The sequence below is a fragment of the Pleurodeles waltl genome, chromosome 3_1 (assembly GCF_031143425.1).
Source record: "Pleurodeles waltl isolate 20211129_DDA chromosome 3_1, aPleWal1.hap1.20221129, whole genome shotgun sequence".
Classification (NCBI taxonomy): Eukaryota; Metazoa; Chordata; class Amphibia; order Caudata; family Salamandridae; genus Pleurodeles; species Pleurodeles waltl.
The window spans coordinates 913,297,047-913,369,135 of record NC_090440.1 but is presented as its reverse complement, the minus strand read 5'-3'; positions in this window follow the sequence as shown (position 1 = coordinate 913,369,135).

Genomic DNA, 72,089 nt, shown 5'->3' with positions numbered 1-72,089 from the left:
CTCTTGTTTGCAAGATCCTGCCTTGCCCAGCCCAGGCCCCAGACACACACCAAGGAGTTGGAGACTGCATTGTGTGAGGGCAGGTACAGCCCTTTCAGATGTGAGCGACCATTCCTCCCTCCTCTCCTAGCACAAATGGTTCATCAGGATATGCAGGCTACACCCCAGTTCCCTTCGCGTCACTGTCTAGAGGAGAGGTGCAAACAGCCCAACTGTCAAACTGACCCAGACAGGAAATCCACAAACAGGCAGAGTCACAGAATGGTTTAAGCAAGAAAATGCCTACTTTCTAGAACTGGCATTTTCAAACTAACAATCTAAAAGCCAACTTCACTAAAATATGTATTTTTAAATTGTGAGTTTGGAGACCCTAAACTCCACATTTATATCTGTTCTCAAAGGAAATCTGAACTTTAAAGTTATTTAAAGGCAGTCCCATGTTAATCTATGAGAGAGATAGGCCTTGCAACGTGAAGACTGAATTTAGCAGTATTTCACTGTTAGGACATGTAAAACACATCAGCACATGTCCCACTTTAACATACACTGCACCATGCCCACGGGGCTACCTAGGGCCGACCTTAGGGATGCCTTACATGTATATAAATGGAAGGCTTAGGCCTGACAAGTGGGTAAACTTGCCAAGTAGAATTGGCAGTTTAAAACTACACACACAGACACTGCAGTGGCAGGTCTGATCCATGTTTACGGGGCTACTAATGTGCATGGCACAACCAGTGCTGCAGGCCCATTAGTAGCATTTGGTTTACAAGCCCTGCTCACCTCTAGTGCACTTTACTAGGGACTTAGTAGTAAATCAACTCTGCCAATCATGGATAGCCAATTGTACATACATTTTACACAGGAGCACCTGCACTGTAGCACTAATTAACAGTGGTAAAGTGCCCAGAGTATCAAGAACAGTAAAAACAGAGTCCAGCACACATCAACAACCTGGGAAACAGAGTCAAAAAGTTAGGGGAGACCACGCCAAGGATGCAAAGTCTAACATTGGGCCTTTTTTAGCCCCTACCCTGTAACTGCCTGCTCCAGTGTAATTTAATGCTTTGCTGAGGGATTTTCCTGAGAACTTTTCCCACAGACGTAGTTTTTTTTCTTGCTTGACTTCCCTTAGCCCTATACCCCTCTTTCCCAGTATCAGACTGATCTGGAAGGCTACTCATTGGAAGTCCTTGTGGGGAATTTGGCAGATTATCATCTGAGTCCAGCACCTCACTCCCTATTGCGAAAACAGGAATATTCCTGATAATCAGCCATTGTGAATTCTTCTTGGAATTTTTACTGTGCAGCAAAGATGAAGTGTTAGAAAAGAAGGTGGACATATGTTGAGAAGGTAGTCTGATGGTGGCAATAAATCACCAGTCACTGCTTGGCTAGAGCACATCATAAGGCTGGTACCTCACTACCACCTCCTCAGAATATTCATTGGCCTGGGAGGACAGCATCTAAAGAAATACCACCCTGCTGGATAAAAGACGTCTCAAGGACTCCTGTCTTCTGCTGGCACTACGGGACTGGAAGTGCTCTCCAAGAGTCAGGTGGCTGACCTCCTGTTTGCCTGCTTTAGGGATGCAAAAAGCAGAAGGACACCTGACTCCAAAGGGCTGAACTGACCACAGAGGACTGGATACTGCAGTAGGCCAGAATAGAGAGAGTCCTAGTGCCCTTAAGCCTACTTTGAGGTCCTGGGACAGTAGGAGTGATCAGAAAGAGATTTTGCTGCCATGGTAGTAAAGTGGAACATAATACTTGTTTCTACTGCTGGAGGACTGGAACAAGATACTGAGGCTTGCCCAGACAGCACAAAATAAAACGGGCCTGAATAACCAGGTTTGTGCCATTTGGGACTTTTTTGCCAGTCTGAAAAATGGGTCAGCTGGACTCTGTGAACCTCTGGATCCTTTTCCAGCTACAGCTTTCAGACTTGCCCTGCTAGATGATTTTGAGAACCAAAAAGTGACAATTAGCCGGACTTACACTATGGTTGGCAAGGTACTCCATCAGAAACTTGACAGAGTACCCTGTTGGCCAAACTCTTGGTGCTCCTATCCTATTTAGAATCAAGAAGGCCATCAGCTTTCTGTTAATGGTGCCCTACACGGTTGGCTCTATCAACAGGAAGCTTGCTTTGATTGCCTGATGAAGTGTTGGCCTCACAGTAACAGCATCACATTGCCCATACTATTTATGGCTGATGGCAGATGTCGTTTGGTTCTGTCTGTTCTCATCACTAGAGAAAACCTGGTAGTGATGGCAAAATACAAAAATTGATCTACAACCACACACACACACAGAGTAAAAGACTCCTATTTGGCCTATTTGATCACTAGTTATTTGTTTTTCAAAACAAATTCACATTTTAGAAGAAAAAAAACTTAGTGGATGGACATCAAACTCAACAGCAGTTGTTCACCAGACTTTTGAAGATCTGCTTTTATGGCAGTTTCTCTGAAGGTGCAGGTATCACTGGGTCGGCAGTGATCTCTGAATGTGGCAGTCCTCTGACAGTCAGACTGGCAGATGTAATTTCCTCTCCCATCATCATGGACACAGTCAAGGCCACCATTGAATAAATCATGCCTTAAGTCTGAAGGTAAAATCTTGGACTGGGATGAAGCCACAAATCAAACCCATCAACAACATGACCTCAGCAGTTACAAACCCCAGCTTTGTCATGCTCCAATCATTTGGCAACACAATCAATGGCTTCAGCAGGAGCTCAACAATAGAGTTTCAAACCCCCTCCAGTCTTAGCCTTGAACCATGACCGCTTAAGAATTTTGGCTTCCATTTCAAATAAAAAGGGCTCGATTTAGAGTTTGGTAGACAGGATACTCTGCCTCAATCTTGGTGGAACACCTTGTCAGTCAATCCCTTGGCCCAGCTACCGTATTATTGGTAGGGGGAGTAGATAATCAGGTTTCTAATGTTGTTATTCCCACTGACCCCACTGTTGTTAACTTTCACTAATAGCCTTTTGAAGCGGGGGCCGTCAATGTAATAGCATTAGGCCACGGGCTGGTAAAAACCTGATGTGCCATAACATAAAATAATTACTAATTGTTTGAAATGGGGTCTCCTCTTGGCAGAGGTATTCACCTTCGTCCAAATAGGGACCACAATACTAGTCAGGGTAAGTCACACACAATCCAAATTATCCTGTGCTTGGCACTGAGCAGTCAGGCTTAACTTAGAAGGAAACGTGTTAAGTATTTGTGCAATAAATCATACATTAACACAGTGAAAACACCACAAAAATACACAACACAGGTTTAGAAAAATGCATGATATTTATCTGGTTAAATTAAGGTCAAAACGATAAAGATATCACTTTTGCAATATTAAAAAGAGTCTTAAATCTTAGAAATCAACAGTTGTCTCGTGGTAGCACAAAGTACCTGATTTGCGTAAAAAATGACATGCACTGAGACCGCAGAGGAGGAAATGCGTGGAAAAATAAGGTGTGCATTGGGATTTCCAGTGTGGACCCCAAATGCATTGTTTTTTTCAAAGCTGCAAGAGGCTTTGCGTGGATGTGCAGTGTGAATACTTGGCTGCTCAGGTTTCTCTTAGACGCCCAGGGACAAACCGTAGAAATCCTGGGCATGCAGGACGAAGTCACAGGCGATATGTCAAATATTCTGTCTCACGGCAGGTGTTGATCTGGTAGGGCTGTGCTCTGAATTTCTGCTCAAAATGTAGGCTGCATTGTTCCGGTTTGGCTGTGCGGCTATTTTCCACGCACAAGGAGTTCCTTGAAGAGATGAAGTCTTTTTGGCCCTGAGACTTTAAAAAACAGGATAAGCTCAATCCAAGCCCTTGGAGAGCACTTCTCAGCAAAGTCAGAGGGTAGCAGGGCAGAAGGGCAGCAGGGCAACAGCAGGGCAGCAGTCATTCACAGCAAAGCAGTCCAGATGAGTCCATTGGGCAGACAGGCAGATCCTCTTGACAGGTTGTAGGTTCAGGTAAAGAAGCGTCTGATTTGGTGGGGTCAGGGACCCAGTTTATATACCCAAAAATTCCTTTGAAGTGGGGGAGACTTTTAAGAGTGGTTTTAAACTGCACAAGGTCCCCTTTCAGTACAGGTCTGTCTGCTAGGGTCCCAGTAGGGGATTTGTCAGTCCTTTGTGTGAGGGCAGGCCACTAACCTTTGAAATGTAAGTGTCAGGCCCTCCACCCTCCCAGCCCAAAAAGACCCATTCAGTATGCAGATAAGTGCAGGTGTGACTGAGTATCCTGTGTTTGTGGCTGTCTGGGTGAAATGAACAAGGGAGCTGTCAACCAGCCCAGCCCAGATGTGGATTGGAGAGATGCTGTGAGGCACAGATGGATTTTAAGTGCAGAGAAATGCTCACTTTCTAAAGTGGCATTTCTAAAATAGTAATATAAAATCCAACCTCACCAATAAGCAGGATTTTATATTACCATTCTGGCCATACCAAATATGATCTGGTTACCCCTTTCTGATCAGAATCTACCACTCAAACAGTATATGACGGTAGCTCTAATGCTATCCTATGAAAGGGACAGGCCTCACATTAGTGGAAACCCAATTAAGGAGTTTTCCCCTACCAGGACATATAAACCACATATATACATGTCCTGCCTTTTAACTACATAGCACCCTGCCCTATGGGTTACCTAGGGCCTACGTTAGGGGTGACGTATATGTAGAAAAAGGGGAGTTTAGGGCTTTGCAGGTACTGTTAAATGCCAAGTCGAAGTGGCAGTGGAACTGCACACACAGGCCTTGCAATGGCAGGCCCGAGACATGCTTAAAGCCCTACTCACATGGGCGGCACAACCAGTGCTGCAGGCCCACTAGTAGCATTAAATTTTCATGCCCTGGGCACTTGTAGTGCATTTTACTAGGGACTTTCAAGTAAATCAAATATGCCTATAGGGAATTAACCGATGTTACCATGTTTAAGGGAGCGAGCATATGCACTTTAGCACTGGTTAGCAGTGTTAAAGTGCGCAGAGACCTAAAACCAGCAAAAACAGTGTCAGAAAAAGAAGAGGAGGAAGGCAAAAAGTTTGGGGGTGACCCTGCAGCAAGGCCATTTCCAACACTAATGCACCCTAGGAAAACCTCCCTGTGTGCCAGGGTCATTATTAATTTGTTCTTTGAAAACCAGTTCCTGGTTTAGGATTCTGATTTTCAAAAGCAAAAAAGTTAAATGAGTAGCTCACCAAATTTCCAGTGACTTCACAGGAGCCATCATGGCAGCGGCTCCTGTGAACACACAGAGATAACTGAACGGCTGGCGGTGATCTCTAACTATGGTGGTGCTCTGTCCGTCAAGGTATCTGGTGCAAAGTCCTTTGTCACCTCGATATATGGAGTGAATAAATACCACTAAACTCGAAGTCAGTCCCTAAGTCCTGTGGTAAAAACGTTCACCACAAGGTATCTCACCTTTGCTCATCATAGCCGGCCTAGTATTGAACGTAAGTCTTGTTCAACTAACGATTTACATTTTTCAGTGGTTTTTCCTTTAGAACATAAACAAATCATAGCTCCAAGTACCCTTATTCAGTAATAATTTTGGCATCTTTTTACTTTTTACATTTTTCTTTCTTATCTAAATTAGTTTCGATTTTTTTATTTCTTCACTCTAGAATTGTTCACACTGGTTGATCTTAACGCACATTTCTCTGAGAAATTGCTTGCTGCTTGTGCTGTAGCACGCAGAATTAAGCAGATTTTCACTGAGACTTGTGCTAAGACCTAAAAAGCTGTATTTATGAAGCTAATAAGGGCCTTCCGTGTTCATATTATTGATACATTTACTGACAGGTTGTGAGAAATTGGGTTGTTGATTGACTGGGGAGAGTGAGCCCTGGCCAAGCAACAGCCAAAATACCTTGCAGGGTGTACTGCAAAAAGTCACTAATACAACCTTTGTTAATCCCTGGGTTGCTTGTCATAAAAAGCAGTCAGCCTAAACTTAGAAATAATATTTTAAGTATTTATGCAATATACAAACAACACAGTGAAAACACAACAATAAAAATCCCAAACCAATTTAGCAAAAATAGAGAAAGTTTAAATAAATTATTTGACATTAAAACTATCAAAATCCAATTAGTAGAGCTGTAGTTATGAATTTGTAAAGTTTTAAGAGTAAATAGTACTTAGAAATGAAAAGCCCCAACTGCAGACATCTGGTCATGCTAGACCGGGGCAAAGTCAAAAGTTAAGGCCAACCACTATAAAGTGCAGTTCGGATACATGAACTGAATTTGGCCTGGTCAGTGGTTACATTTGGGATGGAAAAAGTTTGAGGAAAATGCTTCAGAGAAGGTAGAAGTCCAGTGGGGCAAGGCTGCAGGAGTGGCCGAGGAGGGAAGAACATCATCAGATTGTTGTGGAGCAAAGCATTAGTGAAAATGTTTACCTTTGGACTTAGCGGTTGAGATAGAAGTTGAAAATCTCCAGAGGAACAAAGGAGAAGGCTGTAGCCAAAGACAGTTCCACAGGGTCGGATACCCCTTTTTGCAAGGAGCCGCTGAAAAGGATTTGCTACTGTGAAGAAGAACATAGAGGGAGAAGCCGCAAAGTCAATCCATCCGGCGATGCACCTCTGGGGGATAGGCGAGCAGGCTGATCCTGGTCTCCTTGTGGTTCTCAGAGCACTTTTGAGCCAAATGTTGTCTAAGTCTTCACTTTTGGAAATTGATCATCTGGGCACATTTAACACCACAGCCCGGGGTCCAGGAGTGGATGCAGACCTCTTGGAGTTTCAGGACCTACACAGGCTGGGTCCAGGTGCATGTTAAAAATGGAGGGAGCCTGTTATGTATGTCCTTGTGGCTCAGAACAGGAGACCAGCTAAACTAGCCCTTGGAGTCACTTCTGAAGTCCTGGGTGCAGGTGAAAATGCAGAACTCCACAGCAGTTCTGGCCTCTGAAGGTTCAAGGCACGCTCCAGGCAGCAAACCAGTCCTTCCAGGTACAGCAGCAGTTTGGTGGAATGTATCACAGCAGGCAGTCCTCTGAGAGTCCATCCACAGGTCCAGTAGTGAAATGAGCAGTAGGTCTGACAGCTCTATTTTTCTACCTAGATGCCCTCCCTCCTAGAGGATGGGAGAAGTTTCCAGAAGGGTTCTCTGAAGTCCCAGGAGTTTCTTGCCTCCCATGCCCTGGCTCTTAGATGGCTTCACTTACAATACAGGGTTGTTGAGCCTATTGTGTGTAGTCCTGACTATTCATTTGAAAGTGGGGTTGTGCTTAGCTCCGCCCCCCATCAAGTCAGTAAATGGATCATTCAGGCTGTGCTAATCACATTTTTGTATGACTGTCAGGGGTAAATTCACAAAGTCCCAACTCCCAGCCACATCCAGTCATGTGACCTAAGGCAGGATGTAGGCACAGAGGGCTAAGGGCAGACAAATGGCAACTTTCTAAAAGTGGCATTAGCAAACTTGTAATGATAAATCTAGCTTTATCATTAAAGAGCGTTTATCATTACAAGTTTATAGATACCAAACATGACATATCTGTCACCTCTGGTATAGAAATGACAGCTTATTGAATATAATAAGGAATCCCCAATATTATCCTATGGGAGGGGTAGGCCTCACAGTAGTGAGAAAACACATGTAAAACTAAAAAGTACATGTCCTAACTTTTATTTACAGATCACCCAGTTCTGTGGGCTACCTAAAACCTACCCTAGGGTGACATGTAATAAATGGAAAATTTAAGGCTTGGCAAAGGGTTTTAAATGCCAAGTAGACATGGCAGTAGGACATTGTCTTCAGGCTGCAATAGCATGTTGTAAGGTGCTACTTAAGTGGATGGCACAAGAAGTGCTGTAGGCCCACTGGTGGCATTTAATTTACAGGCATGGGGTATATGGCATACCACTGTACCACTCACATGTAAATGATATAGGCCAATCAGGCATATGCAAATCATACCATGTTTTAGGGAGAGAGCACAGGCACTTTAGCAGTGGTTAGCAGTGGTGAAATACACAGAGACCTAAGGCCAACAAGCAAGAATCCAGCAAAAAGTAGTAGGAGGAAGGCAAAAAGTTTGGGGGTAACCCTTTAGAGAGGGCCATTTGCAGCATAGGTGGAGACTCTTTCAATGGAAATGTTAATTGCTGGTCAACCCTTCATTCATTGCCATAATGTTAGACCAGTATATTACTTTTTCGAAGCTAAATCCCCAAAATTGGATTCTCTTTGGAAAAATGTGTAATCAATATCATGCTGTCCAGGACCGCGTTGCTCTGCGTTACAAACCGGGTCATCAGAAGCCCCCCAAACTTAGATATGTAGAACCTTCTGAATCCATTGAGCTCTTTTTTTGAAGCTGTTGACCAGCAGGGATGTTTCAGCCATTACAAAGATAGCAGCTCCCCCAACTTTAACGATGTGGGGGAGCCAAGAAACTGGTGGGTGGAGCATATACTGATTTTTTGGGAATTTCCTTGTTACTGACCACCTTTAAACAAGGTTGTAGGTCTACCAAAATCCAAATTTCTTTCACAAAGAAAGGGTCCTTTGAAAAAAAGAGCCCAATTGAAATCCAGATATTAGTTATGCACCCTGGCAGAATAACAGGGGATCAAAGTGCAGCTGAAGGATAACTCCTTCATAGAAATTTTTTACCTTTATGTAGCCCTTTGTGTCTTCGTTAGACCATCTAGGGTTGAGACACTTTTTTCCCTTGTTAGTAACAATGTCTTAGCATGAAATGCTTGAAATACAAAGTGAAGAAATCCTCAATGTGAAAGTCTGGTGTGAATCAGGAGACGTGGGTGACCTAGGCCTTAATTTCCCTTGTTTTCCTCGCTCAAAACTGCCACTAGAAGTTTGATAGGCTTTCTAACAATGCCAATCCTTTTGCAGCAATAAAATAGTAGAAGATTTTGGTGGTCATTACAACCCTGGCGGACAGTGTTAAAGCAGCGGTAAGACCGCCAACAGGCCGGCGGTAAAAAAATTGGAATTACGACCGTGGCGGAAACGACCAACAAAGACAGCCACTTTAACACTCCGACCGCCACTGCGGTACAGACAAACAGCTTGGCGGTCACCGCCAACAGACAGGTGGAAGACAAAGTACCGCCCACAGTATCATAACCTACCAATCCGCCACCTTTTCCGGGGTGGATTCACCGCGGACAAAAACACGGCGGAAACAGGATGTCGAAGGGAAAACGCTCACCTCTACACACCCCACAAGGAATCCGGATGCCATGGAACCAGAGCTGCACATCCTGCCAGCCCTTATCTTCTTGCTCCTCTACCAGGAGCACGAACGCTGGTGGCGAAGACAACGGTGAGTACTGCACCTACGACACAGGGGAGGGGGGAGGGAAAAAACAGGGACACACACATGCAACACCCTCACCCCCACCCTCACCCACAACAACACACACACAAATACAGCATGATACATCACAGTTACACTCTCCAACCCCCCCGGAAGAATGCAAAGACAAAAGGAAATGAGTGTAACCATTGTAATATATTAAAATCAAGTACGCAAAAATGTATATATACACCATAAACAAAATATACACCAAGCTTAGTAGTCCAGGTAGTGCTCCAATGAAGTCCGTGGAACACTGGGCCCACACGGTATGGGCGAGGCACAACGCCAAATCCACGAGAGGGCCACATGCCCACTGTTCCATCCTGGGGAGTGCAAAGCCACAGTCTCTCAAGTCTATACAGTGGGTGGGTTGCCCACTGTTTAATCCTGGGGAGTGCAACGCCACAGTCTCTCAAGTCTATACAGTGGGTGGGTTGCCCACTGTTCCATCCTGGGGAGAGCAAAGCCACAGTCTCTCAAGTCTATACAGTGGGTGGGTTGCCCACTGTTCAATCCTGGGGAGTGCAAAGCCACAGTCTCTCAAGTCTATACAGTGGGTGGGCTGCCCACTCTTCCATCCTGGGGAGTGCAAAGCCACAGTCTCTCAAGTCTATACAGTGGGTGGGTTGCCCACTGTTCAATCCTGGGGAGTGCAAAGCCACAGTCTCTCAAGTGGATAACAGTCTCCACTGGTTCTGGAGCGGGCATGGTGCCCAGAGTGCTTCATCCTGCTAAGGACAGAGGTAGTGGATGACAGTCTCCACTGGTTCTGGAGGGGGCATGGTGCCCAGAGTGCTTCATCCTGCTAAGGACAGAGATAGTGGATGACAGTCTCCACTGGTTCTGGAGGGGGCTCTGTGCCCAGAGTGCTTCATCCTGATCGTGACAGACTCAGTAGCGTCAGTGGCCTTGCCGTTCATGGGCCAGCGGTGCTTGTAGCGGTGGTGCGCTGTTCAGCGGTGCTTGAGGCGGCGGTGCCCTGTTCAGCGGTGCTTGAGGCGGCGGTGCCCTGTTCAGCGGTGCTTGAGGCGGCGGTGCTCTGTTCAGCGGTGCTTGTAGCGGCGGTGCCCTGTTCAGTGGTGCTTGTAGCTGTGGTGCCCTGTTCAGTGGTGCTTGAGGTGGCGGTGCCCTGTTCAGCGGTGCTTGTGGCGGCGGTGCCGTGCTTGTGGCGGCGGTGCCCTGTTCAGCAGTGCTTGTAGCGGCGGTGCCCTGTTCAGCGGTGCTTGAGATGGCGGTGCCCTGTTCAGCGGTGCTTGAGGTGGCGGTGCCCTGTTCAGCAGTGCTTGTAGCGGCGGTGCCCTGTTCAGTGGTGCTTGAGGCGGCGGTGCCCTGTTCAGTGGTGCTTGAGGCGGCGGCGCCCTGTTCAGTGGTGCTTGAGGCGGCGGTGCCCTGTTCAGCAGTGCCTGAGGCGGCAGTGTCCTGTTCAGCGGTGCTTGTAGCGGCGGTGCCCTGTTCAGCGGTGCTTGAGGCAGCGGGCTCCTTTGCAGTGACTCAGCTGCTGGTGCTCCTCTCTAGCCCAGCGGGGCTTGTGATGGCAGTCCTCTCTAGCCCCGCGGGGCTTGTGCTGGCTGTCCTCTCTAGCCCAATGGGGCTTGTGCTGGCGGTCCTCTCTAGCCCAGCGGGGCTTGTGCTAGCGGTGGCCTCCTGGGCAGCGGGGATGATGGCGGTGGCCTCCTGGGCAGCAGGGCAGGTGCTGGCGGTGTCCTCTTGGGCAGCAGGGCAGGTGCTGGCGGTGGCCTCCCGGGATGATGGCGGTCTTCTCCGCCGTGCTGCTATTCCCAGACTTGCCGGGTTTCTTGTGGCCCTTCCCCACCTTGGAAGGTGTCCCAGCTGACTCCACACTCCCACCGGACCCCTGGGAGCAGCTTTGGTGGCTGGAGTCTTCTCCCTCTCCTGCCGGGCACTGGGCAACTTTTGATGTTTGACAGGTGGGGGACTGTCTGTGCTGTGGCTCCGTGCCACACTGGCTGCCCTGGTGGCCGGTGCACTCCAGATTCCGGTGACTACAGGCACCACTGGTCCTGGAGATGTTGTGGCTGAGGTGCTAGGTTGGGACCTGGAGAGTCGGGCCCTAAGAGGCAGACGGGGTGGGGAAGGTGTGGGAAAGAGGTCAAGGTTGGACAGGAAAGGTTTTTTGGAGACACTGGGACGTGTACTTGAGGGGGTTTGGGAGTGGAGGAAGAGGTTGTGGTTGAAGGAGGTGTTCGTTTGGTGACTTTGGGTGAAGGTGCATGTGCTGGAGGCTGTTGTGAGGTGGATGGCTGTTGGGTGGGTGTGTGCCTGCGTTTGTGTATCTTGGGAGGTGGCGTCACAGACACACTGGGAGAGGACACAGGGGACGTGTGAATGGTAGTGGGGATGGTGACTGCACTGAGCGGGGTGTGGTGGTGTGTGTGCTGGTGATGGCAGTAGTGGCTGTAGATGTAGTGCATGCAGGTGTGAGTGTAGACGAGACTGGGAGGGAGGAGGGAGACGAGGAGGAGGGGGACACAGTGGAGGCAGTGGATGTTGATGTGTCTGCACGTGTGTGATGTTTGCGTGAGTGCCTGTGGGATGTGTGGTGCTTATGTTTGCCTGAGCTTCCCTTGTGTGTTGACGTGTGTGCATGCTGGTCTGAAGGTGTGCTTGGGATAGGGTTGGGTACAGGGGATTGGGTCTGGGTGGAGGAAGTTGGAGGGGGGAGGCCAGAAACGGGGACAATGGCTGCCATCAGTGCTGAGGTCAGAGTCTGAAAAGCTAGCTGAAGGGCCGCCTGACCAGAATGAATGCCCTCCAGGAATGCATTTGTTTGTTGCAACTGCCTTTCTACACCCTGGATGGCATTCAAAATGGTAGACTGCCCAACAGTGAGGGACCTGAGAAGGTCAATGGCCTCGTCACTGAGGGCAGCACGGGTGCCCTCCTGAGTGAGCTGGCACGGAGGCAAAGGCTGAGGGGCTGCTGGGAGGGCGGTGCTGGTAGGGGGGGTGGCGGCTGTACCTGTAGATGCGGGGGGCACAGATGTTGCCGCCACCGCAATGGAGCTCCCATCAGAGGACGAGTCTGTGTCGCTGGTGTCAGCTCCTGTCCCCGCTGTGGAGCTGCCCTCGCCCTCCGTCCCACTGGTGAACTCCAAGTCCATAGTGTCACCCTCCAGGGCCATGTGGGATGCAGCTCCCTCGTGCTCCGGTGCACCTGCTCCTCCGCCTGATGATGCTAATGCACACAAGAACAGGGAGACCACAAAAAGGGGGGGACGACAGAAGAAAGACATGTTGAGCGCATGCATTACAGCTACCGTTGGCGGACACGACAGACACAGAAGCCCCCTGCACTATGCCGTGCTCTTGGGCTCCACTGTTTAATCCCTGGGAAATGGCCTACAAGGCTATGGACGACATCTGCACACATGGATGACACAGGGGTATGACTAGGTGTACTTGGCACTCTACAGAGGTGGGGTGGGGTGCCACATGGCCTGCCTTACGGCGGGACCTTGCCTACTAAACTCGCCCTGGCCTAGGGAAACCCACAGCCCACCTCCCCCACCCAGACACCTCCACTGTGTGCAAAATCAGCAGGATGAGAGTGTACTGACCCCCTTGTGGCTGCTGTGATGCCCTCAAGCGCCCATCCAACTCCGGGTACGCCACCGCCAGGATCCTGAACATCAGGGAGTCATGGTGCGACGGGCACCCCTCCCACATTGGGAGGCCATGCCCAGCTGAGCCTCTGCCGTCTTCTTGCTCCAGCGGCGAATGTCCTCACATCTTTTCCGGCAGTGGGTGCTCCGTCTGTGGTAGACCCCCAGGGTCCGGACGTCCTTGGCGATGGCACGCCAAATATCTTTTTTCTGGTGGGCGCTGACCTACATGAATTGTACAGGGGGAAGAGAAACTTTATTACCAACTGCACCGCCACAGTCATTGACCCCATCCCTACTCTTGCCATGTGGCACATGCATTCATCGTCATTTCATGCATGCCTCAATCTCCTCCCCCCATCTTTCATCCACCCCACTCCACTCAAGGATAGCCCATATAGCATGCTCCCGGTGTACTTACCTGTTTGTCTGGAGGACCGTAGAGTAGTGTGTACTGGGGGAGGACCCCATCCACGAGTTTCTCCAACTCCTCCGATGTGAAGGCAGGGGCCCTTTCCCCAGACACTCGAGCCATTGTCTCTTCCAGACCGAGGTCACAGCAGCACTTGCAGTGTAGGTCCTCTCCTGTCGAAGATCAGGTATCGAGTGATTGAACAGATAGAAAATGGCGGTCACGTCCGCGGCGGTGCGTACCGTCACCGCCTGCGCACATCGTCATTGGCTCTTGGGACCCATAGGGTCCAATGTTAACCAATGCAGCATTGCGCTGCGGACCTGGACCGCCTACTGCGACGGTGTACAACGCCAGCGCAGTTACCTCACATCCCATTTTCCCACTTTAGAAGTCAGGCAGCCACCATTTCAGGGGCCCACATGGCTTCATTTTTAACTGCGTCACACATACCTAGGCCTAGACTCAACACACATACAGGCCACTTTTCGGATTAGGATCCGTGTTCTGTGTAAGCTGTGGGTACGTACCTCTGAGTTGGTTGACTCTGTGCTCGCTTTTGTCCTTCATAGGCACCGTCCGCTGGGACATGTGAGGAGATGGCGGCATCCTCCGGTGTACAGACCACTGATGGACCTGTACACATTGGAGGAAAGACATGTGATCATCACCTACAGGCTTCACCGTGCCACAATCCATGAACTGTGTACCCAGCTGGAGCCAGACCTGATGTCAGCTATCCGCCATCCCACAGGAATCCCCTCTCAAGTGCAGGTGCTGTCATTGCTCCATTTCCAAGCAAGTGGGTCATTTCAAACAACAGTGGCCATAGCATCAGGGATGTCCCAGCCTATGTTTTCCAAAGTGTTGTCCAGAGTGTTGTCTGCCCTGCTGAAACACATGCGGAGCTACATAGTTTTCCCTCAGGTGGAGGATTTGCCTACAGTGAAAGGAGATTTCTATGACCTGGGACATATCCCCAACATCATAGGTGCCATTGATGGGACACATGTGACTTTGGTCCCCCCCGCAGGAGTGAACAGGCGTACAGAAACCGGAAGAGTTATCATTCCATGAATATGCAAATGGTGTGTTTGGCAGACCAGTACATCTCCCATGTGAAAACTAAGTTCCCTGGCTCAGTGCATGACACCTACATCCTGAGGAATAGCAGCATCCCTCATGTGATGGGGCAACTCCAGAGGCACTGTGTGTGGCTATTAGGTGAGCACCTGGAAGCAAGACAGTGGTAATGGTTGTCTGGGTCTGGGGATATCCCTACAGGTTAGTGTGTGTCTAACAGTTGTCCCTCGCCATTTGCAGGTGACTCTGGTTACCCCAACCTGTTATGGCTACTGACCCCAGTGAGGAATCCCAGGACAAGAGCAGAGGAACGCTACAATGAGTCCCATGGGCGAACTCGGCGGATTATCAAACGGACCTTCGGCCTCCTGAAGGCCAGGTTCAGGTGCCTCCATATGACAGGTGGATCCCTATTCTACTCACCAAAGAAGGTGTGCCAGATCATTGTGGCCTGCTGTATGCTTCACAACTTAGCTTTGCGACGACAGATGCCTTTTCTGCAGGAGGATGGTCCAGATGGCGGTGTTGTTGCAGCTGTGGAGCCTGTGGACAGTGAAGATGAGGAAGCAGAAGAAGGGGACATGGACAACAGGAACTTGGTGATCCTGCAATATTTCCAGTGAGACACAGGTAAGGGTACAGACCTGCCTACTACATGTACTTTAACACTACTACCTCTCTACTTTCTGTCGTTTTCACCCAGTGTATGGTCACTGAGTTGTCACTTTCCCTTACGATTTCACAGATGTGGGTCCCACTGTGTGACATCTGATTTGTTTCCTCATGGACTAGAGCTGTGTGACATAGGTATGTTGACATTAGAATTGTAAGAGCATTTTGTCACTGTAATTGCTAATACACTATTTCGAAATCACAGACTGACTCCAGATTGTTTTGTGCTTAAAGGGTGTTTATTTAAGTGCTAAATCTTGGAGGGGGTTGTAAAATGGTGAGGGGTGATGGTGAAGGAATGTCCATGGCAGAGTCCAGTCTATTAGTCTCACAGGTGCATTGCCCAAATGGGCATAGGAAGTGGCGCTGGGGCAGTTTGAGGATGGACAGGGTGACAAAGTGGGACAGAAAGATGACATTCAGGGTGGTCTCATTTCTTGGCGGGGGTCTTGGCATCGTTATCTGCCTTTGTCCTGGATCTCAGGGACCATTTGCAGGGTGGTTCTCCCTCTGCAGGGGGTGGGGTGCTGGTGTGGTGGTCCTGTGGCGGGGCGTCCTGTCCACTAGCGCCGGCGGAGGTGGTGGGCAGTTCATCATCCACGCTAGTGTCAGGGGCCCCTTGTTGTGCCACAGTGTCCCTCCTGGTGTTGAGTACTTCCTTCAGCACCCCTACGATGGTGCCCAGGGTGGAATTGATGATTCTGAGTTCCTCCCTGAAGCCCAAATACTGTTCCTCCTGCAGGCTCTGGGTCTCCTGAAACTTGGCCAGTACCGTTGCCATCGTCTCCTGGGAGTGGTGGTAGGCTCCCATGATGGAGGAGAGGGCCTCGTGGAGAGTGGGTTCCCGTGGCCTGTCCTCCCCCTGTCGCACAGCAGCCCTCCCAGTTCCCCTGTGTTCCTGGGCCTCCGTCCCCTGGACCGTGTGTCCACTACCACTGCCCCCAGGCCCCTGTTGTTGTTGGGGTGGTGGGTTAGCCTGGGTTCCCTGTAGTGGTGGACACACTGCTGCTTGATGTGTCCTGGGGACAGAGGTATGGGCCCGCTGGGTGGGTGCTGTGCTGGTGTTTCCAGAGGGTGGAGGCTCTGTAGTGGCCTGTGACTGTGTGATGGGAACCGACTGTCCTGAGGTCCCCGATGGGCCGGGCTGGTCATCTAGATCCAGTTGGACAGAGCTGCTGTCATCACTGTGGGCCTCTTCTGTTGGTGGTGTGGACATGTGTGGACCCTCCTGTCCGGTGACATTGGGTAGGGGTCCTGCAGGGGTATAAAAGGATGTTTATTACATCTGTGTGTGCCATGGTGTGCAATGGGTGGGTGACTGTGTACCCCAGTGCTTGCATTCCTGTGTGGGACCTTGTGTGATGATGGTTTAGGGGGGTGTATGGGTATGTGCAGTGGGCATGCTTTGGTGATGGGTGTCCATGCTTTGGTGTTTTGCCTGCAGGGCTTGGTGTTGGGATGGGTGGTTTGTGAAATTGGGACATTTGTGAGGAGTTGGAGTGATGGGGGTGAGGGTGGGGGTATGTGATGGCATGCAGGTAGGGTGGGGGATGTAATAGTTAAGATTTGACTTACCAGAGTCCATTCCTCCATCTACTCCTGGGAGGCCCTCAGGATGCAGAATCGCCAAGACCTGCTCCTCCCATGTTGTTAGTTTTGGGGGAGGAGGTGGGGGTCCACCACCAGTCCGCTGAACCGCAAGGTGGTGTCTTGAAACCACGGAATTCACCTTCCCCCGTAGGTTGTTCCACCTCTTCCTGATGTCATCCCGATTTCTTGGGTGCTGTCCCACTGCGTTGACCCTGTCCACTATTCTTCGCCATAGCTCCATCTTCCTAGCTATGGAGGTGTGCTGCACCTGTGCTCCGAATAGCTGTGGCTCTACCCAGACGATTTCCTCCACCATGACCCTGAGCTCCTCCTCCAAGAACCTGGGGTGTCTTTGCCGTGCCATGGGGTGGTGTGAGTCATGTGTGTGGTGGTGTATGTGGTGCTAAGTGTGCTGATATATAGTGGTGTGTTGCATGAGGTGCGTGGAAGTTATGTGGGTGATGGTCTGGAGTTCCTGTGGATGCTTGGTAGTAGTTTGTAGTGTCTCTCTCTGGCCTTCTTTCAGTATTTTTGTCGTAGGGGTTTGTGGGTGATGTGGGTGTGTGTTTTATATTGTATTGGGTGTGTGGGAGTGGTGTGTGTATGTGTGTCAGGTGTGTGAATTTTGAATTGTCCAATGTGGCTGTGTTTTGTAAGAGTGTGTGTATTTTGAGCGCAGCGGTGTGTACCGCCAATGGAATACCGCGGTTGAAAGACCGCCACGTGGATTCGTGATAGTGTGGGCGTATTTCTGTTGGCGTGACGGTGGAGGATTTGTTTTCAGCAGTTTATCACTGACCTTTGGTGTGGCAAACTTGTGTGGGTGTCTGAATTTTGGCAGATTCCGTGCTGTGGCTCATAATAGCTGTGGCGGATTTCCACGGCGGTGTGTTGGCGGTCTTCTGCACGGCGGTAAGCGGCTTTTACCGCCAATGTTGTAATGAGGGCCTTTGTTTCTTCTGCAGCTCGATTGATTCTGGAACATACACACACTGGCACGTAATCCTCAATAGTTAGGATAAAAGATGTTACACACTGCCAGATTTATCTGAAAAAGATGTGTATGAACCTTAAATAAAAAAAAATTGGCTACAACATTTTAACTTCTAAACGTGATGCACTTTATAAATGTTTCAACATTGTAATTAAACATTAATTCAAATGAGAATGGGAAACACACTGCTATTCAAAAAGCTTTGCATCCTGCTTTTATACATCTCCCTTCATCAGCACATCCTCTGATCTGACAGTATTGAGGCACCATTGCATGCCTTCTTTAACCAGCTTGGAAAAAAACTTTTTGGCATATTTATGAGAGGCTTATGTCACCGTTGCGCCAAAAGTTGTGACACAATGGTTGTGCAAGCACTACTCCATATCTAAGAGATGACACATTTGCCCAAATGCATCATTTATAAGGCTTGCATTGGGCAAAAGATGAGCCTACTCCAGGTGTGCCACTCAAAAATAAAAATACGCAAGTTAGGCATTCCCCTGAGAAAATATCACACAAAACTAATGCAGCGATATTCATGAGTTCGGCAATGTGTGACTCATTGTTTGGATGTGGCATGTAAAGCCTGAAATGTGCAAAAAAATCTGCGCATCGGTAACCCACGTGTAGAAAATACAGTGGCTGTGGTTTAAAAACCTGAAAATCCAAAAACACTTTGGTTAGCTCAACTATGCCATGGAATGGAGTTGTGATCCTGCAGCTTGGAGTCGAAAGGAGACCATCAGTACCACCGTGAAGGCAGCGAAGGAGGAGAGAGTGTGTTTCAGCTCCTCGTCTCCCTCTTCATCCTCATGAAGGATGAGGTTATCAAATTCTTTATGCTCAGGAGGGAGTCTATAATATATTGCTCCACAGGATTGGGCCAAGTCTCCTGCCACCAACTGCCAGGCCCACCAACATTCCTCCACAGGTTAAACTGATCGCTGTGCTCCACATGCTTGCTTCTGGTTCCTTCTAGGTCACAACAGCAAGAGTGTCATGAATATCATAGGCATCTTTTTCTTCCTTCCTACTCATTGTCCTGGATGCCATCTTCTGCCTCACACCCTAGTACCTCTTCTTCCTCAAGACCCACCAACAGTAGCTGCAGATCAAGCAAGGCATCTATGCCATTGCTGGATTTCCTCATGTGTTAGGTGCACTGGATTGCAAACATATGCAATTGGCTCCCCTTGCAGAAATATCTCACCTTTTGTGGAGCTGCAGACATACCTATTTAATCAACATCAAGGCCATTGTGAGGCGGATAGGCGCCTAAGGCATTATGATTATCGCCACTACATGGCCCGCATATATGCACACATGCGGAAGGGGATAGATCAGGAAAATTACTGGCGTGGCTATTCAAAAATGAACGTCGGAACCCCCCTATCGGGGCCATCCGCCTGGATACAGGGATAATCGTAAATACTCAAGTGGAAATAGACAGAGCCTTTAGAGAGTATTACAGTGCATTATACAAGCCCCCCCACCCTCAGTAGAACAGTTAAATGAGTTCTTCAGCGGAATCAAATTAAACCGCCTAACTGCTACTCAGCTGGTGGACATGGAGAAACCGATCGAGTTAGCAGAGATACAACTATCCCTACAACAATGAACTCATGGCAAAGCACCAGGCAGCGACGGCATTCCCATAGAGTATTATAGTACGTTCCCGAAACAAAAGTTAACACCTTATCTAGCAATGCTGCATGAGGCCCTAAAATGCGGTCATCTATCGGACACCTTACGTGAGGTGTTGATAGCAGTGCTGCCTAAAACAGGCCGGGACCCACTGGACGTTCGCTCATATAGGCCGCTTTCGCTATTAAACACAGACTGCAAATTGCTTGGTAAAATTCTAGCAAATTGCCTGCTCCCATGGTTACTGGATCTGGTTCATCATGAGCAATCCGTATTCATACCGGGCCGCAACACCTTCATAAACATACGGAACCTACTACGTCTTATGGCAAACTCCCTGTCGGACGAACACAATCGGGTAGTGGTATCACTAGATATTGAAAAAGCGTTCGACACGCTAGGATGGCCCTTCCTGTTAGAAACTCTCAACCGCATGGGCTTCGGTAGGACATATGTTAACTCGGTGAGAGTATTATATTCTAACCCAACAGTGAGAGTCAAAACAGGGGACGTGATATCTGAGAAGTTCAGCATAGAAAGAGGCACCAGGCAGGGTTGCCCACTTTCCCAGCTGATATTTGCGCTAGCAATAGAACCATTAGCTGCCAGGCTCCGCGCACTGGCCCCGGTTGTGGGCATCCCAGACGGTCACACGCACCGTATAGTGTCACTATACACGAACGATGGACTAATATTTCTACGGAACCATACAGACTCCCTACCCGACTTACTGATACTACTGCACCAATTTGGCTCAGTATCCCGATTAAAAATGAACTGGTCTAAATCATGCCTATTCCCTATGCAACCGGTCCCGGAAATATATAATTTAACTTCCAATCCGGGTGACCTGAAATGGTGTTTCACCACCTTTAAATATTTAGGAATAAATGTGTATCATGACCCCCAGGACCTCAAAGACGGCAACCTGGGAAAAGTGATCAGGTCAATCAGGGGCTTACTGCCTTTCTGGTGTTCGCTTCCGCTCTCGCCCATGGGTAGAGTGGCCATAGCTAAGATGCTAATACTACCACATTTACTGTACTTTTTTATGGCGCTCCCACTAGCATTACCCTCCTCCTCTTTCAGACAATTGAATAGCATATTAATAGACCAAATTTGGGGCAATGGCCGGCGGCGAGTAGCGTTATCCAAAATATATCAACCACTTACATCGGGAGGGCTGGGGGCACCTAGATTTGAATTATATTATGCATCCGCCCAGTTGCAATGGATATCTAAATGGCTTGTAAACCCTACGGGTGTAGGAACTCAGATGATACATTCGGAACTAGGACACAATGATATTTTGCAACACCTGATGAATCGAGATGGTTCTAATCACTCACAGAACATCCTACTGAACATAGCACATTGGGCATGGGGACGCTACGCTCTATCAGGAGACAAAAAAATGCAGTACTCCCCCAAGATTCCACTACTGGCCATCCCGAAAATCGCAATGATTGCAACTAAGGTAGGCCTGAGTACATGGCCCGAGAAGGGCATTCTTACCGTAGGTGATATTTACAGTGAAGGGCAATTTCTAACATATGAGGCACTTGCGAACACATATACCCTGGGACAAGGAAGTTTTATTGCTTTCGCCGCAATACGACACGTGGTACGTTCAATCTGGAATTGTGGAAATGGTGAGCCAAACACGGCTCCTATATTACACGAGTTGATTGATACTATGGCTGTCCCAACAAATGTATCGAGGACTTACAGAATTCTGCCTGCACACACTGAACATGGACAGGAACAGGCTAAAAACAGATGGGATCAGGTACTACCAGAACCACTCTCACAAAACACATGGAATCAGGCTATGAAAATGATCTATGAAGTATCACGTAATCCCCGTTTCCGATATACTCAGTTTAATTTTGTACATCAAACATATTTATCACCCCACCGTTTAGCGCATATGTTCCCCCAGACACCACAGAAGTGCCCCAGATGCGGTACCACCGCAGCCACTTTTTTTCATATGACATGGGATTGTCCTCCAATTCGGCGCGCATGGAACGATATATTAACTATGCTAACCGAATGGACGGACATCCTGCTAAATCTCAAGCCTGAACTGTGCCTACTTGGGATAGGGGCAAGACCTAAAAAGCAAAAACAGACCCACAGATGCATAGCACTAGCACTAGTGATGTATAGATGTCTAACAGCCATGCATTGGAAAGCGCCTAGTGCGCCAAGTATCAAGCAGTGGCAAGCCGAGTTGTTACGATGGGCCAGAGCGGAAGCACAGACACTACAATCCCTCCAAGAGAAAGGGATCCGGGTCAAAGGAGTGGACACATGGAACTCCTTTGTGACAATCATGGAAAGCAAAGATGATAACCAACCCCCCTAAATGAATAAATAACCAATGTTAAAGACCGACAATACCCAGTGGCTGATAGGTTATGTTTGAAACAGGAACACAACAGATTAACCCAGTAAATACATTACAATCGCATCCCAGCAAGAAACAATGGATTTGGTGGGGTATAGAAGTACATGCACCACAAACAGAATGTGCATCAGGAGCTTGCTCGCAACAAATCAAACCACGGGAGTGAACACACATGGGTACAATGTTTATCCTGGATGACCCCAGCGCTGTGGTTCCGTCTCTCCTGCGAGGTTGTCCCTCCTTGCCCCCCTTCCGCGGCTGGGGCGGCGGCTGGGGCCCCCTCGCTTGCCCTGTCCTCCTTTATCATAATAAGAGCACATGCTGCATAGGTCCAGTGGCCCCGGGGGCGTGGCTGGCGGGGGCTCCTGCCGGCACCCTTCTCCCTCCTCCCCCTCCGTCCACAGCGCGCGCTGGCCCCGATCACAACCTTATTCTATTCCTCTTTCACTCATTCCTCTTTTGTTTGTCATCACCTTTTCTGGCATGTTTCTTTCCTTCCTCTGCATTCTTTGTGAACATGGTGTTTTCAAGACCCTTATCCTAATCAAACAGTCATATCCACTTTGCTAAGAATGCATGTATATTGGAAAAATTTGCATTGGATTATGTAAAAAAAAAAATCGTACAAATATGTATCACAACTGTCATTTGATTCCTGTATCTCACTGTTGAAATAACAAAAAAAAAATATACAGGAAAAAAAAAAAAAGGCCATTGTGGACCATCTGGGGATGTTAACCGATGTGCTGGCCAAATATCCTAGAAGAGTGCATGATGCCTACATCCTCCTGCACAGAATTATCAACTAGTACTTCTAGAATGGCCAGTATGGGAATGGCCTACTTGTTGGTAGAAATGTATAACATACTAGCCATCTCTGTGTCTGTTGATGGAGGTACGTGCAAATGTAAGAGTGGTTTGCCTCATACTTGTCTTATGCATTGTGGTATATGTATAATGCAAACTTCAAATTCAGATATTTGAGGACATGCCAAACCACTTTGTGTGGCTTGGAATGGCTTACAAAACCTGGAGTCATGCAACACAGTGTTCAACACAAACACATTAGCTCGTACAACAAATGGCACAAACCAAAACAATCATGTTTCAACATATGTAGCAGCACAGTGAAATATGTGCTGTTAGGCATGTCTGGGCAGGGTTCTGTTGCATATGTCCAAAATTGGGTATGACACAGGTGCAGATTATATGCAATATTGATACACAGACACTGTCAGCAAGCATTAAACAAGTAGGCATCATGGAATCAGAGTCATACACTGTGGGGTTATGCCACATATGTTCCATCAACATGCAGCATATTTTGCTCAGACATGCTGCATTGTTTTGATCTCTTGAGCTACACCATCTCAGTGTGACTGACTGTAAGGGTGGCCAAACATACCTGCTGTGTAACACCTAATTTGTTTGTAGACAACATACCTTTCCCTGTAGCAATATGGCAAATCAAAAGTCAAATTGTGAGAATATGTATGACAGTGTCAGGAGGGTAGCCATCACAATCCAACTAATTTTGAAAATGAGAGATGTAGCATAGGTTTTAGTGACGGACAACATTTTTCATAATTACTGGATTTAACCAATGATAAACAACAAATGACATGGCTTCATGTGTGTCTAAGAGTGTGTTTGTACATCATCATGTGGGCATCTACGTCTTCAATTTCTTAGCCTACCACAAGATGTGGCTGCTGTAATCCAGCCTCAGAGGTACTTGAACCTCACTCAGAGGCATGGTGCAAGGGTCCCTGCATTATTTGCAACAAAGATCTTGGTCAGATAAGTACCCAAGCATGCATACACATACCACTGAGATGCATTTATAATGTGTTCAGCTGAATGCAGCCTTGGAATGATGTCTGTACAGGAACATATCTGACTCACTATCTCTTTGGCTACAAGTGTGAACCAGAAGCTACATGTCACGTTTCAGTACATTTGCCTGAGAGTAAATACTTGTAATTTATCCCATCCATGTTTTGCAGTAGCTGAAAGATAAGCCCCTATCCATGTATTGGTTATCTGACACTGAGTAAGTGAAGCCAGCAGTGTGTGCTGCTTTGTGCTACTCCAGATGTGGTAAGCAATGCAGAGCCACGCTACCTGGCCTGTATCACTTTAAACACACTCACTTACGTTGATGAGCAAGGATCAGTCGACTTGCATGATGAACTCCCAAAACCCAAAGTTTCTATTTCTGGACCATACATCCAATGAAAAATCTGTGTTTCATCTTGAGTGTGAATAATTGTTCTCTATGATATGGTTGCAATCTCATTGTGACTACATTTACATATTGTACACATACACAGATGGCATCTGACTCAGTTTATCTTGCTCAAGTAGTGGGTGTCTATGTAGTCATAGTATATTCTCCATATAACCATCTCTATTTCTGTATTTGATGTGATCAAGCACATATGATTGTGTTACATTGTCAGCCTATTTTCAAGTATCATGTACACCTACAGCTTGTGCTAAATGTTTTTCTGTTACCACCCTAAATAACAGGACAGCTGAAGAGGCCAGGACATTTGGGATACAGTGGGTCAGTTAGGAGCAAAATTGAAATGTTTCTAAGGACTACCACGAGCTGGGCAAACTATATGAGTGTGCAAGGTCATTGGGGTCCTATTATGTCCAGCAAATCACAACATCTTCTGCATCCATATCTGTCACAACCCCATCCACAGGTGGACCAAGCCAGCAGGAGCGACATCAAACCCATGTAAAAGTGCCAACACCTGCAGCCACCCAGCCCGCAACCACATGGCCCAGGCGGCTCTGAAGACACCAGGAGTTAGTTTTCAAGAACTGTGTTTTACAGAAGTTGTGGAAAATTACTCAGAGAATGGATGGGATAAAGAGGGAGCAGGCCAGCTTGCTTCAACATGTGGAGAGAATAGAGGAGGCCCTGGGACATGTGTCCCAACTCTTTTAAACTCTGCTTGGACAATATTGTTTTTGGTTACATTTCTTGTTAGTTTTTTTAATAGTTAGGCATAGAGTAAGTTAGTGATTATGATAGGTTTATTGTAGTTAGGTTTTAGCATTTACATGTTTTTATAGGTAATTGTTTTTATATTGTTTTATTTGTTTTCAAGGTTTGAAGTGGGTGGTGGGTTGTTGTTTAGTATTTGGTAACTAAAAAACAAAAACATAGATAGAATTAAATATCAAACAATATGAAACAAATTTAGGTCTACATGTGTAGTTAGTTTATGATTATTTGTAATTGCTGTTTGTCTTGGGTCAATATATTTTTGTTAAGGGGGTGTTATTTGTGTTTAGTGTTTAAGATAAGTTAGGATAATTTTAGTTAGTGTAAGGTAGTGATTAGGTTAGTTAGTGTGGGATAGGTAGGTTGTTTAGTTAGATTTCATAATATTTCACAACAGCATAATCATTGCATCTTTAAGAGTTTATAACACTGGGTATGTTGAGTTGAGTACATGATGTAGCTATTGCCCTGCAGTCTTTGAAGGTATATGTTATTTTGTCAGAGGCTTGTCGTCACAGTTGAGTCACTTAAATACAATTCACATTTTAGTGCACTGTAAGTGGTCATCTTAGTGTTATTTGACACAGCCCAACACAGATAGCCACCTACTGTAGCACTTGATGTGAAAGAGATACAGCATGTATAGTTTGGATGATCTTAACACTACATATTACAGATTCCCTTCTTTTTCAGGTTCACACACTTGTGCCTGCCATTAATGCTCATGCCCTTGCACCATTGTGCAATTAGGTCATTGTTTTTAGCTAGTTACAAATCATGAATGTGGCTCCCACCTAACTGGAGAACCCCAATCATCCTTGGCATTGAGTACTTGTTAAGTGTGGGACTGCAATCATGTAACTATGTACAACAACTTGCAAAGTTTGACAAACCATAGGTCTCCCATTTCCTCTTACCCTGGGGTGGCGGTGTTTCTATGTTCCTGGGTCTGTGCTATGGCTCCTATGTTGTAACGTGTGTGTAAATTGTACAATTAATGTCATGTGTGGTTACGCTTACACTGAGCACATGTGAGGCCTCTTAGGGGCAGAGAAACACATTTACCCTATGTATTTAAATGTTCTTTTCAACTCCATTTATCAGTTGACAATGGATGCCAAAAACAAATTAGTTACATTTTATGTATACTGACATCCAAGTTGTTGGACTGTTCTTGCACATCCTTGTGTGGCATAGATATGATGTAAATTCGGAAGGAGTCTGGGCAGGAGTACCTGCATAGTATCAGTGCAAGCATCATAATTCATGTACTTTAGGATCTCTTCAATGTAAGTATTGAGAATATCATATGGGCTTGATAACATTGTCATGTTCACTGAGCTAGATATATGTGAATAAGTAAAACTGTGTTATTGGCTCACATGCCTCACGGACCCCATTTATAGTTGAGAGGCATTTGTTTGTTTAGTAAGGCCTTTTCAGTGTGTGAAAGCCAAGTAACAGTACCTTATTGTCACAGCATGGTGATCAATGGGAGACAAGACGTTACGCATAATGTCATCGGAGTGGGTGTCCTTGATGTTGGGTGTATACACAAAGAGAGAAGCTGTCAGTGCCTTTAGCACACTCTCCTTGAGATGCTAAGAAATGTGTTTTGTATATACACATCCACTGTGGTGTAAGTAGTCCTGTCTGCAGCAGACATACAGCAGTCTCATTTATATGAGTGAATTTATTTACAAACGTGGGTTGGTCTGCATGAGCATTTTTGCAGTGTTTGTGGAAATGCCACCAACATTGATTGAGAGCAAAGGACATACGGACAGAGTCCATTTGCAAGACATGTCATGCAACATGTCCAGGTAAGTAGACATTCAGTTCTCCTACGTAAATTGGGGAAGTCCTCATCTTGATGGACGTTGGGGCCCCCCCTGCAGTATGTGGTGTTTGTGTGGGAGGAATCTGAGGCACACACGTGTGCCCGAAGATGTGGCCTCCTGTCCCCATCCTCATTGTCTGTGCCAGCACGGAAGGCAGCACAGCACGGACAAGGGTCTGATAGCTTCTCAACAATACAACAGCAAGTTTATGAAGGGCTACTTATGTTGCTATGTAGGAGTCCAACATGCTCATCATAGATGCCATGATATTAATTATGGTCCCCAGCTTGTTGGTTACCTCACTGGTGTCAGATGTTGAGGCCTGTTGTCCAGAGTCTGCCTCATGACACCAGCAATGTCAGCTATTGTGGGAAGCTGGCATGGATTGTAGTGGGTACCAAGTGTACTTACACCTTATACCAGGTCCAGTTATCCATTTTTAGTGAAATGCAGTCAGTGTTTAGAAGCCGGGCTCTCTAGGGGTAGTGTAGATGAGCAACCAAGGCCGAACTAGGAGACATGCAAAGCTTATGCAATACCACTGTAGCCACACAGTACTCACACACATGAAAGAAAATACTTAGTGTTACAAAAATAAAGGTACTTTATTTTGGTGACACAAATGCCAAAAATACCATAGAGACTATACTCCCTTAGGAGGTAAGTAATATACACAGTTTATACACTAGATTGCAGAATTAGCTGTACAAACAGTTAGAAAATTGTGCAAATAGTGAAAATCACAATATTTAGAAAAGGGCCTAGGGGGAACACAAACCATATACTAAGAAAGTGGAATGTGAAAGTTGGTTTCCAACCTGGGCAAGTGTAGTGTGTAGAGGGGTGCTGGGAGTATTAGAAAGCACCAAAGGTAAGTAATAGAACCCAATCCAGAGCCAAGGAAAGCAGGAGTAAATCAGAGTAACTTTCTTAGAACACACAAGAACACGAGATAGAAGATAATGCAAGAACCAGGAGAGACTGCAAGACACCAACTATGAATTCCTGGACCTGAAGACCTGTGGAAGAAGGGGACCACGTCCAAGAAGCAATGAAGTCCAGGGAGAACAGGAGCCCCTGCTAACCTGAATGAAAGTGCAAAAGAAAAAACACCTGTGAGGAACAACAGTCAGTATTGCACCCAAGAAAACAGATGCAGGTACCTGGTTGGTGGAGAAGATGTCCCACTTCAGATGGATGACTGCAGTCTGGTTTGCGTTGCTGGATTCTGCCAACAAGCCTTGGCACATGCAAAGCACGTGGTTAGTGGAAAATAGCACTGCCCTGGACCAGGAGGGACCTGGTGGCCTCTACCCAGAAGGGGGAGACAGAGAGGGCTCTCGACAGACCAGGCAGCATGCGCAGGAGTCCCACAGCACAGGGACAAAGAAGGTGCAAAAGGAGGCCCAAGCAGCACTTCACAAAGGGATCCCATGCCACCGTAGAACCACTCAGGAAGCTGTGCATCGCAGGATAGAGTGCTGGGGGCTGGAGCTGCACAGTGCATGAAGAACTTTGTGTAAGGATGCCAACAAGTCCTGGCAACTGTAAAACATGCAGTGCACAGGGTACTGTCTTGTGTGGGGAGGCAAGCTCTTACCTCCACCAAAGTTGTACAGTTGTTCATCTGGACCATCGGGACCACTTCAGTCCACCACCCGTGTTGTTGGATCCACGCACTTCTTCGGGAGAGGGGACGCAAGCCACCGGTCGTTGCTGCTTAGGGGTGCCTGCTGAAGCTGGGAAGTGACTCCTTCACTTCAAGGGAGATTCCTTCATTCTTCTGGTGCAGCCTGAAGACAGGCAGTCCTTGGAGGCAGGAGCTGAAGATACAATGTTGCAGAAGTCGCCTTTGTTTCTTTGTTGCAGTTTGTAGAGTTCCTGGAGGGTCCAGATGCAGTTTCTTCAGTAAGAAAGTGAAGTAAAGGATGCAGAGGATTCCTGCTGGAGCCTTGCAATCCGAATCTGAAGAACCACCCAAGAGAGAGACCCTAAATAGCCTTGAAAGGGGGATTGGTCAGCTACACAGGTAAGCACCCATCAGGGGAGGGCTCTGACATCATCTGCTGGCACTGGCCAATCAGATGCTCCCAAAGTCCCCTGCCAACTTGGAATCCAAGATGGCAAAAACGCAGGGATACTCTGGAGGAGCTCTGAGCACCACTCCTGGGGTGGTAATGGACAGGGGAGTAGTCACTCCCCTTTCCTTTGTCCAGTTTCACGCCAGGAGGGCCTGGGGTCTCTGAACTGTTGTAGACTGGATTATGCAAGGATGGCACCTTCTGTGCCCTTCAATGTATTTCCAGGGGCTCTGGGAGGCTACTCCTCCTATGCCTGTCACACCTATTTCCAAAAGGGAGATGGTGTACCACCCCTCTCCCAAAGTATATCCTTTGTTCTGCCTTCCTGGGCTCGAGCTGCTTGAGCAACAGGAGGGCAGAAACCTGTCTGTGAGGAGGCAGCAGCTGGGGCTGCCTGGAAAACCTCAGAAGGCTGTAATGGCAGTACTGGGGGGTCCCCTTAGGAGACCCCAGAGTGCATGGAATCATACAACCACATCTTGCAAAAGCCTTGAGGGATCATTCTAACATGTTTGATACCAAACATGGCCACATTCGGAGTTAGCATTGTGAAGCTGGATATAGGTAGTGACCTATAACCAGAAATGGCTATGTCCAGTGCACACATAAAATGGCGTCCCCATACTCATGAAGTCCAGGAAAATGGTCCTGGACAATGTGGGGGCACCTCTGCTAGTTCAGGGGTGCCCTCACACACAGGTACTCTGCACCTAGCCTTCAGGGTTGGAAGGTCTGACATAATGACCTGGTGCAGTGTAAATGGCAGTGAAAGGGTGAATGCACCATTTCACACAGACTGCAATGGCAGTCCTGTAGAAGCCTTTGCATGTGCTCCCTCTTGGTGGCAAAATAAATGCTGCAGCCCATAGGGTTTCCCTGGAACCCCAATACCCTGGGTAACTAAGTACCATATTCTAGGGACTTATAAGGGGTGACCAGTATTACAGTTTTGGGTGAAAAACTGGGTTACCAGTATGCAGTGACAAAATTTAGAGGAGAGAGAACAGAAGCACTGGGTTCTTGGATAGCAGGATCCCATTAACACAGTCAAACACACTGACATCAGGCAGAAATTGGGGGTAACATGCCAAAAAGAGGGTACTTTTCTACAGCTATTCACAAATCAAATGGAGCCAAATGTAGGTGCCTGTAATAGCCATAGCCATACATTTATTAGGGCTCAGACACTTAGGGACTCCTTCTAGGGTGCCCGGTATGGCCTCCATTCCTACATTCACCTCATCAACCATCAGCTGCTGGACTTCTACCACTTGGTGTTGAAAGACAACTTGGGGGTCCTCAAGATCTGCATCGGGGCTTGGACTAGCACATGGGCATGTCCTGTGGGTTGCGGTTCATCTGGAGACCCTGCAACACTGTCATCCCTTGCCATGTCAGGGAAGGAGATTCTATGGAGTCCAGGAGTTGCTGGAAGGTGTCATTGTCCATGGGGGGCAGGATTTCATCACCAACATATTGGTCATTCAGGACAGGCTGCTGGTGCCGGATAGGAGGTGTTGTTTGTCCCTCTGCAATTAAATGGTAATATGTTAATTATGACCTATGATAGATGTTGTAATTTTGGTGACAAACAGACTTTATTATCATTCACTTAATATTGCACATAGATGTGTTACTAACAGTAGATGTAATCAAGGTGCTCTGTTTTTACCTTGTACATGGCAATAGCTGTACATTTTTCACAGAACTACTGAGACAAGGATGCCATTTTTGTCTCATATCACACATTGCAAAGCAGTTAAGCAGCTTGCTGGCATGCCCTTGCTAAAAGGGTAAGTGCATGTAAATGCCCCATTTACCATGTTGTTTGGCTTATTTTCATATAATGGCTATATTGATGTAAAGTTAACCTATTGACAATACTACTGAGAACATTGCACCATGTTACTAGGGTGCCTGTATTCCCTCTAGCCATTATGTAACCCACAGCTCCTGACAAAGTGATGTTAGTTTGGTCATATTTTAGTTTTGGTCTTTCACTCTGCCTTTCACACAGTACTCCACACCAATCTGCCTTGAGGTAATATATGGCCCCCAATGTGTGCATTCTTGTGGCCAAGGGCTTATATTTGACACACACCCACGCAGCTCTACACAACATGCAGCCTTGCTACACTGCAGAAATGAGTAAGGGCATGTACTTACCATCTTTTACTTATTTGTGCATACTCCAGTGATTTTCTATCATAGACAGTCATCTCCAGAATCCAGAGCAATAGGCAATGTGAATCATTTGTGAAGGGGATAGGCACTGTCACAAAAGGAAATATGCAACCACTGAAGCTCATCCCATTTTTTCATTACCCATGTTGGTCCTCTGCAGAGCGCCAAAAATGTATTCACTCAGGTCCGCTCACTTGTACCTGTTCATGACTCCTCTGTCAATAATTATTTGGGCCAAGGGCCAGGACTTACTCTCACACACTGATGACACTCAGATCAGACCTTGACACCCAGGAGACACCTACACAATCCAACATTTTCTAAAATATGCAATTGACCAACATGCCTACTTGTATGTAAAAGTTATGGCTCATGGTGAACCTCACAAGAGAATAGTGATGATATTCTGTAACATCTACCTTCCCTGTTTGCCCACATGAGTGGGCCAGAGACCTCACCCGCCAAACATCCCCAAAAACCTACCCATAATCCTGGACTCCTGGCTCATCCTTTCAGTTCACAATTCCCTATTTCACATTCTCCTGCTTTGACATATGTAGCATATTTTGACTTTTCTTCTTACACCTCACTCCTGACACCTGCTACACCTTCTGTCAGGCCCACATCACATGTCAAGTGTAATACACTGATGCCCTCTTCTACACCATCCCTTCACAGCCACTACACAAGTGTGACACTATCAAACACAGCGGTGCATGACTATTACTCAGGCTAATTGTGGTACTAACATCACACATGAACTCCCTCTGATCCAATGACTCCCCATTAAGACAAACTGCCAGTTCAATGTGCTCAGCCACACCTATATGGTACTGCACTACACAGGACTAACCAAGCCCATGCATCATCTATGGTGCAGACAAAAGATAATGGACCCCTGGTGTGCATCACTTACATTCACTCCAACCCCCAATATTCAATTAGACACAACAGGAGGTAGTGTGTTCTCCAACATGGCAGGCAACGCCTGTGAGATCTGACCCATAACATTAGGACACCTTCATGCAAAGCAGTTTCATGCTAATGACTGTACACATGGCTCTTCACATAATCCTACTTGGAGAACCTCCACAGACTCAGCACCTGAATGCCTTCTCAGTTGCGAAGTTAAGCCTTTGGCAAGCCCATTCCATTCCATTGCTTTACACTCCACTTTTAGCTGAGTAGCCCCAAGACATTTGCCTCGTGGTGCATGGGGGCCTATATTGTCTCAGTGAGGTTAGGCAGGTTTCTGAGATCCATGCATAATGTGCTGCTCCAGTCTAGGTTTTTGGCTTTGTGTTGTGGGACTTGTAGTACTGGTCAGCCATGTTAAACATTAGACCACAAGCCACAGTATTCAAAGGTCAACCTGATCTTGGGCAGCTCATCACACATGGCCATGAGAAACTTGGCAGGGGTGGACTGGGCTGGACAAATTGTCACTGGGAACGAAACGTACATTTATGTGATCTATGACTTAATATGTTAGTCTTTCCCTTGCACACAGCGCAGTGTAGCACAACAAAGTGTGTTGCTGCACTGCACTGCATGACATTTTTAACCATATTGTCCCTTGCTGACACTTAACATGTAGCTCTTCTTCATACACAACCACAGCACTGTCCTGTTCTGCATCTCCTGCCATCAACTCTGTTGGGATGAGTGACACCACCTGCACCTGCAATCGGTCCAACTCCTCCTGGTCCTCAGGTCCTCTTCCAGTCCACATGGCTGCCCTCAGGTTCTTGACTAGTTTCTCTTTGGTCCTGCACTTGTTGTTGTGCCACCACTTCTTCAACTTCAGCACTTTATTTTATGTTTGACCTACACTGTTAATCTTAAGCACGATGGACTGCTGTTAGAAATGGGGTCTCCAGTTGGCAATCGGTTTGCACCCTGTTCAAGTAGAGACCCTCATTCTAGTCAGGATAATGGAGATTCCCACTCAGATAACCCCTGCTCACCCCTTTGGTAACTTGGCACAAGCAGTCAGACTTATCTCAGAAGCAATGTGTAAAGCATTTGCACATAACACACAGTAATACAGGAAACACACTCCAAAAGAAAACCACACCAGTTTTAGAAAAATAGCCAATAATTATCTATGGAAAACAAGACCAAAATGAGAAAAATCCAACATACAGTAATAAAAATAGGAATTTTTCAAGAATTAACTTAGAAATACAGTTCCTGGAAGTCAGTAGTTCAGTCTGGGGCTATTACCGCATTATGAACAACAAATCCAGCAGTTAAGGCCGGCGGTGGTGTCATGAGCCAGCTACGGTGCCAGGAAGACCCGGAAACAGTACCTTGGAAATGTAGGGCATCGTGATCCTTGCGATGAGATCTGGAGTGAGGCGCCACTGGCGTTGCAGGCGTCGGTTCCGGAGGTCAGTGCTGAGGTCATCGGGCCCTTGAAGTCACACGCGGTGTGGATCTCACTCCGAGTTGATGAAGTCAGGAGCTCTGCCGTGGATGACGTCGGGGCTGAGGTGTGAAGCGGGATGATGCGACATGCGGTACCCACAGGTCACAGTGCAGGCAATGGCACAGTGATGGCATCCAGCAGCATTGGAGAGACCAGGGCTTGGGTGTGAAGTCGGGCGGTGAGACATACAGTGTCACCAGGTCATGGTGCATGGAGCGGCGTTGTCGTTGCTGAAGCGCTGTCGTCTGTAGGCCCAAGTCGGTGGTGCAGCGTGGGACGAGCTCCATGCGGCATCCAGAGGTTGAGGTGCAGACAGGGATGCCTGGTGACAACACTGGAGTCGATGGTGCTGGCCGGTGGACCGGGGCTGCGGTGCGGGATGGGACGGTGCTTTGTGTACCTCACAAGTGGTGTCACAGGCCACAGAACAGGCAGCGGTGCCGGTGTCAGCAGGAGCAGGGGCATCGGGGATGCCCAGGATGTGGTGTGAGCAAGGCGATGCCGCAGTGCGGGGCCCACAGGTGGTGGTGGCATGAGATGGCGGTGGCAGTGAGACCACGGTTGCGGTGTAAAACGGGGCGGTGCGGCTCTGTGCGGCATTGGCAGGTCACTATGCAGGTCAGTGGTGTCGTTGGCGGCATCATGGTGGTTTTCATTCCTGAACAGCACAAAACACACAGCTCCCAGTGGTGTAGGCAGATGAAAATAAAGTTTTTGGTGTACCTGAGACTTCCAACATGAGGCAAACTCTACTCCAAGCCCTTTCCTCCCTTTTAAGGCAGAAGCAGCAACTGTAGGCCAACCCAGGAAAGTGACACAGCAAAGGAGAAGTACTCCTCCTCGAGCTCTTCAGCTCTTCTCCTTGGCAGAGGTTCCTCTTGATCCAGAAAGATTCTAAAAGTCTGGGGTTTTGGGTCCACTACTTACACCTCTTTCTGCCTTTGAAGTAGGCAAACTTCAACGGAAAGTCTCTGTTGTTGAGAAGATCGTGCCTTGCCCAGGCCTGGCCCCAGATACACACCAGGGGGTTGGAGACTGCATTGTGTGAGGGCAGGCACAGCCCTTTCAGGTGTAAGTGACCACTCCTCCCTCCACTCAAGCCCAGATGGCCCATCAGATGGCCCATCAGGATATGCAGGCTACACCCCAGCTCCCCTTGTGTCACTGTCTGACCCAGATGTGGAATACAAAAGCAGGCAGGGGTATGGAATGGTTTAAGTAAGAAAATGCCCACTTTTTAAAAGTGCCATTTTCAAACTGTCAATTCAAAAACCAAGTTTACCAAAAACTGTATTTTTAAATTGTGAGTTCAGAGACCCCGAACTCCAGATCTCAATCTGCTCTCAAAGGGAAACTTCATTTTAAGAGATATTTAAAAGCATTCCCCATGTTAGCCTATAAGAGAGATAAGCCTTGCAGTAGTGAAAGACAAACTTGGCAGTACTTCACTATCAGGACATGTAAAACACATTAGTACATGTCCTTCCTTCTAAATACACTGCACCCTGCCCATGGGGCTACATAGGGCCTACCTTAGGGGTGCCTTACATTTAGTAAAAGGGAAGGCCTAACTGCTCACACAGACACTGCATTACAGTACTCCTCACCAGGCAGGCATTTCCATGGTTGTTGTGTGGGTGCTCCGATGCAACGTCCATGGACTTTGACACATTTCCAGATTTACAAGAACTTATAAACCTGGGAATGTGCCAAAAAGATATGCATCCCCAGGAGAGGCATAACGAGGAGAAATATGTTTATTTTTCCTCATTTGTTTCTGTTCTGCAGCACACATAGAATGAGGAAAACGCCTCTCAGGACTGTTTTTTGCAGGAGCATTCCCCTTCCTGCTGAAAAACAATCTTGCATGCAGCTCAGGCACCTTTGCACCATGGTGCAAGAGTGCATGCGTTCGCACTAGAAAGCCAAAGGGGTGCCAGTGCTGGGGAAAGGACAGAAATGATCAGTATTAAATAATTGTGCCGCATTCCTGACCTTTCTCTGTGAGGTAGGGCAGTGCAGCAGGATGAGTGCTGAGCTGTCCTGCACCACAAAGCTCAGAAATCTGGGCCTTAATCTATTTAAGCATCTAAACAAAGGGTAATCTCTCTCACCCACCACCAGAGAAAGTGCACGCCATCTGGCCCTGCTGCAGGTTTGCAAGGCTCTTGAGCTTTGTTGTGGTAGGCACTCTCATACAGATGCATAAAAGTTTTACAAACTTTTTTCTAGTGTCACAAATGTTTATAAACCCATATTATAAATAATTATTCTCAGAACCTAACCCTAATTGCTAATTGAGCATTTTCCCTAACTTGTATTCAACGTGGAATATTATTGTCTGTTTTTCACAAATAACAGTTTCGAGATAATACATTCCAGTTATTTCTAGAAACGAATAACTTTATTGCGAAATTACTTAAAATAATTGCAATCTTCAAACCAATACAATCCTGATGTAGCAGATTATACAACGGGAATAATGCAGTTCTTTCATCATATTTGCTTGTTAAGAATGGGCACGTAAAGACAAGATGTAACAAAAAAAACCTTCATATGGCTTAAAATGTTTTTAAATATGCCGTATTCTTCAACTTTAGTTAAAAAGAAACAAAGATCGGCCAGCACTTGTCACCATGTAGAATTATGCAGGACAGAATGCACAGTCTCCCTCTTGCAACTGAACCGAGTTGTAACAAACTAACTATATTCAGTAGTAGAGATAAGAAAAAGGAACATCGACCAGCAGCTTGAAACCGCTTTCAAGTAAGCGAATAAAGTGCAGGGTCCCCCTCGTATGATAAACAAGATGCCACAACATTGGCGGGGGTAGTGCACTGATAAAACTTATTGAAGGAGCATAATAACGACTCACATAGAAATTCATGCATTAAGAGTGTAAAAGCAAAACTACAAGGCTAACCTGCTTGAAAATGTGCAAGTGCACAGAATAAAGTGCAAAAACTGCCACCTGCACCAGAGCAAAGTGGGAAATAGAGTCTTACAGAGTTTAGTAAAGTGTTTAGTTATTGCCTTTGTTAGAGCATTTTCACGAGGCTTCCAGCAGCGACTGCCTCAAATCTCAAGGGGAGGGGCATTAGAGGGTGGAGGTCGGGGATGGAGTGTAGGGGTGAAAATGATAAAAAAAGAAAAAATAAACTTTCCTCTGCCACAACGCACTTGTCTCCTTTCGAATCACTTGTCTCCTGCCGCCTCGCTTGTCGCTCCTCTTGCCTAAATGTGGAGTCCCAGCATTCACCGAGACAGCTGCACAGGCTCCCCAGAAATCCTGGTGCAGCTTTCAAGCTAAACCTAGCATGAAAGCAGCATCAGGATTGGTCTGAGCGACTTGGCCAGCCGCTCAGATACAGCCCTGGGATCTGTGCTGTTTCTCCAGCCCAGCTATTAAATGTTAAACACAGCCGGGCTGGAGAAACCTAAATGCACATGTGTGTTTGGCTGGCCAAAGACTGGCGGCCAAACACACATGTGCACTTAGGTGTACACTCTCTCCTCCTCCCACCTCCTGTAGCACAGCCCCACCCCTCCCTGCACTGCAGGTTGAGCCAACAGCAGAAAAATAACAGTAAACTATTGTTTTATTTTTCTGCAGCTGGCTCAGCCAGTGTGCGACGCCCCTTCGCCATAGCGAAAGCGACACCCCTGGTGGCTTCTTTCAAACAGGATCTTCAATGTTAGCATAAATTTGCTGAAATTGGATAGGTCCAAGGGGGAGGTGCTAGAAAAGTGAGCTGCAATTGTTTCTACACATGTACGAATCCCCTGAGGTAGGAAAATTGGTTTTAGTAATGTCCATCTTAACTGTAGCAAAGTAGAACAACAGCATATGAGATGCATCAACTCATTTCTGGAGCAAAGGCACCAGCCTGGCCTACAGGATCTCTTTTCAGCATTTTTTCCCAGGGCTTGACTCAGTAATGGCTATGTTTTGTGGGCCTCAGGCGATGCAATGAGGGCTATGTTTCATTGTTTTCCTTATGTCTGGCAATATTGGCTTGCCATGGTATCAGATGGACTTCTGTTATCCAGTTGTCAAGGCCAGATTTAAGGTCACTACTGCTTTATTTAAGCAGCTGCTCCAGGGGTTATTCTTTATTGCAAATATTGGCTTCAGCACCTCTTTTATGGAACCTACTGGAGTCTTCAGGACCCAGTAGTAGTACTCCACATTCATGCCCAAGTACTCATATTTTTGGTGTGTGAGGCCGAATTTCAGTCGTACTAGACCGTTATGTGTGCGTCAGGGTAACTGGATGATATGCTTGTAGCCCTGACACTGATATTTCTCTAAGAAAGACTCACAAGGCACTCTGAATGCTTGTTGCACATAGCTTACTGTGGACAACAGTTTTGCTTTGATGTCCAGTCTACTATCTACAATCATTGGGCTATACAGCTTTCCATTGAGTTTACACATGACATATATTGTTGCTTGGGCTTTTGACTGGGAGCCCAGTCTCCACCTGTGTGATATCTTTTTTGCATACTTAGCAAATATCACCACCTTGATATTACTTGGGAATACATCTAGCCTCTTCTGGAGGACTATTTTTGTGTGGTCAAACAGTAGCAAGTCGCCCACATAATACATTAAGTGCACCATCTTCTTCCTAATATTCAGGGTAGCTAGGTTGGCAGTTTATAGCACCTTGCCCGGATCCACTGTATATAATCTAAAGAGTGTTTGGGCGAGGGCACATCCTTGTTTTAAGTCAAGATCTGTATAGAGTTTCAAGGATAACGTGTCTCCTGCAAGTTTTTTTTGCGCCCGGTCCCAATTTAGAGGGAGATGCTGGCACTCAGGAGGCTGTCCTTGATTTTCACATGTTTAAGGTTCTTTCATAGATTGTTACGTACTACCCCATCAAGTGCAACAGAGTAGTGTTCAAAGCATGCAAATATCAACATGTTGTTTTCAATGTTGTCTTGCTGTACGATGTAAGATCGTGCAACTATGTCAATAGTGGAACCACCCTTACGGAAACCAGTTTGGTAGAAGGGGGGGATCTTTTTTACCTCAGTCCATCTCATTAGTTCAGTTAATAGCGTTTTCACCTATGCCTTCCCCTCACATCTATGAGGGCGATTCATTTATAATTCTTCGGATCAGTGTTATCAACTTTCTTACATATTGGATGGAGTAACAACCTTCACCATGAGTCAGAAACATCGGGATGCAGTTTTCATGCTGTAAACAAAGGAAAGAGGACCCAAGCCTAGAACTCGAGATCCTCCCTGAGTATTCCTCCTGGATGTCTGTTGGGGCTCCGGCCCCTACTTTTCTTATCTTGTCGGAAGGTTGTATACCTTCATCATTTCTCAGTATATATGTTCTTTACAGGTGTTAGCCATGCTCAATACTGACTGCTTATCCAGTAATGTGGTATCCATGCCTGTAGGTTGTATACCTTCATCACTGTCCTGTGCTGGGTGTAGACCTTGCCTTGTTCCATCTAATAACTGTCCTGAGTTCTCAGTATATATGTTCTCTACAGGGGTTAGCCATACTTCTGCGACCACAGAATTGCATCATTCCGTTTTTTCATTTTCCAGCTTGATTATAAACTCCCAGAAACGATGTTGTTTGTTGTTTTTTTAGCTCATACATGTAATCCATTCTGTTTCACAGAGCTTTTGCTTTCAGTGCAGAGTGTTTTGTGTTCATGATTTCTCTCTTTTAACCCCTTGGGTGCCGTGGATGTAAGAGTTACATCCTCGGCAGTACCGCTTGGGTGCCGAGAATGTAACCGTTATGCCGTGCACCCGGCCCTCAGGGGAAGCGCTTGCACTCCCCCAGAGGGCCCCCCGCCCCCTCTCCTCTGGGCAGGGATGGAAGGGGAATCGCTTCCCCTTCCCCCACCCTTCACCCCCATCAGAGGTCACCCCTATAGCACTGGAAGCTCAGCTTCCAGTGCGATCGGAAGTGAAATGCTTGCATTTCTCTTTCGATCGGGGTTGGGGGATGGCAGAGAGGCATCAAAGGAAAGGAAAAGAAAGACTTTTTCTTTCCTTTGATTTCTTTCTGAGCATTTCTGCAGCCCGATCGTAAAGTGATCGGGCTGCAGAAATGCCCACTAGACACCATGGATTTGTGTTTACTTTTGTAAACACATGAGAGGAGCGGCCCCTTGGGCAAGGGCCGCTCCCCAAGGGGGAATTTTTTTATTAGGCTTTTTCTGCTCCCCCTGGGGGCCGATCTGCCTATTTTAATTAGGCTGATCTGCCCCCAGGGGAAGCAGAAGCCACTAGAGAAACATTTTTTACATGTGGGAAGTGACCCCTAAGGCAAGGGTTGCTCCACTGGGGGGGGAATTGTTTTTAGGACATTTCTGACCCCCTTGGAGGCAGATCAGCCTATTTGTATTAGGCTGATCTGCCCCCAAGGGGGGCAGAAACCACTAGGGACCAGGGATTTTGTATTTTTTTTTTACAGATGGGGAGCAGACCCTTAGGCAAGGATCGCTCCCCCGGGGGGCAAATTTATTTTAGGCCATTTCTGCCCCTCCTTGGGGGCAGATCAGCCTATTTATATTAGGCTGATCTGCCCCTGGGGGGCATAAACCACTTAGGCACCAGGAATTGGTGTGTCTTTTGGTTGGGGTGCAGTCCCTTGGGCAATGGTCACTCCCCATGGGGGCACATTACTGTTGGCCATTTGTAAGCCCATCTACCCCTAAGGGGGGCAGAAAGCCCACCAGACAAGATTTTTTTTCAAAAAAAGAGGGTTGGGGTATGGCCACACCCCACCCCAAAGAAATGGGGACAAGGTTCTTCTGCGCACTGGGGGACAGATGGGGCAATTACCCACGATCCACTCCCTGAGGGGGCAGAAAGCCTACTAGATGCCGGGGAACTAAAAAATTAAAAATAGTGGGGTGGTGGCTACCAACCAATAATGGAATGGTTGTACTCCACCCCAACTGAAGGGGGTAACAGTCTTTCAGCTCTCCCCTGCACACAAAAAGATCTTATTCCAATGGCAAGAAAGAGGACATTTGATTATTTTAGTTTTACATTTGGGCCATGAGAGCTTGTCTAACTCTCAAAATCGTTCCACTTGGAATGGTGATGGCTGCACTTTTTTGGGATGCTGCCATGTAGAAGTATTTACGAACCTAGACACATCTGTAAACTAAACATCTGGTTGAGTCCATGGTGGTGTGGTTCACATGCACCCCACACCATTTCCTTGCCCACAATGCCCTGCAAACCTCCAACTTTGCTTGAAACCACACATTTTCCCCACCTTTTTGTGATGGAACCTTCCGGAATCCGCAGGAATCCACAAAATTCCTCCCACCCAGCCTTGTCTCTTCTATACTGATAAAAATTCTGCCCCACTTGTCAGTCTAAACATGTTTTTTTTCCAAACTGCACTTTTGGACCCTCATTGGTACCCCATCAATTTCAACATGGTTTTAGCTCTTCCCTGTGACAGCCACTTGGCCCATCTACACAAGTGAGGTTTAATTTTTATTGGGAGACTGAGGGGAACGTTGGGTGGTAGGAAATTTGAGCTGGTGCAGTGATCCCTCACTGAAATATGGGCAAAATGTGATTTGTTAGCTAAATTTGAGATTTGCTGAGGATTCTAGGTAAGAAAACACTAGGGGATCCACGCAAGTCACACCTCCCAGGACTCTGTCGGGTGTCTAGTTTTTTTAAATGTCTGGGTTTGGTAGGTTTCCCTAGGTGGCTGCTGAGTCTGTGACCAAAAACGCAGGTGTCTCCACACAAAAACAGGTAGTTTTGTATTTGATCTTTTTGATGGGTCCATGTAGTGTTTTGGGGCATTTCCTGTTGCTGGCACTAGGCCTACCCACACAAGTGAGGTGCCATTTTTATTGGGAGACCTGGGGAAACCCTGGGTAGAAGGAAGTTTGTGGCTCCCCTTTACAGCATCAAAATGTGAGGAAAAAGTATTTTTTTGTTAAATTTTGAGGTTTGCAAAAGATTCTGGGTAACAGAACCTGGTGAGAGACCAACAAGTCAACCCATCCTGGATTCCCGTAGGTGTCTAGTTTTAAAAAATGCACAGGTTTGATAAGTTCCAACTGAGCCAGATGCCAAAATCCATAGCTAGGCACTTTCCAAAAAACACGTAAGATTTCAATGTAAAAATGTGAAGTGTCCATGTTGCATTTCCTGTTGTGGGCACTAGACCTACCCACACAAGTGAGTTACAGTTTTTATCAGGAGACTTGGGGAACACAGAATAGCAGAACAAGTGTTATTGCTCCTTGTCTTTCTCTAATTTCTTTCCTTCCAAATATAAGACAGTGTGTAAAAAGGAAGTCTATATGAGAAATGCTCTGTAATTCATATGCTAGTATGGGGACCCCAAATTAAGAGATGTGCAAATAACCACTGCTTATCAACACCTAATCTTGTGCCCATTTTGGAAATACAAAGGTTTCCTTGATACCTATTTTTCACTCTTTATTTTTCCCAAAATGAACTGCTGTATGCCCAGTATACAATGAAAACCCTTTGCAAGGTGTAGCTCCTTTATTGGCTTTGGGTACCTAGGGTTCTTGATGAACCTACAAGCCCTAGATATCCCCACAACCATAAGAGTCCAGCAGACGTGAATGTATGTTGCTTTTGAAAATCTGCCATAGCTGGAAAAAGTCATTGAAGAAAACATGGACAGAAGCGGCTCTTTTTTTTACCTCAATTTCAATATTTTTTTATTTTAGCTGTTACTTTCTGTAGGAAAACCTTGAATGATCTACACAAAAGACCCCTTGCTGAATTGAGAATTTTGTCTACCTTTCAGAAATGTTTAGCTTCCCAGGTTCCAGCATTGGTTTCACACCCATTTCTGTCACTAACTGAAAGGAGGCTGAAAGCACAAAAAATTGATAATGGGGTATGTCCCAGTAAAATGCCAAAATTATGCAAGTCTGCCTGTTCCTGAAAGCTGGGAAGATGGTGATTTTAGCACTGCAAACCCTTTGTTGGTGCTATTTTCAGGGAAAAAACCACAAGCCTTCTTCTAGAGCCCATTTTCCCAATTACGTTTTAAAAAAATCTAAATTTTAGCTGTATTTTGGCTAATTTCTTGGTCTCCACCAGGGGCACCCACAAACTCTGGGTACCTCTACAATCCGTAGGATGTTGGAAAAAAGGATGCAAATTTGGCGTGGACAGGTTATGCAGACAAAAAGTTATGAGCGCAAACTACCCCAAATAGCCATAAAAAAAGCTTGACACCTGAGAGGGAAAAGGGCTGGCAGCGAAGTGGTTAATTGTGTCCTTGAAGCAGTAGTTCCTAAAAATTATGGTCTCTCATGGCCCCCTAAACTTGAGTTTGCTGTCCTTTAACTTGCCATTATAACCCAAGCTGTACGCTGTTTGTCAGGATCTGTGTATTTTATTCCTGTTGCCTTTCCCAGGAACGGTGGATTGCAGGTTGGTGATCCAGTCATCTAGATGTTAATGATTGCTTTTGAGTTCATATCAACCAATCTCCTCACAGTCGTTCTTCCAGATCTATAATTTGGCTACATTGCAAGCGTTCCATTTAATCCTTCTCAACAATGTGTGGTCTTCTACTCCTTTTGTATGACTGATGGTCACTGTATGTTCTCGGGGACTTCCTTAAAGTTCAGGGTGAACTCTGAGCATTACGTGATCACGTACTTCATGCCAAGTCATTATGAAACCAGACATGATTTTTTGAGATTTATGCTTTGGAAGATATTGTCTATTGTTATGCTATTATTAAAGGAGTAAACCTAGAGTGTGTTGAGCTGATCTTTTTTGCTATTGTTCCTGCGGAAGCAAGGTTGTAAGTTTGTAGGAAGTTGTTATCTCCTGTCTGCTGGGGTACTCCTCCCTTTATGTATAATAACAATCCCAAGATTATATATTTTGAAATCACTTGCTATTTCTGTGTCTAGAGATTAATATTCACATAGTAAATCTTGCAGAAAGCTATCATGTTTCTTGCTATTTCCAATTTCTTCGGTCCGCGCACATTGAGGAATATATTTACTAACAAAAATGCCACAGTGCCTCCATCGTCTGAGTAGCCACCCAAAATGGCCATTGCAGCATGTCAAAGTCCACCTGGTATTCTTTGATGATTACCTCTGTTAAGCAATTTATGTAAACTGATATTTTCCCAATGGTCTTACTAAGAAGTGTAGTTTATTGGCTGGTTTGTGCAATTCTGAAAATCCATCTGAGTGAGTTGGAGCTACCGCCCAAGTTTATTGGAGGCAAACTAAATCTGCTGCCTGCAGATTTTTCATTATTGCCTCACTATTTAAGATCCCTATTAAACCAGCAACTTTCCAGGACATAACTTTTATGGTGGTATTTTTAGACGTTATGACTGTATTTTTTTAAGTATTAATGGCCGTGGTGGGGGGTCCTGCTATGTGACCTTTGATGGGCAGTTTTAATGCTAGGTATAACTGTCGGACCTGCTACCCAGATTGGTTATTAGCCAGCCTTTCTCATGCTCGTTCACCCTATCCACTGGGTAGACTATCCTCTTTTGAGATGGCCCCTCGTTCAGCCTACACTCAATGTTTAGAGGTTTTTAGTTGGAGTTTGGTTGAACCCTCGGTTCTCCCTTTAAAAGACCCCTACTTGTCTCATGTTTGTTTAAGTGGACAGAATGTGATTTGGCTTGAATAAACAGTAAGTATGGGTACTTCTCTTTCTTTTTTTTCTTATACCAAAATGCCCCAGTCTGCAAACCTTTCCTTCTCCAAGTGCATTCTTTTTGCCAGGGCTGTATTTTTCAATACTATGATTGTGTGCACTTGGCTGTTGTTCGTGTTGCTTGCTTCAAAATAGTTGGATGTATAAGCCTCAAAATTTTGCCCCCGTTGAATGTATCTTGCCTTCCCCTTGAGATGCTCTGTGGCAGGAATTTTATTTTATATTGTGCTGTTTCCTCTGCTGGGCTGTCATCCTCTTTTTTGTCTGGTAGAATAACTGTAAGTCCTGTATGGTAGCCCTCTAAATCTCTTGTTGGCAGCTTCTCTTGTGCTCTGAAATGTATTTTCTTGTGCCCTAGTTTCTTCAATGACTCCCTTGTGGACCGTTTTTTTAACTGTTCTGAGCTTCTGTATTTTCTGGGTAATCCTTGGGGCAGTTTAAAGCCATCCCTCTGAGACTTGGTTGGGCACCATCCGGGTCCCGATCCACTTGTGAATCTGATTGGTTGAGTTTGGCAATATAGCTAATTCAATGGGCTTCATTAACCCCTTATCCGCTGGGCCTTCCACCCTACCCCCAATTCCACCCCCATGCTGAGTTATTTTTTGTTTATTTGGGGTAGTTTACTCTTGGGGCTCCATAACTATTTTTCCACATCAGGTATGCATGCCAAAACAGTGTCCTCTTTTCCAACATCCTAGGGATTCTAAAGGTACCCAGAGTTTGTGGATTCCCCTAGAGAAGACTGAGAAGAAAGGCAAAATATACAAACGTGTTTAGTTTTTTGAGGAAAATAGGGAGAAAGTGTTCCAGATGAAAGTGACAGTTTTTGTCCTAAAAATGGCATCCACGTACAGTTTACTGTACTGAAGTCACCATCATCCCAGCTTACTAGAACATGCAGAGCTGAATTAGAAAAACTACTTCTATACCACAGTTTTTGCATTTTTCTAGTCAGTAGCCCATTTTTCCTATTCCTTGTACTCTCAACCTAATTTCAGTTTGTGGTGGAAAATAGTGGGAAACTCATGGGTGTTGCAGGAAAGCTAAAGATTTCTGAGAAGTAGACAAAATTCTGAATTCAGCAAGGGGTCATATATGTAGATCCCTCAAAGTTTCCAGAAGGAAAAAAACTGTTGAAATAAAAAAATACTGAAAATCAGTAGGAAGTTTTCCAGAGCCAACAAATGAGCTGCACTGTAGAATGTTTTTTCTTTGTGTACTGAGCATACACCAATTCATATAGCGAAATAGGCAAAGTGAAATTGCAATTATCATGCAAGATAATGGCCCTCATTACGACACTGGATGTAAATCCTGGTTAGCGCCGCAGTGACGGTCGCCAACATACCATAGCGGAGGCGAACATCTGTTCGCCATATTATGCCACACACACACAAAACCCACAGAATACTGCCACAAACACATATCCTCTAGGCCAAAGGTTAGTGTAAAAGTGTTGGTACAAACACCCATACCGCTAGGCCAACAAAACAATGCCCACCACATTATGACACATGAATCACCACAGCGCACATTCAATGGCGGTAAACCATTGGCAGTACACACTGGCGCTGTCAGAATGGCCACCCAAATACAAAACAACACAACATTGGCCAAAACTAAAATCACACACCTGACACTGATACACACATCACACCCACCCAAACATAGAACTATAAAACACACACCCACATTATACACAACCCTTTACGAACATGAAAAATAGCTAAGAGATAGCCACGCAAATCACAGCAACAACAACACACACCACAAACACCCATCCCTCCGTCACGCACCCCACCCCTTACCACATTATTCAAAACCCACTGCACAACACACACCACACAACACCCATGTCACCACAAAGGCACCCCCATTTCACAGATGAGGAGTTGCAGGTCATGGTGGAGGAAATAGTCAGGGTAGAGCCACAGCTGTTTGGAGCACAGGTACAGCAAATCTCCATTGCAGAAATACGGAGCTATGGCTGAGAATCGTGGACAGGGTGAACACCATGGGACAGCATCCAAGAACAGGGGACGACATCAGGAAGAGGTTGAATGACCTACGGGGGAAGATACTTTCCATGGCAGCAAGGCACCAGCTCGCCATCCAGAGGACTGGCAGTGGACCTCCATCTCCTCCCCAACACCTGACAGCACGGGAGCAGCAAGTCTTGCCAATACTGCATCCTGAGGCACTCACTGGAGTATCTGGAGGACTGGATACTGGTGAGTCAATATTTACTACCTATCACCCCCCCATACCTGCATGCCATCTCCCCCCTCACCCTAGACTCCCATCACTTAACTCCATCCCACAGAGTGCACTTACACATTTGACTAACCCCACTGCCAAGCTCTGCATGCCATACCAATGCATGTAAAGCCCTCCCAACCCTGCATGTACACCCAGCACGAATGCATGCACTGCATGGAGAACTATCAATCCCACAATACATCACCATACACAAACAAAGGTGGCAGGACAACAGCAACAATATAGGGGAAGCTAGGTATGTATAATATGTCACAGACATGAAGCATAATACATCACTTACATCCCCGCAGGTGACCCAGCCAAACCCAGCGGCAAGGAGGTCCCACGACTATCCAATCCCCCAACAGAAGATGCCCCCAGTGATGACAATAACTCTGGACTTCTGGATCTGGGTGAACTACCTGGCCCATCAGGGACCAATGGTCAGTCGGCCACCTCAGCCTACTCCCAGTCCACCACAGATCCCCCCGTCAGTATTCAAGACCACAACACCCACCCAATGTCCCCACACTTCTGTCCCCAGGACATGTCAATCAGCAGTGTGCCCACCTATACAGGGACCCCAGTCCACACCTCACAGCCAAGCCAATCCAGGTTCTGGGGTCAGTGGCAGTTGGCACACAGTTCAGGGTACAGAGGCACAGGGGGACAGGGACACTCGGATGACAGCTGTGCGCCAGGTGGAGGGCAGGCCCACGGAACCGACAGTCCAGGAGGCACTCACTAATGTCCTGGGGGCTTACTAACAACTCCAGGACAAGATGGGCCAGATTCTTAACAACATGCAGGAGAACCAGTAGCTGCAGGAGATATACCATTAGGAGATCAGGAAAGATTGGCAGGCCCTCAACACCACTATGGTCTTCATAGCAGGGATGATGGCTGATATGGCCAATATCAGGAGGGAATATACAGCACACCAGCGGGCCCCTTCCACTAGCCAGTCAACTGAACAGCCCACCACATCTACTGCAGCTAGTGGACAGGAGGCCCTGCCACAGGACCCACAGGCCACCAGAACCCCACCCCCTGCAGAAGGTGAAGCACCGCGCAAACATTCCCTGCGAACCAGGCAGATGTCAGAGACACTTGCCAAGACCACCACCAGGAAACAAAACCCTCCTGAATGTCCCCATTGTGTTCCACTGTCTCACCTTGTCCACTTTGAACTGCCATTTCTCCCCATCCTGTGGCCCCTTGGACACTGGACCTGTGCTGCAAACAGACTGGGCCAATACCCTGGACTTACCTCTACCATCCAGCACCATTCCATTGCACTATTCCTTCTATAAACAGCACCACAGAAAACACCCTTGGACACAACTTGAGTGATAGTGCTTTATGTGATGAAAATGAGCAATTATGTCACCAGTTACATCTTGTGAAAATGACATAAACTTTGGTATCGTATACAAATAATGAGCTGTACTTGTCTGTAGTCATCACATCAGTACACAGTTGTAATAACATGAACATCTGGAAATTGAGAAGGCATAGGTGACAGTCAGTTGAGATGCAAAGGAAGTGACTGTCATCCTGCTACAGCCACACTGAAAACATAAATAATGAGAGGAATGGTCGGTTGCACTGTCTTAACTGTGTGCCATTGGAAGTACTGCCGTACTGCTGATGTTCTGTTGTCCACATCCTCATCCTCTGCCTCCTCATCCTCACTGTTCTCAAGGGTCCACTGCTGCCACAGGGACATTTCCAATCTCCTCCGTCTGCAGATAAGGCACATGTTGTCTGAAGGCCAGGTTGTGCAACATGCAGCATACTACTATTATCTGGCAGACCTTCTCAGGAGAGTAGCACAGGGATCCACCTGTCAGCTGGAGGCATCTGAATCTGGCTTTCAGGAGGCCGAAGGTACATTCTGTGATCCACCTGGTTTGCCCATATGTATCATTATACCGATTCTCAGCCCATGTCCTGGCATTCCTCACAGGGGTCAGGAGCCACATCAGGTTTCGGTAGCCAGAGTCACCTGCAAGAATTGAGGGACAAACATTAGCCTTTCACAATGGTATGGGGGATGACGCCAGAGGCATGCACTGGCACATCTTGGTTGGGGACTCAGGCTCACCTATTAGCCACTCCCTGTGCCTCTGTAATTGTGCCATCAGATTTGGGATGCTGCTATTCCTCAGGCTGAAGGTGTACCGATCAAGGATACTTGCCAGTGATGTGGGAGATGTACTGGTCCGCCAGGCACACCATTTGCACATTAAAGCCCATATTTATACTCCCATTGCGCCGGATTAGCGTACATTTTTTTATGCTAATCCAGCGCAAACTTAACACCATATTTATACTTTGACGCTGGACTTGTCTAACGTCAAAATATCCTAGTGTGTGCCATTTTCTGGATGCGTGAAACCGCCTTGCATCAATGAGATGCAAGGTAGGCATTCCTGTCCAAAAAATGACTTGAACACCCGTACGCCATATTTATCCAAACTGGCAAAAATGGCGCACGTCTGGTAGGCGGAGCCGGAATATTTTAATGCCTGGGTCAGGGCAGGTGTTAAAATGGGGCAAATACACCACTACTTAAGGAGAACTTACACAAGCAACATCATTGCTCAAAAAGGAAGAAATGGAGGTGCTACTCATGCAGCATGCTCAAAGATGCAGAGCACAGGAACAACAGCAGCAGCTACCACCACACCAACATGGACCCCAAAGTCAATGCAGAAGGCAGGAGAGGATTTTCAGGACCAGGACAACCCTTCAGGGCCTCAGGGAACATGACATCATCCAGAGGTACAGACTAAACTGGCAAGCCATACAGCAGCTGCTGCGCCACATTGTGACACAGCTGACAGCCAGCTTGCAGACACCCCACATCATTCCACTGGAGACCAAGCTGCTAGCTATCCTGCACATGTTGGCAAGTGGCTCTTTTCAAACCACTGATGCCCTTGTTGCCGGGATCTCACAGCCCTCATTCTCTGCCTTCCTTCCCAAGGTACTTGATGCCATCATCTCCCTCACACCTCGCCACATCAGCTTCCCCAACACACAGCAGGAGCATCAGGAGACCAAACAGGGGTTTTATCAAATTAATGGCTTCCCGCACGTGCTTGGTGCCATTGACTGCACACATGTCTGGATTGTGCCACCTGCTGCAACTGAGCATCTATACTGCAACAGGAAGCACACACACTCCATCAATGTGTAGGCCATTGTGGATCACTGGGGATTGTTAACCAACATCATGGCAAAGTATCCTGGGAGTGTACATGATTCATTCATCTTCCGCCACAGCACCATCAATCGGAACTTCCAGGATGGACGACATGGCAATGGCCTATTTGTTGGTAAGTACAGAAACCTAGTAATTTACACACAGCACAGCAACCCTGTAGGACACCCAACACATACACCACTACATTGACACGTGGCCAGGAAGACACTGAGGTGTGACACTGGTAGTCATGTTTGATATCCTGACCCAATGGGATAAACACCTATGGACAAATGGCAGATGCAAATAACAATAGATGCCACTCTAGAGCCACACAGGACCAATTTAAAACCACACAGTGACATGGCCTTAACTGGCAGTACAACTTAGAAGATGAACCTTTCAATATCACATAAGGCAACAATCAATCCCACACACTTCCAAGAAATACGTCCTCTGTAAGGGGTGTATAATGTGGGTTGCTGCAGGTCAAACACCATGAGACACATAGCATGATGACGCTGACTCTAATGAAGGTGACATGGACTTATTGAGGCAGTACCTACATCTCACATCATTCCTGGGGTGACATTGCCAGCTAGCAATAAGGAAGTGGACTGTGCTATGTAAACATGTGGATGTGACACTAATGCTAAGTGCACACTGCTACACATATGGATTGACACAATTCCCCATATACATAACAGATGTACAGGCAGATGGACCTTCCTACACTAAAACCTTCACCCCCACAACTAAGTTAGCCAGCTTACCTGGAGCAAGTTCAGTAGTGTAGGTGCACGGTTGCACATGAGCCAACTCAGTGAGGGAACAAAAATAGGTGTGCATAGAACTTGTCACACATGGGCTAATTGTGCATTGTCAATTGTGAACATTTCAGTGCTGCCAATGTATGGAGATGTGTTGTGCATTGTCACCTAGCCAAATCAAAGGGCCTCGCTATTGCTTTTCACCTGCAATTACAAATGTCAAATTGGATGGTATGTTCAGGCCATATAGTGCAACCATGTTACCATCACAGTGGAATCTATTGTGTGTGTGGAAGTATCATGTCACCTCCAGTGAAGGCACACGGACACTTCTTTCTCACTACATAGCACATGGGAGGTACACACTGAACTGTAAGTTTCTAAATATACCACAGATATCATGTCAATCAGCCAAACACCAGTTTTGCTAGTCAAACAACCCAATGCAGAAAGAGCATCACAGATGCCTAGGATCCCACACAATAACATAAACACAGATGAGTCACAGACAACACAAGATAACAACTGCTATGCAAAGCGACAATCACGGTGCAACCAACAACAAAATACTTACCCTCATTTTCTCTTTCAGCGGATCAGGGTTAAGGGATCCAGCTATGGATCATGACCCCATTTGCCAACCCAAGCACAGCAGCAGAGTGTGCCTATAATGAGGCACATCGTAGGAAACGCACCATAGTTGAGCGGACTTTTGGCATCCTGAGGTCCAGATTCAGGTGCCTAGACATCACTGGAGGCAGCCTCCTATATTCCCCTGAAATGATCTGCAAGATCATTTTGACCTGTGCCACCCTGCACAACAATTGTGTGAGGAGGAACATTCCCCTCTGTGAACCGGATCAACAAATGCCTAAAGAGGAGGAGGAGGAGGATGCTGTCTGGGAAAATGAGGGGGAACATCCAAACACAGCTGCAGGATTGCATCGCAGACAACAGATTGTACAAAACTTCTTCTAACTATAGTCACCATCACCACTTTGTTATCATATAGAATTAAACACCTCACTTCATCACTCAATCATGCTCTGGGTAATTATTTATGCATCACATGATCTCTAGGAATCATAATCAGAGTTTTGCCTCATGGAGCATTGCAGAAATACAAATGTGCATACTGCAAAAGCCACATCACATTTGATGGGTATGAATGTACAGCAAACATCATACACAATGTTAATGACATATATCCTATATGTTTCACATTTGAAGGGCAATATCAGAGGACCACAGCTATGAGATACATCCATGTTGCCAACATGGTCCAATGTGGCATATGGCACACAACTAAGACACCATCAATCATAAGGCAAAAAAGTGCATCATACATGGGGCAGTGGATGTGCAATTGCATTGGTAACAGGAATGTATGACCAGACCCCTGACAGCAGTAAGTGTGACATCAGCTATCTCTGCAAGGAGCATGTGTGACAAGAAGTGCATCAAACCTGAAAATGGATAGCACAAGTCCCCCAGGAATCACAAGCATTGCTCACAAGCCATGCCCTCCGCAGTCCATCCCAGGTAATAAGTCATGCCACTGCCATGTTTTAAGTCTCTCCCCACCCTTCTCTAGGGGGTGCTGTAAATGGACTCTCTGTACCCTAAGAATCTTCATCCACACTCACCCAGACTCCCATTCTGACTCCTGTGTGCTTCACTCTTCAGTGTGGCATGCCATAGTATTAGTTCATCAGTCTGCATGGACTTCAGGCCTGATAATGCACTGCCTGGTAGTCGGTAAAACCTGTAATCAGCTGTCCATTGCTTCCCATGTGAAAGGTCCAGTTGGCCCTTTGAACTTGATTCACAACTCCATGACTTGTAAGAGACTGAAGCTGCACACACCTGTGTGCACTTCCATGCAGACCAGCCATTTAAACCTGTCCTGCCCTTGCTGCTGCCTGGAACTTCTTAGAAGTGCCATTTGCTGAATCTCCTTATTGTGCATTGGCGTACAAATCACTTGTGTACCAGAGCCCTTGAGGGATTTTGTAACAGTGCAGACCACAGCAGAAACTGTTCCTTGTTCCCACAGTGTTGTTCCTGTTTGTCCCAGTCAGAGTCTGCTCACTGTGTATTTGCCTTGTTCATGTTTCTTCCTTACAGAGCCTGTATCCTGTTAGCCAGACTGGTTCCAGTCTTTGTGTTAACCATAGAGGTTTCCTGTGGCTCCATTTGTCTCATAGTTGCTTTCCAGGTCCTCTGTTTCCTCCTGGGGTATTGTGTCTGGTAGGTCTACGATGAATCCCCTAATGTATAGTATAGTTTAATCAGCTTACTTATCGTATTTTGTTCTGGTACATGTATTCAAATGGCCTAATCCAGCCCCATCCCTTGTCTGGTTTTGCATGTATTCATTAGTGCCAAACAGTGATAGTGTGCAATGGCTGTATGCATGGATTTGGTACTGTGCATCCAGCACAACAAACAAGGGTTGCTAATGTGTATGTAAGGACAAAACCTGTTTGTGCCCTGGCGGTCCAGACACAGATTAACTTCTACCACCACCTTTTGATGGGGCTTGTATGGTGACTAGCTGTGAGATTAATCAGCACAGAGGCACTGATGTTCCCTGTTGCAGTGGGAATTTCAGAGCCCACCCTGTGTACAAATGTTGTGATGAAACCTGCCTGTTTCCTATTAATGATCCATAACATATTTGAGCACACCAAGGTTGCTCTGTCGTCACCCGTCTAAAAGTTCTGCTGTGCCATAGCTGGACTATCCCCATGTGTGCCGTTAGTTGATCTTTGGCTTTTGGTCAAATCTGCTTTGAAGGATACTCTGTTAATTCAAGGGTTGGCTCCACAGACTCATGACTAGACCTGCACGTAACTGTGACAACACAGAGGCCAATACTGACACAGGGTACACACGGCCAAACACTTGAACTGGACACCTTTGTGCACTGAACCACTAGAAACATGTGAACACATGCAGCATGGTATGCTGGTCCTCCACAGCCACAGGAGAAACATAGGTCAATTACATGACTCAAACTGTGGTGTACATAATTTTAGGATTGGATTTGAGACTCTGTGTCACAAACACTGTACCTACCTAGCATTTTAAAATGCCTGACTCATGGGTAGTATACACACAAGTGACAATGAAGTGGTATCCAACATTTCATTCCATGTGAAGGATAACATCTCTTACATAGGAATTATCAACCGTCATTAATCTTTCCTCTGTATAGTTAGTCATGGGAATTTTTTTGTCCCCAATGTCAAGCAAGTACACACAGCATAAGACCCAACAGATATTACAAACACATATCATGACTGATGTACCTCGATGAATGGCATCTGATAGTTAAACCCATTTATAACACATTCACACATGCACATGACGCCAAATTTCTTTCATGCCGTTCCCACAGAGGTACAACAATATTTTGAACAGACAATTCACACACATAAACACACAGTCCATGAGTATATTTGTTTATTAATGTAGCTTTGCTGTCCTCTATTGATGCAACACCTGCTCAAACTAGAACATTTCTATTTTATTTCCAAAGTTTGTGTTGCTGTTGCGTCAGTTAAGAGAGCTAATCCTGCACAACAACATGAGTATTATGGGCCGCAGTAGTATGGTCTGCCACAAGTGCCCAAACACTAGAACACACACTGCAGGTCATACCATCCTATCTTTGTATAGTTATAGGCTGCATGCATGTTAAAAATTGAAAAATCACTCAAACACAGTTTAAGAGTCAAACGCGTAAAAAAAGATGCATACGCGTCTACATATTACGCATATGCGTTAAAAAATGATGCTCACACACTGGTACAGTGGGTTTACTTTCACTTTACAGTTTGTGATTATTCTAGACTGTGTGGCTGTGTTTTGACTTTTCTCTGTGAATTTGTCTCCTGTGTGCTATTGATATTGGATTTTGGTGTTTTGTAAGTGTCCGTGGTATCCTATGTAAGTGTTTTTGTCATTTATTGTAATTAGATTTGCCTTTGTACTGTTGGGAGTCTGTTTGTGGGTATTGTTAGTTGGGGTATTGTTGGGCTGTCTGTGGGTTAGTTAAGTTTCCTTTTCCTACCTCCTTTCCCTGTTTTTCCCTCTTTACACTTTTCTTTCCTAATTTTGTTGAGATTTTGGGAAGGCCATGTCTGGGGCGAGTGGGTGAAGAGGAGGTAGGGGCATTTGTGTGGTTGGTGTGCCACTTCCTCCCCCTGATGTTGGAGGCTGGGGGTCGTGTGATACAGGGATATCACACGGAGGCAAGAAGGCTCAGGTGGGCAAAGGTGCTGTTCCACCAGCGGTACATATTCAACAGCCAGCGCAACGACCACCAGCTGAAGCATCGCTGGGCTGATCTGGTGGCCCAAGAGTATGACCTGCTGGACCACTTGGGTGTGGTGATTGGTGGCCCTGTTGGTGAGTACAAAATGTACTAATGAGTACAGTACAATGCTCTGGAGTGACAGTAGCAGCTTTTGCGACAGGCTGCATGGAATGTTTGTGAACATGTGGAATGCAAATTGAACAAACTGTGGCCCTGATTTATACAATTTTTGCAACGCATTACCATCATTTGTTGACGCAAAAGCCACGCAAATTTAAAAAAGACAAATTCATTTTGTAATTTAGTGCCACTTTTGCATCAATAGATGATGGCAATGCGGCACAAACACAATTATGAATCAGGGCCTGTGAGTGTACCAGGAATGGGATGTATTTCACATGGTAATACATGGAAACAATGTAGTCCCCAGTTTTGTGGAACCATGTCTGAACAGTATTCATGGCCATACGTACCAAGCTCTTCATAACCTCCGCTATTATCTTAGGCCCATATTTCTACCTTGTTTGTGCTGCATTTGCGTTATTTCTGGACACAAAAGTATAGCACACTTGCTACAATCAAATTTATTTTGCTAATTTCCATGGCTGTAGAGTAAACAAATGATGCAAATGTAACACACAAAAATGACACATCTGGCCCTAAGTTCACTGTTTTGGGTGTTTACGTCTGGACAGATAATATTTCACATGGCCAAACCCAAATGGGCAAAGATGCTACCAGATTGCAGTAGCACAAAACAGGTTCATCTCGTGGCTTGTCAGAGTAGACATTTAAAACCTATCATTGAGTAGCAGGGCCCAACAAAATTTTTGGCTTGGGCGCAATTGCTGGTACTGAGCTAGTGCAGTTGCCATCTGTGTCACTTAGGTGCCAAACTATTTTGTAAAGTGAATGGGTCATCATGGGATCCCTGCTCTTTGTGAATGCATGGTCACAAACTATTTTTGAGCATGATGTTGTGCAAGGGACCACTAACTGCTTCCATTATACTATTTTAGTGATGAAATAGGTTGTTATTTACTTTTGGTACACCCCTGCTGATATAGTGCAGCATTTGTACAAATGTTAACTTCTCAGTATGAAGGCTGTCACAGACATGGTGGTCTGTTAGGATCAGCAGGCCACATTCCTGTGAGTGCCGCCATTCCCAAGGTGCTTTCAAATAGAGACCTACCTCATCATGATTGCAGAAGTAGGACGTTTGCTAACCCATGTTTTATTAGCGGACAGTGTCAATTCGGTTGCACTACCACTGATCACCCAACTTGGCAAATCTAAGTTGCTGATTCTGGCAAAGTGTGATTTACAATACCTAATATAGGTACACAGGGCCCAGAGAAACACATTTCAGGTACAATGACTACACCTGTGCCCATGCATTCTGTTCTGTATGATGATCAACTAAGACACTGTCACATACATCTTTTTGTTGTTTTGAATCAGAAAAGTGGCCAATCCATGTTTAGCGTAACATTGTTATCAAGTAACACACAGGATCCCTGCCATCATGTTGTCAGAGGAGGCATATACGGCTCAGGGTACACTGCCAATGTGGCATATATATACCCTACATACAACACTGGCACACCTATTATGGACCACTGAAAGCACAATAATTAATGAACGCAAATCAACCCACATGAGCATCACACATTTACTCATTGTCCCTTGATGCACAAGCCACAATACCTGAGTCACTGGTATGGCAGTGCCCCAGGAATGTGGCATTGCATGTGTCTCCCAATTACAAATGATGAAATGGAGTACCCTCTGGAATGAATTAAGCACAAAATTGAGTATTCATGTTTGGCACCACATGATTGTTAGGGCCAGTGCATGTGTGCATATGTGTGTTTATCACTCACTGGAGTGACAGTGTCAATGCATGTTTGCAGTGGTATGTCTGTTGGGGTGTCTACATGCCTGATGTGCAGCTCTATCACACAGTGATTTGTTGTTCCAACTTTTGTACAGTGATCAGACATTAAGCACATATCACCCTTCCATGTTTTACAGGTGGACCAGCCCCCTACACAATAGATGAAGTGGCTCGATTTGCGGACCCAGACATATCCAGTAAGTGTTAATATGTTTGTCCTGTGTTGTGTTTTCAGCTGTTGTGTGATTGACTCCTGTCTGTTGGACTCATTGCAAGATACGATGTGCTGGCACGTGATCTGATATGTGTTTTGACTGGAGGTTGACATATTGTTCCATGGAAGAGTTAGACATTCAGCGGCGGAGAGTCATATATTGGGAGTCGAGTGCTGTACAATAGGCATGGGCAGGTGAACAAGGTGATTTGTTGCTATATGTATGTAAAAAATTGATTTGGAGGTGGCCAGTGTCATAATTTAGTCAGCAAGTCATACCCTAATTCACACAGAACAGTGATGCATCAGTTTTACACATAGACTTGCGCATCCCTGTTAAGTAATGAACACGTAGGACTGTATGGGTGACTGTCCCGCAGCATCTAGCTCCACATGTTGTACTCCATTTACGTGGCACTTGAGTGAAATGTCATAGGCGTACATTCAGGTCAAGGCCAGATGGGTGATTGATTTTGGAAATATGTCAGTGAGATCTAATGATGTTGACAATTGTCCGCTAATTGAAAAATGAATGGAGATGTGATTGTCCAATGGTTGACTCAATCCTAGTTGGCAGGCCTCCTTACCTATGTGTTGCATGTTCATCCCCCCTGAGGCACAGGGGTAGAAAATATGTGTAGCTAGGTGTGATGGTCACAGTGTAGATGACAGACATGTAATTCAAACATTTATGTGTTCCAAACTACAATGCCCCCTTATGATTACCAACTGCATACTGTCCTGGCAGTTCCATATACAAATCACAGGTCTTGTGTGCCTTGAATTTGATCCAGAATATAGTGATTAGTTGGCCTGGCACATGTTGAGTACCTGCAGCATTTGTTATGTGACTAACAGCAGTACAAATTTGCACAGATCATTTAATTAAGTACACACATTGTTGTGTATTGCTGTGCTGTTAGATAGTTGATGGGTAGGCTGCACTGGCATGTCATTCCTCAGGGACATTCTATTATCTGTACTGTGATTTGGTCTGCATGTGCTATTTTTGATGAAGTGTTAGAATATCATCTGTACATGTATCACACAATGATGTTACTTATGTTTTCCCTGTCTCTATTGTTACACCTGCCAACATGAATGCCCAGGAGATATGCGAATTTCAGAGGCGGGCAGTGCGCACCGCCACATACTCGATGTGGAGGCTGGGTTCCATAATATGGCAAGGAGATATCGTCATGAGAGAGCCACAGGGGCATGGAGGGCATTTAGCCAAGGAGGGCCAGCATTGCCCACAACTTCCACCACCAGAACAGCTCAGACCACAGTGGCTCCAGGGATGACACCCACTCCAGCAGGTCCCTGGACCTTGTCAGCCCAAGGCCCACAAGCAGCACCTTCTGCACCTCCTCCTTCAACCACGGCACCAGCACCAGCACCAGCTTCAACAAGTGCTACCCAGACAACCCCAGCTGCAGTATTGGACATGACCGAGTTCAGGACACTACAACATGACATGCAACGTATGTTGCGCCGGATGGACAGGCTGCAGGAGAAGGTGGCCCGCAATAGCAGGAGACTGCGGGGGATTAAGAAAATCCTGAGGAGGACCAATTTGTGACTTGTTGATCCTCACCCATAATTCAGTCCCCTTCCTCCTCTTTCCTCACTCTTTTCTTTAGTGGGTTTAAGGGGCTTAGTGTTAGGTTAGAGTAGGTTGTTAGTTTAGTTAGGATAAGTGGGTTAGGGGTGGGAGTTTTATATTATTACATGCTTTGCTTTTGATGATGTTGGGGTTTATGTGTATAAAAATTTTTTTTAAATATACAATAAAAAATACAAAAACATATATATTTGTTTAGGATAAGTTAGTATGTGTTTAGGTTAGTATATGTTGTCCTACACGTGTCCCGTCATATAAGGGGGCTGGGGGGTTGATGTTTAGAGTGTTTAGTTACATGGGTAAGTAAATTTAGCTTAGGGTAGTTAGGGCCAGTTGTGGGTAAAGTATAGTTAGGATAGGTTAGGTTAGTTTAGGTGTTTACCACAGTTTAAGTTTCCTTTCATACTGATATAATAAAGTTTTATGTACTCCTTTACAGTATGTGTCATATGCTTGGGGATCAGGGCCTTTGCATGAGTGTACAGTGTCAATTTTGTATTTGCATTTGTGTTCTCTCCTGCATCCAAATCCAATTCTTGACATGGTTATTCTCACTTCCAAATAAGCTGTCACATTGGCAGCTACAACAAAGCTACTTCTCTATGCATCTGCCATCCATTGCACCCACCACTCAAGGTAACTATGGTTCCCAATGTGTTGTAAAGGTTGGTGTTATTTTAAATCTGTCATCGTTTGAGTCCTGTGTTGGAATCTTGGGCACTGAGGGACATCTGCCTGCAGCCTGATGTTCATGTGAACCCTGAGAAGCTGAGTGATGTCATATTCTTATGAAGTTCAGTTTACATAAATCACACCTATGATTTCTTACATTGTACTCCCAGGTTACGTAATTGTCCATACACTCATACACATCCATTCCTGCTGTATGGTGTGGCTGTGTGATTAAAGTTTAGAGTCAGACGTCACATTCATAATGATTGTCTTGAAGGGAATGTGGACCACATTGAGTTTCATCTTGTACATACTTTGGACCTGACATATTCAGTTCCACACAGCATTATACTGTTTGTGATTTTTTAACTTCAGAAATACACAAATGATGATAACATCCAGACCCTTGTGCATAGTTATCAGCCCACATTCTTTCTACACTGTTGTATTAACATTCTGTGGCCATTGACATGTTACATGCATCACAAATCTCCTACACAGTTGATGTGTCACATTACACAGAGACAAAGTGGTTGTGTAAGTGCTATTTATTTTAAAGTGCTGTAGTGCAATACTTACATGGATTGTAAGTCCCTTAGTGTGACACCTTCTATTGTGACGCAACACAAGTGCAATGGTGAGGGACATGCCATTGGACTTGCTGTGGTGAAGTGTCATTCAGTGTAGAGGAACATTAATTGCCAATGAGGTAGTGACAGACAATTACAGTGCACAGTGGTAAGGTAAACAGTGTACTGGAGAACAGTGCATGTTACCAACTGTAGCAAGACTGGCATATTAACAAGCACAGGACATAGGAAGTCAGTGTCCATGTGGCATGGACTGGTGCTACCGGGTACTCCTACGGGTGAAGGTGATCTGTTCCACATCTTCTGTTGTGTGTGTCATCTCCTCTGATCTTGGTGGTGGTGAGTTTGAAGGGGCAACACACACTTCAGTGTTTGAAGAAGTGGACTCAGAATTCCTGGTAGCTGCCAACTGTGGGGTTATTAAGGGCATTACTGCAGCAAGGAGGAGCTGCTGGTTCTTGAGTATAGCAGCTACATCGCTGTGATAGGCAGCCAGGCCGGCCCTGAGGGGGTCATGATTGCAGTCATGCATGCAGTGAAATGTTTGGGATGCCAGATGTTGTGGTAACTCCCTAACTGCTGTGGTGAAATCCCTCACTCACTGTAGTAGTCCTTGCAGTAGGGATTGTTGCACTTGCATGGCTGCTGACTGTTCTGCAGATGACATCATGCACATGCGCATCCCCTGAAGGCTTGCTGCCATATTTTGCATCCCCACCACACCTCCTTGGCCAGCTCCCACTGTACTCCCAATGCTGTCCTCTCAAAGATGGTACCAGTGTCATCAGAGTCCTCAGCTTTGTTGGAGCTGGCAGGTCGTACTATTGGGGTGGTAGGTGGGTCCTCTGTGATGGCTGCTACACCTGTGCTCCTCCTTGCGACTGAAGATGGGGTCTGGAGAGTTCCGAGGACATCTTAGAGGGTTTGCTGGCTAATGGTTGTCAGCTCGTCATCCATGTCATCAGGGAAGTCCATTACAGGCATATCCACAGGAGAGCCATCGTCATCTGCAGTGAGATATTGTACAATTAGTGTGTCTGTGTTGTGGCAGTTTTAATGTGACGTCACTGACTTACTATTAGTGGGACATTGTAATCTTGGTTCCTGTTCTTTGTTCCTATCATTAATATCAGCATTCTCACAGGTCTATGCCCCACCTGCATGTCACATGTAGTGTGGGCAGTTTGGGGAATTGTCTGCATCACATCCTCTAGGTGTAGGTTCTGTCCAAATTGTGTGTTGTCACCGTCTTGTCCTACTCAACCCTCCCTCTACTTCCATTAGCATAGTGAGGCCTTGCAATGGCTGTCGGTTTCTAATGCCACTTGCACCACACTTAACAATATGGGACTGACCCAGTCTCTGATATTTCACATACACCTACACATTGCTAGAGACCAAGCACATACTATGTATGGCATTGGCATGGCACGAAACAGGTGCCAGCATTGGTAGTGTGTCATGTTGATGTTTGCCAATGTGTGCTACATTGCATTGCACTGATGGGCCTGGCATTTCCTCTTATGACTGTAAGACTGTGCGGGTATGTTTCACTAGCTAGACACATATGTCCTCCCCCTTAATGCTGTTGTCTTAGCAGTATGACAGTTGAGATTTGCAAGGCATTGCAGCTATTGTAACACAGGCACGGGGTGGACCCTGGAATGGGCAGCATGGGTATGACATTACTGCTGTGTACTCCATAATGTAAGTAACAATACATGATGTTTATTGCGCCTATAAACATGAGCATTTGACAGGATTTACACTTTGTTAGGAATTACAGGGGATTGGTAACATCGTCATCCTGAACCCTGAATTTTGGGTGTGTTTGATCCATGGACACTGAACTGCCATTTGCTACTTGACCAGCACACACAGCACAGGTGGTAGTGGCAACTGTTGTCAATGGTAAATGCCACTTGTGGATATGGCCTGAGACTGGGAATTGAGCCCTAGTTCATGTTGTGGCAATACTACCTGTTCTGTGACAGCATCCCAGTTTTACGTTCTACCCTACCCTCCTGGACTGGCTTTGCCTTTCCAACAGCCTTGGCATGGCAGAGTACCCCCATGCATAGGTTGTTGGTGTAGTGTTGTGCTGTGCCCCTGGTTTCCCCTGCACAGCCCATGCACCTGTCCCGTGCCCCTTTGCACTTTCCACTGCCTGATTTCCATGGCTGACATGCATTGTGTAGTAGGTATGCACCTCCCCCTGTTTGCAGTTAACAGTTAGACATTTTTCCCCATGCAACTTACCCTGCACCTATGTTGTTTCCTGGTAGTCTGCGCTGTCCTGTCCTTGAATTCCTGTGACAATCTCCGCTGGCATGACGGCTGTCACCATCACCTCCATCTGGTCCATGGCCTCCTGCGGTGCTGGACTCCCACCTCCAGTCTGCAGTGCTGCCTTCCTGTTCCTTGACATTTTTTCCTTTGTCCTGCACTTGCAGTCATGCCAGCTTTTCTTGCACTCTGTGACTGTTCTACAGACCTCTGCCACACTGTTCATCTTGTTGACAATTTGTTGCCAAATTGCCTCTATCCTCCCAATTGGCAATTTTGAGGTGACAAAAGTTGATGCTGGTGTTCCGTCACCTCTCTGACCAGTATTTCCTGCTCCTCTGCACTAAAACAACACTTACTTTTCTTCTTCTCCCTCTCCTGGGTCTTGTCTGGTACCTTCTGGCTGGTTCCTGGTCGATTAGGGTCTCCACTGGCTTCTGGGATCTATTTTTGGGGCTCCTGAGCACTGTTTGGTGCCACTTTTTGACGCAAATGTGGGCAAAAATGGAGCGTATCCAGTTTGCAACGTCGTAAACTGGATTAGAGTCATTTTCTCAGCATTAACGTTGTTTTGCTTTACGACATGTCACAATGGTTAGAGTAAAAAAATATGACTCTAACCCGTGCTTTGTGCCACGGTGCGTCAAAGTATAAATTTGACGCCCGGGTGGTGCAAAAAAATGGCGTTAGCTGGTGTTAAAGTTTTTGACACAAAACTGCTTTTGCACAGTTTTGCGTCAAAAAGTATAAATATGACCCTGAGTGAGTGGGAACTCTTCCGATTCCTGAACACCTGTTCATTGTGGCGGGGGGTCAAATGCAATATCAGCAATGTGTGGTCTTCTGCTCCTTTTGTATGACTGATGGTCACTGTATGTTCTCAGGGACTTCCTTAAAGTTCAGGGTCAACTCTGAGCATTACGTCATCAGGTACTTCATGACAAGTCATTATGAAACCAAACATGCTTTTTTGAGATTTATGCTTAGGAAGATATTGTCTATTGTTATGCTATTGTTAATGGAGTAAACCTAGAGTGTGTTTTCTATTGTTCCTGCGGAGGGAAGGTTGTAAGTTTGTAGGAAGTTGTTATCTCCTGTCTGCTGGGGCACTCCTCCCTTTATGTATAATAACAATCCCCAAGATTATATAATTTGATATCACTTGCTATTTCTGTGTCTAAACTTTAATATTCACATAGTAAGTCTTGCAGAAAGCTATCTTGTTTCTTGCTATTTCCAATTTCTTCGGTCCGTGCACATTGAGGAATGCATTTATTAGCAAAAACGCCACAGTGCCTCCATTGTCCGAGTAGCCACCCAAAATGGCAACCTCAGCATCTCAAAGTTCACCTGGAATTCTGTGATGGTTACCTCTGTTAAGCAATTTATTGAAACTGATATTTTCCCAATGGTCTTACTAAGAAGTGTAGTTTATTGGCTGGTTTGTGCAGTTCTGAAAATCCTTCCGAGTGAGTTGGAGATACCGCGCAAGTTTATTGGAGGCAAACTATATTTGCTTCTGCAGCTTTTTTATTATTGCCTCACCATTTAAGATCCTGGTTAAACCAGCAACTTTTCAGGACATAACTTTCATGGTGGTATTTTTAGATGTTGTGACTGTATTTTTTTAAGTATTAAAGGCCGTGGTGGGGGGTCTTGCTATGTGACCTTTGATGGGCAGTTTTAATGCTTGGTGTAACTGTTGGACCTGCTATTTAGATTGGTCTTTAGCCAGCCTTTCTCATGCTCGTTCACCCTACCCACTGGGTAGACTATCCTCTTCTGAGATTGCCCCTCGTTCAGCCTACACTCAATGCTTAGAGTCTTGTAGTTGGAGTTTGGGTGAACCATCGGTTCTCCCTTTAGCAGACCCCTACTTGTCTCATGTTCGTTTAAGTGGACAGAATTTGATTTGGCTTGTATAAACAGTAAGTATGGGTACTTCTCTTTCTTTTTTTCTTGTGCTAAAATGCCCCAGTCTGCAAACCTTTCCTTCTCCAAGTGGATTCTTTTTGCCAGGGCTGTATTCTTCAAAATTATAATTGTGTGCACTTGGCTGTTGTTCGTGTTGCCGGCTTCAAAATAGTTGGATGAATGAGGCTCAAAGGTTTTCCCCCGTTGAATATATCTTGCCTGCCCCTTCAGATGTTCTGTGGCAGGAATTTTATTTTATATTGTGCTGTTTCCTCTGCTGGGCTGTCATCCTCTTTTTTGTCTGGTGGAGTAACTGTAGGTCGTGTGTGGTGGCCCTCTAAATCTCTTGTTGGCAGCTTCTCTTGTGCTCTGAAATGTAGTTTCTTGTGCACTAGTTTCTGCAATGACTCCCTTGTGGACCATTTTTTTTAACTATTGTGAGCTTCTGTATTTTCTGGGTATTCCTTAGGGCAGTTTAAAGCCAACTCTCTGAGACTTGTTTGGGCACTCTCCGGGTCCCGATCCACTTGTGAATCTGATTGGTTGGGTAGGGCAGTATAGCTAAATCAATGGGCTTCATTAACCCCTTATTTGTTGGGTCTTACACCCCCCCCCCATTCCAGCCCCAATGCTGAGCTCTTTTTTGTTTATTTGGGGTAGTTTACTCTTGGGGCTCCATAGCTACTTTTCCACATAAGGTATGCATGCCAAAATAGTGTCCTCTTTTCCAACATCCTAGGGATTCTAAAGGTACCCAGAGTTTGTGGATTCCCCTAGAGAAGACTGAGAAGAAAGGCAAAATATACCATTCATTTAACTTTATTTCGGTAAGTAAAAACATACCATAAAAGTACAGTACAAACATCAAGAATTTTTTTGATTTTTAAGATTGATAGAACACTAAAAATATGAGCAGAATAAAAAATGTAAGAAGATAAAAGAAAGTTAAAATCCAAACAGAATAATCAAAATATATGTCTCCTAAAAATGGAATGTTCCACTCAACAAGGACCCTATTCCCTGCGCCCATAGATATTCGGTAATACAATAGGACAATGTCTTTATACTAAAAATTGAATACTAAAATCAGACATCAAAAGTCAATAAATATACATACATAGGTCTAAAAATTAGCTACCCAGTCTTATTCTTTAGAATTGCTAATCTAAGGCGCCAGATTGATTCAAGAAATTTTGCCACTGGTAAAACTACCTGGACAGATGAATCAGATTTTAAAATTCTCTCAACATGAAGGTAGGACCTGGCGCCTATAGATTTGCAAAGCGGAATGATCCAAAAAGCTCTTTGTTTATGATATGCATAGCATGTGAAATAGACTCTTCACGTTGACAACCCATCGGACAAAGCTTGGATCTATCAGTGGGACAAAGCCATTTGTATGTTAAGGAGCACATTCATCAAGGGGTCATATGTTTAGATCCCTCAAAATTTCCTGAAGGAAAATAACTGTTGAAATAAAAAAATATTGAAAATCAGTAGGAAAAAATTCATTTGTGACAACATTTTCAGGTGTAAAATTTTGTCACAATAGCTAATTTACAAAAGCACCATACAGTTATGTTTACTGTTCCCTTCTGATTGCATTGATATATGAAGATTCTAGGCTCTCAAAGAGCCCAAGTTTCCCAGAGCCAACAAATGAGCTGCACTGTACAATGGTTTTTCTTGGAGTACTGAGTATACACCAATTCATATAGCTAAATAGGCAAAGTGAAATTGCAATTATCATGCAAGCTATTGGCCCTCATTATGACATTGGAGGAAAATCCCACTTACCGCAGCAGTGATGGCTGCCAACATAACGTAGCGGAGGCGAACATCCGTTTGACATATTATGACACACACACACAAAACCGACAGAATACTGCCACAGACACATATCCTCTAGACCAAAGGTTAGTGTAAAAGTATTGGTAGGAACACCCATACCGTTACGCCCACCACATTATGACCCACGAATCACCATGGCGGACATTCAACTGCTGCAAACCATTGGCAGTACACACTGACGCAGTCAGAATGGCCACCCAAATACAAAACAACACAACATTGGCCAAAACTAAAATCACACACCTGATACTGACACACACACCACACCCACCCACAGCACTATAAAACACACACCCACATTATACACACCCCTTTACGAATACAAAAAATAGCTAAGAGATAACCATGCGAATCACAGCAACAACTACACACACCACAAACACCCATCCATCCATCACGCACCCCACACCCCACCACATTATTCAACACCCACTGCACAACACACACCACACAACACCCATGTCTCCACAAAAGCACCCCCATTTCACAGATGAGGAGTTGCAGGTCATGATGGAGGAAATAGTCAGGGTAGAGCCTCAGCTGTTTGGAGCACAGGTACAGCAAATCTCCAATGCAGTGATATGGAGCTATGGCGGAGAATCGTGGACAGGGTGAACGCTGTGGGACAGCATCCAAGAACAAGGGACGACACCAGGAAGAGGTGGAAAGACCTACGGGGGAAGATACCTTCCATGGCAGCAAGGCACCACCTCCCCATCCAGTGGACTGGCAGTGGACCGCCACCTCCTCCCCCACAGCTGACATCATGGGAGGAGGAAGTCTTGGCAATACGGCATTCTGAGGCACTCACTGGAGTATCCAGAGGACTGGACACTGGTGAGTCAATATTTACTACCTATCACCCCCTCATACCTTCATGCCATCTCCCCCTCACCCTGACTCCCATCACTCCACTCCATCCCACACAGTGCACCTACACATTTAACTAACCCCAATGCCAAGCCCTACATGCCATACCAATGCATGTACAGCCCTCCCAACCCTGCATGCACACCCACCACTAATGCATGCACAGCATGGAGAAGTAACAATCCCACAATACATCACCATACACAAACAAAGGTGACAGGGCAACAGCAACAATATAGGGGAAGCTTGGAATGTACAATATGTCACAGACATGAAGCATAATGCATCACTTACATCCCCACATGTGATCTAGCCAATCCCAGCGGCAAGGAGGTGCCACGACTATCCAGTCCCCCAACAGAAGATGCCCCCAGTGATGACAGTGACTCTGGACTTCTGGATCTGGATGAACTACCTGGCCCATCAGGGACCAATGGTCAGTCGGCCACCCCAGCCCTCTCCCAGTCCACCACAGATTCTCCCCCTCAGTATCCAACACCACAACACCCACCCAATGTCCCCACACTTCTGTCCCCAGGACACGTCAATCAGCAGTGTGCCCACCTGTACAGGGACCCCAGTCCACACCTCACAGCCAAGCCAATCCAGGTTCTGGGGTCAGTGGCAGTTGGCACACTGTTCAGGGGACAGAGGGACAGGGGGGCAGGGACACTCGGATGACAGCTGTGCACCTGGGGGAGGACAGGCCCAGGGAACCGACTGTCCAGGAGGCACTCACTAATGTCCTGAGGGCTTACCAACAATCCCAGGACAAGATGAGCCAGATTCTTAACAACATGCAGGAGAACCAGCGGCTGCAGGAGATATATACCATCAGGAGATCAGGAAAGATTTGCAGGCCCTCAACACCACTATGGTCTTCATAGCAGGGGTTATGGCTGATATGGCCAAAATCAGGAGGGAATATACAGCGCCTTCCACGAGCCAGTCAACTGAACAGCCCACCACATCTGCTGCAGCTAGTGGACAGAAGGCCCTGCCACAGGACCCACAGGCCACCAGAACCCCTCCCCCTGCAGAAGGTGAACCACCCAACAAACATTCCCTGCGACCCAGACAGATGTTAGAGATACTTGCCAAGACCAAGACCACCACCAGGAAATGAGACCCTCCTGAATGTCCCCATTATGTTCCACTGTCTCACCTTGTCCACTTTGAACTGCCATTGCTCCCCTTCGTATGGCCCCTTGGACACTGGACCTGTGCTGCAAACAGACTGGACCAATACCCTGGACTTACCTCTACTATCACCCCATTCCATTGCACTATTCCTTCTATAAATTGCACTACAATAAGCACCCTTGGACACAACTTGAGTGATAGTGCTTTATGTGATGAAAATGTGCAATTTTGTCAACAGTTACATCTTGTGCAATTTACATGAACTTTGGTATGTATACAAATAATGAGCTGTACCTGTCTGTAGTCATCACATCAGTTCAGAGTTGTAATAACACGAACATCTGGAAATTGAGAAGGCATAGGTGACAGTCAGTTGAGATGCAAAGGAAGTGACTGTCATCCTGCTACAGCCACATTGAAAACTTAAATAATGAGAGGAATGGTCGGTTGCACTGTCTTAACTGTGTGTCATTGGAAGTACTGCCATACTGCTGATGTTCTGTTGTCCACATCCTCATCCTCTGCCTCCTCATCCTCACTGTTCTCAGGGTCCACTAATGCCACAGGGGCATGTCCAATCTCCTCCATCTGCAGATAAGGCACATGTTGTCTGAAGGCCAGGTTGTGCAACACGCAGCATACTACTACTATCTGGCAGACCTCCTCAGGGGAGTAGCACAGGGATCCACCTGTCAGATGGAGGCATCTGAACCTGGCCTTCAGGAGGCCGAAGGTACTTTCTATGATCCACCTGGTTCGCCTATGTGTGTTATTATACCGATTCTCAGCCCCTGTCCTGGCATTGCTTACAGGGGTCAGTAGCCACAACAGGTTTGGGTAGCCAGAGTCACCTGCAAGAATTGATGGACAAACATTAGCCTTTCACATTGGTATGGGGGAGACTCCAGAAGGCATACGCTGACATATCTTGGTTGGGGACTCAGGCTCACCTATTAGCCACACCCTGTGCCTCTGTAATTTTGCCATCACATTTGGGATGCTGCTATTCCTCAGGATGAAGTTGTACTGATCCAGGATACTTGGCAATGACGTGGGAGATGAACTGGTCCACCAGGCACACCATTTGCACATTGAGTGAGTGGAAACTCTTCTGATTCCTGAACACCTGTTCATTGTGCCGTGGGGACAAATGCAACATGTGTTCTGTCCATCGCCCCAATAATATTAGGAATATGTCCCATTGCATAGAATCCAGTCTTCAAAGTGGCCAAATCTTCCACTTGGGGGAAAGCTATGTAGCTGCACATGTGTTTGAGCGAGCCAGACAAAACCCTTGCCAGTACTATTGAGAACATTGGCTGTGATATTCCTACTGCCAAGCCCACTGTCACTTGGAAAGAACACGTTGCCAGGAAATGGAGCACTGATAGAACTTGCACAAGAGGGGGGATCCCAGTGGGATGACGGATAGCTGATATCAGATTAGGCTACAATAGAGTACAAAGCTCTGTGATTGTGGCCCTGTCCAGTCTATAGGCCAATATTATATGCCTGTCCTCCAGTGTAGCCAAGTCCACAAGGAGTCTGTACACGTGGTCTTGACTCCTCCTCCTATTCCTCCACAGTGGTACGTATCTAAGGGACACAAAAGTGAGAAGGGTGTTACAAACTGAACAATGGAACCACCACCCCAGTGCAACTGAGCATGTATGTAATTGGACAATGTGAATGGCAATGTATGTACAATTCACAGCAATGATGCAGTTTGCAATTTCTGATTCTTGTCCACGACCATTAAATGGTGACCGCCTGTCTTGTGGACCAGCGTTGGGCGTCATGGCTGAAGGCAGTCTTGCACCACCGTGCTAATCCTCATTGGCTAAAATGGGGCTCTATGGAGTGCATTGTCCAATGGGGATCACCGGCGGCGGTGACGGTGTACCCTGCCGCGGACGTGACCACCATTTTCTATCTATAACTTAACTTGATTCCTGACTTTCCACAAGACAAAACCTACACTATGGCGGTCATCACAACATTGGCGGTAAAAGCCACTTGCAGAAGACTGGCAACACACCGCCGCGGCCGCGGAAATCCGCCACAGCCATTATGACCCACAGCACGGAATCCGCCAAAATTCAGACATCCACACAAGTCCGCCACACCAAAGGTCAGTGATAAACTGGCGAAAACAAAACCTCCACCGTCACGCCAACAGAAATACACCCACACTATCCCGACACACGGATCCATGCGGCGGTCTTTCAACCGCGGTATTCCATTGGCGGTACACACCGCTGCGCTCAAAATACACACACACATACAAAACACAGCCACATTGGACAATTCAAAATACACACACCTGATACACATACACACACCACTCCCACACACCCAATACAATATAAAACACACACCTACATCACCCACAAACCCCTACGACCACAATTGAGAAAGAAGCACAGAGAGAGACACCACCATCAACAATACTAGCATCCACCGGCACACAACACCATCACTCATATAACTTCCACGCACCTCACACAACACCCCACTACATATCTGCACACTTATCACCACACACACCACCCCACACATGACCCACACCACCCCATGGCATGGCAAAGACACCCCAGGTTCTCGGAGGAGGAGCTCAGGGTCATGGTGGAGGAAATCGTCCGGGTAGAGCCACTGCTGTTCAGGTCACAGGTGCAGTACACCTCCATTGCAAGGAAGATGGCGCTATGGCGAAGAATAGTGGACAGGGTCAATGCAGTGGGACCACACCCAAGAAATCGGGATGACATCAGGAAGAGGTGGAACGACCTATGGGGGAAGGTGCGTCCCGTGGTCTCTAGACACCACCTTGCGGTTCAGCGGACTGGTGGCAGACCCCCACCTCCTCCCACACAACTAACAACATGGGAGGAGCAAGTCTTGACGATTCTGCATCCTGAGGGCCTCGCAGGAGTAGCGGGAGGAATGGACTCTGGTAAGTCAAATCTTAACTATTACATCCCCCACCCTACCTGCATGCCATCACATACCCCCAACCTCACCCTCACCACCATCACTCCTACTCCTCACAAATGTTCCACTATCACAAACCACACATCCCAACACCAAGCCCTGTATGCAACAACAAAGCATGGACACCCATCACTAAAGCATGGCCACTGCACATACCCATACACCCCCCCAAACCATCATCACACAAGGTCCCACACAGGAATGCAAGCACTGGGGTACACGGTCACCTACCCATTGCACACCATGGCAGACACAGATGTAATAAACATCCTTTTATACCCCTGCAGGACCCCTACCCAACGTCACCGGACAGGAGGGTCCACAAATGTCCACACCACCAACAGAAGAGGCCCACAGTGATGATAGCACCTCTGTCCAACTGGATCTAGATGACCAGCCCGGCCCATCGGGGACCTCGGGACAGTCAGTTCCCATAACACAGTCATAGGCCACTACAGAGCTTCCCCCCTCTAGAAACACCAGCACAGCACCCACCCAGCAGGCCCATACCTCCATCCCCAGGACACGTCAATCAGCAGTGTGTCCACCACTACAGGGAACCCAGGCTAACCTACCACCCCAACAACACCAGGGACCTGGGGGCAAGTGGTAGTGGGCACACGGTCCAGGGGACGGAGACCCAGGAACACAGGGGAACTGGGAGGGTTGCTGTGCGACAGGGGGAGGACAGGCCAAGGGAACCCACTCTCCATGAGGCCCTCTCCAACATCATGGGAGCCTACCACCACTCCCAGGAGGCGATGGCAACGGTACTGGCCAAGTTTCTGGAGACCCAGCGGCTGCAGTAGGAACAGTATTTGGGTCAGGGAGGAACTCAGAGCCATCAATTCCACCCTGGGCACCATCGTAGGGGTGCTGAAGGAAGTCCTCAACAGCAGGAGGGACACTGTGGCACAACAAGGGACCCCTGACACTAGCCTGGACGATGAACTGCCCACCACCTCTGCCGGCGCTAGTGGACAGGAGGCACCGCCACAGGACCACCAGAGCAGCACCCCACCCCCTGCAGAGGGAGAACCACCCCACAAACGATCCCTGAGATCCAGGAACAAGACAGAGAACGATGCCAAGACCCCTGCCAAGAAATTAGACCACCCTGAATGTCATCCTTTTGTCCCACTTTGTCACCCTGTCCATCCTTCAACTGCCCCAGCTCCACTTCCCATGCCCATTTGGGCAATGCACCTGTGAGACTAATATACTGGACTCTGCCATGGACATTCCTCCACCATCACCCCTCACCATTTTGCTACCCCCTCCAATATTTTGCACTTAAATAAACACCCTTGAAGCACAAAACAATCTGGAGTCAGTCTGTGGTTTCGGAATAGTGTATTAGCAAATTAGTGTCAAAAAGCTCTTTCATTTGTAATGTCAACATACCTATGTCACACAGCTCTAGTC